The sequence below is a fragment of the Hakea prostrata genome, chromosome 4, assembly GCF_041222555.1.
Source record: "Hakea prostrata isolate BN-2017 chromosome 4, UWA_Hpros_2, whole genome shotgun sequence".
NCBI classification, from domain to species: domain Eukaryota; kingdom Viridiplantae; phylum Streptophyta; class Magnoliopsida; order Proteales; family Proteaceae; genus Hakea; species Hakea prostrata.
The window spans coordinates 34,202,569-34,255,197 of record NC_142603.1 but is presented as its reverse complement, the minus strand read 5'-3'; the positions used below and the strand labels follow the sequence as shown (position 1 = coordinate 34,255,197).

General features: G+C 39.1%; 1 protein-coding gene, 1 non-coding gene and 1 pseudogene across 2 annotated transcripts; 2 read left to right on the top strand and 1 right to left on the bottom strand.

The window, feature by feature from the left end:
* The first annotated feature begins 23,065 nt into the window (after nt 1–23,065).
* On the top strand, nt 23,066–25,637 carry LOC149018719 (uncharacterized; annotated as a pseudogene).
* A 1,773-nt stretch (nt 25,638–27,410) lies between these two features.
* On the bottom strand, nt 27,411–27,512 carry LOC149018718 (small nucleolar RNA R71). The gene has a single exon (XR_016173217.1). It is a non-coding gene; the product is annotated as a small nucleolar RNA R71 (small nucleolar RNA).
* Nucleotides 27,513–27,600: 88 nt separating this feature from the next.
* Nucleotides 27,601–29,088, top strand: LOC149018717 (uncharacterized). The gene is made up of 2 exons (XM_089153949.1): nt 27,601–28,637; nt 28,767–29,088. Exons 1-2 carry the CDS (start codon nt 27,601–27,603, stop codon nt 29,086–29,088), a joined length of 1,359 nt encoding a protein of 452 aa, XP_089010075.1.
* The last annotated feature ends 23,541 nt before the right edge of the window (nt 29,089–52,629 follow it).

Here is a 52,629-nt window from a genome sequence, read left to right as displayed (position 1 = left end):
GAAACGGATGAACATGCACTATTCTTTTGTCCAATGGCTCAGGCAGTATGGTTCAGTGGCCCCTTTACTCTCAAGAACCAGCAGCTACCAAATCTAACAATGGTAGAATGGGTTACCCAATGGAACCAATGGAATCAGTTAGGGAAGAAAAGATATAAAGAACTAATTGGGTTAGCAAGTTTCTTTCTCTGGTTCCTATGGGTTGCAAGAAATGATCATCTGTTTAAAAGGAAAACTTGGACTCCAATAGAAGTTGTGGAGATAGCTTGTAAGAGACATAAGGAATTCCTTGATTATACAGCAACTTCTAGCACCAACTGGCCAATGGTAAGTGCAGCAACTATCCCATAGCCTAGCACTAGTAATATGATTTGTGTTAACATGGATGCAGCTTGGATGAAAACCACAGGTGCGGGAGGTTTAGATTGGGTGTTCAGCTCTTCAGAATCAGTACCTCACCAAGCTACCTTCGCTGTTTTATGGCTTGCACTTTGTTTTGGAAGGGGAGTTGTTAGCAATTTGTGGAGCTTTGCTGGAAGCTAAAGATCATGGTTGGATGGAGCTTCAGGTGAGATTAGATTCTAGTGAAGCAATACGCTGCATTAATGAGAACACTGATGATATCATTGTCCATTCGATTCTACAGGACATCTCATAGTTAACTCTAGCTTTTTCGAGCTGTTTTTTTCACCATATTTCTAGAGAACACAATTTTGTAGCTCACTCTCTAGCTAGGGAAGGTTTTTAGTTGAGAGGCATGACAAGTTGGCCATCTTCCCACCCCGGGGAAAAAAAAAAAAAAAAAAAAAAAAAAGCCCTTGCTAATTAAATTTTACTTCAATCTTAAGAGACACACAAAGCAAATACTTTACTCCCTAAAAGGGGAAAAAAGCATTAACCTCACAACCAAAATCAATGTCTTGCACAAACAAAATCCATTAATTTAAACTTTTTTGTACACTCCATCCTCCACATTTAGAGTTTCATAGAAAAACTCTAGACCTTTATATGAAGTATAGAAAGTATAAAGCATAACAGCTTGGCAATTAACCTTGCCCTACTCATTAATTGTTTATTTTTTCTCAGTTCTTTCTACTTCCATTGAAGTCCATGCCTATGGAACCCTCTTGAAAAGTATAATTCTAAAGCATGGAAAGATATGCCTAGAGCAACAGAATATCATGAAATATAAAATCAAATCATTTGAATTCAAATGATACCTCATAGCTCCTAAAAAAGCAATGTAAGTTTTAACAAATGTTTTAAGGCTCCTAGTTCTCTTTTATGCGAACATATCTACATTTAAATACAAGTTCCTCTTCAACCCACAATAAAAAACAGAGCCTACTATCCCTAAAGATACTTGATTGAATCACTCTGTGAAATACTAACTTACTCATGAAATAATGTGACATCGTGAGTAACCCTAATATAACGAAACCAAAATATGTAAAACTAGAACAACATCCCTATAGCTAAGTTAAACTACTTGTACTTCAATAGAACCCTAAATTCAGTAAAGCCAAGCAAGTCAAATTGAAACTCCATAATCGAAACCAAACTGTAATTCCCCTCCGCAGCCCAAAATAGTTCCGAAAGAATAGCTTCATGCTACTTACAAGTAGTACAATCTTCCTTGACCAAATAACAAAAACCCTAAAATCCAAAATCAAATCATTGAAAAACAAAAAAGAAAGACGATCTCATGTGATTCATGACATATAATTGGAAGCATACCAAATAATATTGCAGGGAGCAAAGATGATATTTATGACATAGATCTTAACCTAAAGCAGCTCTTGGCAGCCCTTGTAAGTTGTAACCAACTCATGGCAGCACTTGCAACTCACTCACTTTCACTCATACACACACACACACACATACACACAGCAATTGAAATGCATAGATAGGAAATTGGAACATACGCATAATAACTAAAGCAGCCAGATCATATGATTCATATCCAATCTTATAGACTTACCCTATGTTGCTAGGAGTTGTGGATGCTTCAGCAAAAACCGGATACATTGTAAAAACATCTTACAATGCTTGAGATAATTCTTCAATATCTATACAAAATGAGAAAAACAACAATTAAAATAACTAATTAGAGTTAAAAAAAATTATATTTTAGGAAATAAGCATAGTAATAACAAGAAAAAAAATATTACCTCCAAAGTTCATATCATACATCCAATCTTGAACGCATATTAGGGCTTCAACATTGTTAGGGAGTAACTTACTTTGATATTTATCAATCACCCTACCCCTCATCACTAAATGCTAACTCAAATGCAACCATTCATTGGAATTGCTAATACATCACAGGCTATCTGTGCCAAATTAGGGTACTGGCCTTCAACTACCTTCCAATATGCAAGAATATCAAAATCCTTAGCCCATTGCTTGGATGGTTCTTCAAGATACAGATCCAATTCAGTCTTATTTGTCCCAACTCTTTCCACAACATTTTTTCAAGATAATTCTATGAAATAGACATAGAAGGTATTATAATATTGATAAGTTGATTTCATACATATTATTTTATATGATTAATTTATTATATTTCCATGTATTTACAATTGTTTTATATCAATTTACCCTAATATGATATGAAAATGAATATGTTGCACCCTTTCCTTTAATTTCTATAATTTTGGTGATTTTATATATTTCCTAACAAATTCTAATAAAGATTTATTACTTTTACATGTAGGAAATTATCAATCAAATCTGGGTATTATTGCAAGAGTCCTACCTCAAGTCAAAAACATAAAGAGAATGAGTCCTTGCATGCTTCTACGTTTTATTTCCTATTTAGGATTTGATCAAAGAAGGGAAAAGAGGAATAAGAATCCAATTCAAATAAGAAGTGATATGGAGAGTTTATGATCAGACCGGGTTCATACCTGGTCCGACCCCCGACCCCGGTCGAGACGGAGAAAACCGAATCGCTCCCGAGCGAACCGGATCCAGAAGATGGCTTGCTGAAGAAGAAAGATTATTCTGCTGCAAGCGTGCCCTAATCTTACTTATGGATTAGGGTAATCACCCTGATGACAGCAGACTCAAACTGACGGCTGCGGATAATCATCATCAAAGGGATAACTATCGCATAACCTAACGGTTATCTCAGGAGTCCTCTACTAGCCCAAACTAGTAGAAGTCTATCGCTCAACGGATCTTACTAATGAGATCCAACGACTACCCGAAGAAGGCTCGAGTGCATCCAACGAAGGAGATTCGAAGGTACACTCTATATAAACCTCACTACCATACAAGGTGAGGGACGGATCAATCGATCAAGGAAAATACTATCCGAGACTCAAAGTTCAGATACATACCGATAGACCTAAACTATCGGCGTCCCGCTATCTAGATCACCTTTCCCGTTTCTTCATTCATTAGCTCGTGCTTCTAGCAGAGCCGTTTGTGATTAAGTTCATCAACCGACTTAGCCTTCGGAGGTGGACTCCCGACCCCAGCGGTCGGGCCACATCCGACGCTTTCGTTTGGCGAGACATCACGTGGAGATCCAAGGGTTGAGCAGATTTTGGACGCATCATTTGGCGCCGTCTGTGGGAAAGACTTGAAAAAGCCATGGTGACTAGATCAGCAGCCGCAGCAGCCGCCGCACAACGCAATTCCGGTGTTCGGGATACCCGGGGTGAATAATCCAGATATTCCCCAGAAAGCCAAAATCCTATCGAAGTGGATAAAGGCCGTGGAGGACGTAATCTTCCTCCTGATACAATCCAAGATCAATTGGATCAGGTAAAGATTCAACTCTTGGAGGTGAGCCAAGCACTCCGCTTGCTCACCAGACGAGTGGTTTTACCACAAGAACCTGATCAACACGACTCAGGGAGACGTGCATTGCCACGTGACCAAAGAATGGTCGAAGATCGGAATGTCGATCGGAATTTCCGTGAAGGAGACCGAGGACTTCGGAGGACTGATGATCAACCAAGGCGAGGCGATCGGTTCGATAGACCGCAAGAGAGTACAACCGATTCAAATACAAGGTTGGATCTCGGGGTAAGAACTCATTCACCCACCGTCGAAGAACCGTTCATGATGATCGAGCAGTTCGTGACGAGAGAAACGTTCGTGAAGGACGGGCTGTTCGTGATGATCGAGTAGCACGTGATGATCGTGTTAATCGAGGTCGTGATCGTATTGCTGAAGATCACCCGACCCAGATTGGTCAAGAATTGGCCAACATCAATGAGAAGTTAGGGCAATTGGCTAAGGGAAGAATAACTGAGGATATTTACTCAGTCATTCGGAAGACTCCTTTTGCTGAGCCAATTGCGGGATATCGGTTTCCCCATAACTTCCGTTTGCCTACCTTCTCAACATTCGATGGCTCCGGAGATCCAACAGCTCACATTGGTTATTACCAATGCACCATGGCAGTTTCTGTAATTTCGATGAAATTTTATGCAGGGGTTTTCGGATCATCTCTAATCGGAGCGGCACAAAAGTGGTTTTCTAACCTCCCCTTGGGAAGGATCAGAACTTTGATGAATTGGCACGCCAATTCATAGGGCGATTCCAGAGTGGGATACAGGTCAAGAAAACGGAAGAAACCTTGTTTACTGTCAAACAGGGAAAGAGCGAATCGATCAGAGAATTTCTGAAAAGATTCAACAAAGTGACGATGGAGATAGAAAACTTGGATGAACAGGTAGCCAGAACCGCTCTATTCACAGGACTCACAAATCGGAAGCTCCTGGAGTTATTACTACGAGGATATACCCACGACTTATGCCGAGTTGGTACAGAGATGCCGAAGCAGGTGCTGAAGTCATGGAGATTCTAGATGCGCGCCAAGGAGATAATAAAGTCTCCAATAAGGAACAAAAGGCTCCCTGAGCGAGTGTAAGCCAAAGAAGAATGTTCGTGATCGGGTTGGAAGATCCCAACCTTGGCGCCAAAGATCCCCCGGCAGAAGTGAGTACACTCCATTGAATGCTCCTCGGGCCGATATTTTGAATATCCTCAAAAGAAAAAATATTTTGAAGTGGCCGCCTAAAATTCTTTTGAAACCCGGAGAGCAGCAGGATCGGGAAAAGTATTGCCGATTCCACAAGGACTATGGTCATTACACTAATGATCTGTCGTCATCCAAGGCGATATTGAGAGATTGATATCTCGTGGACATCTGTCCAGTTTTGTTAGCAGGAGAAGGGAGGAGCCACGCGGGCCACGTGCGGCTGCCCCTAAAAGGAATCGTTCGGTTAGTTCAGAACGATCAAGGGAGGCCCCGAAGTCCAAAAAAGGCAAGGAGGTGATTGAAGCTGCTACTTGGTCACCGATCCTTACCATCTTCGGGGGTCCAGAGCCCGAATCATTCCGGAGTTTAAAAACCAAATCCAAATTTGTTGGAGCCGGAGAGGCGCAGAAGTTGAAGAAGCTGAATGGTGAAGATTCTATCACCTTTAGCGAAGAAGATGAGAGAGATGTTTGTTTACCTCATGATGATGCTATAGTCATCAAGGTAGAGATTGCACGGCGGGAAGTACATAGAGTATTGATTGATACAGTGGTCCGCAGCTGACCTAATTTCTTACGAAGTGTATCAAAAATTGAAGGTGGATCAAGATTTGATGAAACCTTCATCAACACACCTATATGGCTTTGCAGGTGGTCATCTCAGTAGCGGAAGGATCGGTTCAGTTGGATCTTTCCATTGGAAGTTTTCCCAAAGAAACAACTGTCCGAATCAATTTTCTGGTGGTTCGAGAACTACCAGCCTATAATATGATTCTTGGGCGACCATCTTTATCCAAAATAGGTGCTATTGTTTCGACAAAGCACCTGAAGATAAAATTCCCGATCGATATGGGAATCGGTCAAGTCTCCTCCGACCGTAAGATCTCTGGCAGTGTTATGTTGCCTATTTAAAAGACAAGGAGGGTCCGAAGAAGGTTACCGCCCTCCCCATAGAAGTTCGAGATGATCGGGAAGAGACGGAGATGCAAAGGCCCGAACCAAAGGAGAAATCGGAGCAAATCCAGCCGTGTACCGAGGATGCGAAAAAGATTACTTATGTCGGGTCCGAACAGCTGGAAGAGTTTAAAGATGAATTGAAGTTATTTCTTCAACAGAATAAGGATGTATTCGCATGGTCCGCCGAGGACATGCCGGGGATCGATCGGGCCATTGCAGAGCACAAACTCGGATAGACCCTAAGGCGAAACCAAGTGATACGTAAAAGAAGAAATTTCTCTATTGAAAAGTATGAAGCCGTTCGGAACGAAGTTGAAAAACTTAAAAATTCTGGTTTCATAGAACCAATCGAGTGCCCAACTTGGTTGGCCAACGTGGTGATGGTGAAAAAGGCGAATGGGAAGTGGAGGATGTGTACAGACTACACGGATCTAAACAAAGCTTGCCCAAAAGATTGCTACCCGTTGCCTCGGATTGACCTTTTGATAGATGCTATCGCAGGGTATGAAACTTTAAGTTTCATGGATGCCTACTCGGGTATAATCGGATCCTTATGAATAAGGAAGATGAGAAGTATACGGCTTTTATGACTGATCGTGAAAGCTATTATTACAAGGTCATGCCTTTTGGCCTGAAGAATGCAGGAGCAACATATCAGAGGGCCGTCAACAAGATTTTCAAAGAGCCGATAGGAAAGAACGTTGAAGCATATGTTGACGACATGCTGGTGAAAAGCTTTACAAAAGCAAATCACATTGCAGATTTGACCCGAGGTTTTCTCAAGATCGAGGAAACATCAAATGAAGTTGAACCCCGAAAAATGTGCCTTTGGAGTCTCCTCGGGCAAATTCTTGGGTTTCATGGTATCACAGAGGGGAATTGAGGCAAATCCCGCCAAAATACAAGCTCGATTGATATGGAGGCTCCCAAAACCGTTCGGGATGTACAATGTTTGACAGGGAGAGTTGTTGCCTTAAATCGATTTATCTCCAAGTCCTGGAGAGAAATGTTTGCCTTTCTTCAAGGCACTTAAAGACCCGAAGGGCAGTAAGGAAGCAAAATGGATCGAAGAGTGCCGTAAAGCTTTTGAGGAATTAAAAGAAGCACTTGGACAACCACCGATCCCCGTCCGTGCCGTAGAAGGGGGAAATATTACAGCTATATCTAGCGACATCCCTTTCCGCGGTCGCAGCAAGACTTGTTCGGGAGAAAGATAAGAAACAAGTGGCCGATTTACTATGTAAGCCACGTGTTGCTGGATGCGGAGACGAGATATTCGCAGATTGAGAAGCAGTGCTCTGCTCTCATGATGGCCGCCAGAAGCTAAGGCCATATTTTCAGTGCTCATCCAATTGAGGTATTTACAACTTTTCCTCTTAGTAAAGTTCTTAACAAACCCGATTTGTCCGGAAGGATGGTATCCCGGTCGGTTGAGCTAAGTGAGTTCCAAGTGAGCTTTAAGCCCAGGATCGCAATCAAGGCTCGTGCATTAGCCGACTTTGTAGTAGAAACTACCGCACCAGTGGAACCCACTATTGAGGATCCCATTATACCAACCACTTGGGAGGTATATGTCGATGGTTCGAGTAATAAAGATGGAGCAAAGCGCTGGAATTCTATTAAAAAGTCCAGCAGGATTTATTATTCGATATGCTTTGAGATTCGCATTTGATGCAAGTAATAACGAAGCGGAGTATGAGGCCCTAATAGCAGGACTTCGGTTGTCAAAGGCATTAGCTATTGCAGATGTTACTATTTATAGTGACTCTCACTTATAGTCAACCAAGTCCAGGGGGAGTATGGCATTAAAGAACCACGCTTGCAAAAATATCGGGAGATAGTGCAGCATTTCAGAACCAATTCCGGAATTTGAAGATATCTCAGATTTCGAGGAATGAAAATTCAGCAAGGCAGATGAGCTATCCCGACTAGCCAATGCCAAGGAAAAGAATCTAGACCCTTCGGTCTACATTGAAGAGGTAACTTTTCCAAGTTATCATGAGAAAGAAATTTCTTATATTGAAGCAGAACGTTGTTGGATGGATCCAATAATTGAATATCTAAGAGATGACAAGTTACCCGAGGATCCAAAGAGAAGCAAGGTTGATCAAGATTCGATCAGCTAGATTTGTCATTCGGAATGGGAGACTATATAAAAGATCTTATGCTGGACCCCTTATGAGATGTATAGGCCCCAAAGGAGCAAACTCAGCTTTGGCCGAGGTTCATGAAGGAATTTGTGGCGCTCACATGGGTGGCAGAGCCCGGCCCACAAAATTTTAAGATCGGGGTTATATTGGCCTAAGATCCAAGAAGTCGCTATGGACTACGTTCGTCGATGTAGTAATCTGACAAATTCATGCTACAAAGATCGAAGCGCCCGGCGGAAATTATGACTTCAATTCTAAATCCTATTCCCTTTGCAATGTGGGGAATTGATATCATGGGCAAATTCACCAAGGCATCGGGCGGACGGGAATATCTGATAGTAGCAATTGATTACTTCACAAAATGGGTAGAAGCAGTGCACCGGCGACAATTATCGAGAAAAAAGTGGAGAAATTTGTGCTTGAATCAATCATATATCGCTTTGGGATTCCAAAAATAATTGTCACCGACCATGGTACTCAGCCCGATCGTCCACAATTTGAGCAATTCTGTGGAACATATATGATCGAGCATCGTATGTCCTCAGTGGCATACCCCCAAAGCAATGGCCAAGTAGAGGTTACTAACCGAACGCTACCGGAAGGAATAAAGAGAAGACTCGAAGCCGACAAAGCTTCTTGGGTCGAAGAACTATATAATGTATCGTGGGCTTATAGAACTACGGTTCGAACACCTACAGGAGAAACTCCATTCAGGTTGGCATATGGATCCGAAGCATTGGCACCGGTGGAGATAATGGCGGGGACGTTACGGGATCGTGAGTTCGAGGAAAAAGCAAATGAACAAGGACTGCTTGATAGTCTTGATTTGTTGGACGAAGTTCGGGCAAAGGCAATAGCACGAACTCAACATTATCAAAGAAGGATAGCGTCTCATTATAATACTCGAGTGAAGAATCGTCGGTACTTAGCCGGAGATTTGGTGTTGAGAAACACCCTAGCTTCCGACCCGCGTCACCAAAGAAAGTTGGACCCTCCCCGGGAAGGACCTTATATGGTTGTGAAACCGGTCGGTTCAGGAGCTTACAAGCTGAAGAACATTGATTCCCATAAAGAATTGGATCGTTCGTGGAATGCTAGGCATCTCAAAAAGTTTTATCCTTGAAGATGATTTCAATTTTGTTCGTGATGTAATCATTTTCAACTCAATCAATGCAATTTTTGGTTTTCAACAAACTATCTTTTGATTGGGGGGCATCATACACCACATTCAAGAACACATTCAAGAACAAGATCCAACTATAAGGCATCGGATGAAAATTCGTGTGGGTCCTTCAACACTTCAACACTTATGGAAAATCTTTCGAACTTTCTTAAGTCGGGGCATCGGATGAAAATCCGAGTGAGTTCCTTTTGCAAGGCGTCGGTTTAATACCCGAGTGAGTTCCTTCGAGACTTATTGAATTTTTGAATAATCCTTAAGTATAAGGCATCGGTTTAAAACCCGAGTGAGTTCCTTCTCAGACTTATTGTATTTCTCCGGAAATCCTTAAGTATAAGGCATCGGTTTAAAACCCGAGTGAGTTCCTTCTCAGACTTATTGTATTTCTCCGGAAATCCTTAAGTATAAGGCATTGGTTTAAAACCCGAGTGAGTTCCTTCTCAGACTTATTGTATTTCTCCGGAAATCCTTAAGTGTAGGCATTGTTTCGGCACAACTAAGGCCTAATGCAACGGCGATTCAAGTGGCTAGCAAAGTTCAAGATAAAGTAATTTCTTATTTCTTCAGAAGATCCAAAGAGGCCAAGTATCAAAACAATTACAAGAGCTGGATACAATCTCTCGATCAAAGAAGAAAGTCATTACAGTGTGACTGTTAACAAGTTATACAAGATCGACGCGACTTTGCTAGAACAAACATATGAGTCAACCATTGGTGAGGAAAAGAAGAAATGAGGATTACAAAAATATTTCAATATTCATAAAATCCTCTCGCAATTTCATACTCTTTGCCCACCTTGTCCAGGAGAAGAATGGTCCTCGACCAAACTCGCATTCGGCACAAGCTCGTCATAATTGACTTCTTCCAAATGGAGAATAAACAGAGAATGTTCCAGATATTGCATAATATCCGGATCGGAAGGTGGAGGATCAATCTTATCCTTGGTCCAATCGGGAGGAGGAATACCCGTGTTGGTAAATACTTCAGATGGCAAACAAGATTGTAGGGAGTCGTATCAAAATGAGGATCTTTCCTTAATATTGATTCCCATACTTCGTTCTCACCATCCCGGCACGCCCGCAAGTTATAAGCATTCAGCATATCAACAAAAGGCTTACCGTGTAAATACTTGAAGACGCAGCTCGCGAACATCAGTTGGAAGGGATTCGGCAAAGGAACGACAACTTGCCTTTTGGGTAATGTTTCAGATCCTTTAGCTCCCGACTTTCCAACTGTCCGTTCCGCCCGGATCTTCTCCCCGGCATCATCCAAATCTGACCGAAGACGACCAATCATCGAATTCTTTTCTCCCCGCCACCTCCCAAGCTAGATTCCGAAGGCGAGCAATCTCAACATCTTTAGCTTCGGAGATTCCCCGAAGCCTAGAAACTTCATTGCTCAACCTATCGAGTCTAGTAACCGCTTCCACTTGGTTGTGGAAGTTACAAAGAAGACTCCCGCAAACAACTTTCGAGTTAGCGAGGAGCAGAAAAGTAATTTTTCAAAATCAGAGGATAATAAAGAAAGACTTATCACCAAAGTGACTTCGTAAAGACTTCATCCGGAAGTTTGGAAAGAACCGCGCTCTCGAAGTCATTCGAGCAGCAAGACACCATTCCAACGCTCCGTCAAACTCGTTTGACACTAATTCGAGCGAAGGATGAGAAGGACGAACTACACCAAGAGAAGGATGAGCTTCATCACTTGTCATCCGACGGTGCTTCCTGGTAGCAAAATCCTCCAACTCGAAGGAGAGGAGGAGGATGCCAAACAAGCACCGGAGTTAGAAATAGGAGCAGCACTGGCCGGGGCCACACCTTCATCGGGACGCCAACATAGTTGCCTCGGATGCCCGAAGAGTCTCCTTCGGGGGTGCACCGACTGTGCTCACCAACAAAGCTCACCAGCCAGGATTGCCGCCAACACCATCGGCAACGGAGTGATCAAGATCTTCCTGGGAAAGACAAGCGGTCACTTCGGGCAAAGAAGGCGCAGGGACGGCATCAACAGAAGCTGCAGGAATCTGACTTGAAGATTCACCGCCAGCAGTCGCCTTACGCTTGGAGGATTCACCAGCTGAAACCACCGCACTGACCCCAATCACCACCGACGGAACGCTATTCTTGCGAGATTTTGCTCGATAAAGTCGGGTTGATCTTGGGAGCCACTATAAAAAAAAAAAAAAAAACAGCCGTATCGTTATTGAAATAAACGACAAGAACAATGGGGAAACCCTAGTTTTCTAAAGCATCCGACGCACCAACAAACTAAACCCCAAGTATAACTACTGTGCAGTTTACTTTGGGGAGAAGAGGGGAAAGAGATGAGAAATCAAAAAACTCACTTGTTCAGAAATGGATAGAGCTGTCGTTGAAGTACGAGGAATACGGAGGCAGGCCGAAGGACGAAAGGTTGCTTTGGCACTTTAGCAAATCTATCTTGCAGAAGTCAGGATAGATGGAGAGTACCCACGAAGGCTTTAAATAGCCTCGGGTATAATGTCACGCCCTCCCACCCGGTACCCTATCTGGCATACCCGAGAGTGTGATCCACAGCCCGAAGATCAGGTATCGAGTGATCAACCTCCCACATAAACAATAACACAATCATGAACAATCATATCATGAGTGCGGAAGATAAATCATAGATCCAATAAAGAAAGAATGAATCATAACTGAATCAGAATAATAGATATAATCGAGTATCAAACGGATAAGTAAAGTGAAGCAAAAATCCCACTTTACATCCAGCGGAAAAGTAGCTCTAAAAGAATAAACTAGACAAAATCTAATCCCAGTAACAAGTACATTGGGTAACTAAATTATTCTCCACTTTATAGACAACATCCTTGTAGGTGTAAATCTCATAAATAGCACAAGGACGCTTCCACTCAATGGTCGGACTAAGCATCGTACGGAGCATAACCACTCGCGGGATCTTCGAGTAATTGTGGTAACCGCAATCACCTTCCCGGAGATATGTCTCTTCGCCTTGCGCTTCTTCATAGGGACCGTCATAGTACTCAAGACTGCGCAGGATAGTCTAACAACATTGTACAATAAAGGAATGAGTTTCAAAGAAACTCATGAAGGCGATTAAAATCCATAATAACATAAATGGCAGAATTCCAGAACAAACATAAATGCAATATGATATGAGACAAACAATGAATGAATGAATCTAACTCTATGGATGCTTTGGTCTCTATTGGCGAGACATGCTTTAAGCCATAGCACCGTACTTCTTTAGGAAAGTCCACTCACATCCTCAACCATTTAAGATATCTTGGATTCTCTCACGGATCATTTCACCGGTCTTGAGCAGCCGTTTGGTAATGGGTCCTTCATCCCTCAGGACAAACCTTGGCGGGGGTTAAGTCAACACACTCTCTCACAACCATTTGGTATAAGTACTGGCGCATGTCGGGTAAAACCTAGCCAAATGCAAGTCTTCTACTTAGTTACATCAAGTCGGATCCGGATACTTCCATTCCTCGTCCCCGACGATCCTTTCCGGTATCCTTCACACTAGAGTCAGCGTATCCTATGGCACCAACCAACTCGGACTACGGACTCATCAACCCTATTGATCATCCACATATGGTAAACGGGAAGCTCTCACGTCCTCTCACGGGTTGGTTACCGGTCTTAAGCGCCCGTGAGCCCAAGTCTAACCATATGCAACCCTACCAATAAATGGCCCCCACAATGTGATTCCTGTCCTCTCACGGGTTGGTTACCGGTCTTGAGCGCCCATGAATTTCCATTGCTACCACGGGTCGTTCGGTCTCAATACCCCTCCGATTAGGGTCCGACATAACATGACATCCTAACCAAACACTACTAGACAATCCTAGATATGTCATCCAACAGTTTAGGAAGGTGTCCAGAGGGCATCTCCGGAAACATCCCATAATATTCCCGTAGTAGTCCAAGGACAGAAGTGTCGAAAGGACACCTCTCCTTTCCAAACCATACGTAAGCATACACATGCATCAATTCATATCATCACATATATGGTAACTTCATATATGGAAAGAAATCAGTAATTACAATCACTTGTATAACATCGGTAAGTAAATCATACATGAATCAATTTAATATGAATAAGTAATGCTACTGTAATCAAAGTTATGCAACAGTAGTATATCATTGTAAGAATCTAATTTAGGAAACATATTAATGATATTCAAATATAGAAACTAGATTCATGCTATCTATGTAATTAAGGAAATAACCATCCTTACCTTTTATAACTCGCAAAGGAATCCTAAGAAATCAAGTAAGATCTTGGCAAACTTGAGAAGAAGGTCCTAAACAAGTATATACAACATATTAGGAAAGATCCCTAACAGCAAAGATATCAAAACATCCGAAAGCAGACCAAATCTGGAGTTGCTTTGTACTCATTGGTCGAGTGGATTGGTCGAGTGGTCCAGTCGACCAATCAGTCGACCAATGCAGACAGTAGCCTAAAAAAACAGAGTTTTAAGCTATGAAATCCGAATTTGGTGGTTCAAAAGGATACTAATCAAGGGGTAGACTACATCAGTAGTATTCTAACATATAGGGGACCTCAAAACACTAATCAAATCAAGGTATCAAGATCCAAATTAGGAAACAAAAAGTTACCATAATTAACTCAAACATGGATCTTGATGAATTTGAAATAGAAAACAAAGACAAGAGCAATAGGAGGATGGATCATTGCTTTCGGTAATGAAAACATGAAAACATACATAGATCTTCATGGAATAAGGCTTAGAAGCATAAATCTAAATAAGGAAATAAAACCTACCATATATGTAACTATCATGCATCATGAAGAACACATAGTATGGTAGAAGAGAACATCTAGAAATCTATAGATTATGGATCATGGAAAGAAAACACAGTAATTACTACTAACATGATCAACCAAAGAAGATCCAAAGAGATCAGAATTCAAATCAGAAGTTTAACAAAGATTAGATCATGGTTTGATCATGAATCCTTCAAAAGCTTGCAATGATCATGGTTAAGATCATTGTTCTAGCCTTAAATCCTTAGGATGATCATGAGAACATGTTCGAGAGATGTTTGCAACAGAGAATGCAGCATCTCTTCTACTGTCTCAACTCAAAAAGGAAAGAAAAACAAAGATGGAGGAGAAGAAGAGAGAGTAGACATACCTTTTGATGCAAACAGAAGAGTTTCGACGAAGATCCGTCAAGAAAACACCAAGGATGCAAGAGAGATGACTTGCAGAGGTCTTTGGTTCTGTTCCAGAGGGTTTGGAGGCAGCAAATACGAAGTGGACTCGAGATTGGACTTAAATAGAGCAAGAACAACCTAATTGCCAAAGACAAGACTCATTGGTCGAGTGGATTGGTCGACTGGCCCGCCGACCAATCGACGACCAATGCCGATAAAGAAGGCCAAAAACAGGGAATTGAAGGTCCAGATCAAATCCAATCCTAAAGGGGTTTTGCACACAAGTCAAGTGACTTACCTAATAGGTAGAAATGCCTTCAAACCAAGATAGAGAGCACTCCAAGTCCATCAACTAATTAGATCTTCATCAGGATTCAGTTTCCATAATTAGAACCTCATCATCAACTTTCATGGATTCAAAGCCAGACACCAAGTCCTCTCTTGGGATGGCCCAAAGCTGACTTCTTACTTTACTTCGGGTCATCGGACCTACAAATAACAAGGTTTCCGGGTCAAGGTTAGGGCTGGGTTTCACATATAAGACGACGGTTGAAGGCTAAGGACAACTGACGACCCAGATCAAAACGACGCTTTGAAATCCGCAAAAAGCAAGATCAATGGTCGAAGGGATGCCACATGGAAACATGTGGAAGCGAGCACCTGATGCAGAGAAACCTCCAATCGTCGCACTGCCATTAAAATAATGGAGGTATTTCCGATTCATTGGAAATAGTGAATGGTACACAAAAGCAGGAAAATGTTTGAACTTCGCAGAAGGGAAACGTGCGGACTTTGCAATAAATGAAGAAGTGGGGAAGATTAACGCATCTTCCCGAAACGCATCTTCACAATATTTCTACAAGATCATTATTCGGCGAGGAATGAAGAGTTAAGTGATAAGTTTTATCACTAATACTTTGATATTCAAGGCAATACTTCGGCAAGAGATGGGGAAATTTTGAGGCCAACATGAATAAAGAAATGTCTATTCATTAAAATGAGGGTACATCTTACAAAGGAACAACACCCTAAGCCTTTTCTTCATTGTTGCCCGAGGGACCCTGGTCGGGATGACTTTTCTCAAGATCCTGAGAAGAGCCTTCCTCAAGAATGTCATCGGCTGAATCCTCTACAGCAACAACTTGAGACTCGGCTTGTGATTTCTCCTCCGGAAGTGCCGGCTCGTCATCTAGATATGCCTCATATTGAGGGTCACTGGAAAAGGATCATCTACTCCCCGGGCCCGGCCTGGGAGATCCATACCAACTTTCCCGAAGACCTCCGGGTGGCATACCTCACGAAAAGGAGCAAGTGTCGAAGTCGGGGATCGTTCCAAGGATCCGCTCCCAAACGTCGTTCCGCCCCATGCGATAAGCTCCGAATGTTGTAGAAACCTAGCAATTCGGAGAAAGGTACGCTGTCCGTGTATTTCCGGATGCACTCCTTCCGAAGGTTTGGCTTTATATGCTCAAAGCTTGCTAGGGATTGCCAACTTCGGATGTTCTTCGAGATCCCTACTCTTAATTTCAAGGTTGTCACCACAACGTGGCAGCTGCCTTTTGCTTCCCCGGCCTCGCGCTCGGCAGCAGAGACACGAATTCTTGAAGCTTCAAGGGCTTCCTTGAGGGAGGTCACTTCTTCCTCATGCTTTTTCTGCAGCTCCACGGAAGCTGCAGTCACTGGTCTATTTCGGAATTGGCCTTGGCCAATTTCTCTTCACAAGTTTGCAAGCAAGGAGCTGGTGCGACCAACACGGCTCAATGCTTCCATGTGTTGATAAAAACTCAACACAGCATTCCTGGGAGATGGAAGACATCGAAGAAGTCATAAGAAATTATGAAAACATAAATAAGCAAGAAGACCGTTACCTTGTAGATTGACTCACAAGGGAGGTGTCATCCAGGGCTTCAAACTCCCGGTGATCGGAGGGAGCAAGACCGAGAGAGCTCCACTCTGCAGCTTTCTCGAGATCCCGAGTGACCCCGTCGGTCATCTTCGGGGTTCACCGGGGAGGAAGACTTCCTCACCATCCGTCGAAGCTTTGGATTTTTTGTTGGAGGGAGCATCAATTGTGTCATGCCTCCTCTTGGTTCGGACGGAGGAGGAGACGGTGGCCCTCTCCACCATTGGTTTCTTCCCTTTACCCGAAGCATCAGCCGCAGCCCGATATCCCCGATACCCCCGTAAGAGGGGTCGGGAGAGGGAAGAGAAGCCTCTTGATCTACAAATCAAGACCCCGGGCGATCGTTGCTCGGCTGTCACAACGGCTCTAGCGGCCTTCACCCGCAGGCTTTCGGGGTTCGTTCTCCGGGAGGCACCGCAAAGAAGAAGGACAAGAATCGGAATTCAAGACATATCACTTCAGTCAAATCAAAGGATGATGGTTAGAAGCTCACAATGAGCCAAGCCCCAGTACTGAAGGATGGAGTTATACTCCATTTCATATCCATGTATCTCTTGATACCATGGAATGGATTTGATCTTCCTGATGGCCGCCTCGTCTTCTTTGGATAAGGGAAGGCCCCGGTTACTTTCGGACGAAGAAGTAAACCTCCTCCAGGTGGTCGGGAAGTTAAGATCCGATGGAGGCGCTCGACGGGAAAAAATATCGTTCGCGCCATCTTTTGTGGTTAGAAGGGCAAGTTCCTTTGGCAAGGATGCTGCCCCTCCAATCAAGTTCAGCCCTATTGCGTTTGGAAAGAAAGACCCATCCGGGAGGATGGGAGATAGAAAGAACATGAAAATTTACAAAAAGAGAAAGAGATGGCGTGATGCCAAGCTCAAAACACAAGCCCAAGAAGCCGACGATGAGACGCCAACTATTGGGGAGGAGCATTCCGGGACAAATGTTCCAGTGATTCAAAACTGCGGAAAATAAAGGATTAAAAAAGGGAAAGCGAACCCCGCTTTCTAGTGTATCTATGTACAGAGAAAATTCACCCGGAAGGGATGAATCAACCCTCTCATCAGGGTGGGGAGCCCTAACTTGATATGAGGAAGGAAGGTCAAAATCTTGGACAGCGGAAAGAAGAGTTTCTCCATTATAAATGGAGGGAACAGAGCCAGACCCACCATTGGACCCGGAGGTTTGAGGCTACCTAGAAGACTCGACAATCTTGGAAGATCCAGACTCGAAATGGACAGGAGAAGTTTCGGTTTTTCTTTCAAAACCTTTTTGAGAAACTTCAGCGAACTCCCGCAGAGGAGGACGGTTAGGGTTTTGTTATCACTATCCGACTGTTCGAGAGCAGGAGAAGCAAAAGCATCATCGCTATCACCAACATGGGGTACTAAAGAAGCCCTATCGTCCGCCATTACTCGTTACAAGAAACTACAAAAAGAAAAGACCAAGAAACTTACCGATTCAAGGAGACGGAAGCTTGAGAGCAGGAAGGCGCAAAGCGGACAACAAAGGTTCAAATTCCAGACAGGAAGAATGAAACCTATGAAGACAACGAACCGCTTTTAAAACTCCCGCACGAGTGTTCAGGAATCTGAACGATCGAGATTGATTCAAAATCAACGATCAAGATTGAAAGACGTTTTGAAAGTTTGAACTCACGAATCCGAAATAGGCGTTCGGAAATCGTCGCTTGGATGACGTGAGCCACGACATATCAACTGCAAAGACATGTGGCCTTACACTCACAACGCTCGAGGAAAAGTGACCACCGCATTAAATGTGATATGACATTTAATGAAGCACGCATAGATCATCACCTGACGACGAACCCAGTTAAAAACCAAGCCCTCGGGATCGACCGAACGCTTGGTCTCGGGGGCTCGTGATATGGAGAGTTTATGATTAGACCGGGTTCATACCTGGTCCGACCCCCGACCCGGTCGAGACGGAGAAAACCGAATCGCTCCCGAGCGAACCGGATCCCGAAGATGGCTTGCTGAAGAAGAAAGATTATTTCTCGCCGCAAGCGTGCCCTAATCTTACTTATGGATTAGGGTAATCACCCCGATGACAAGCAGACTCAAACCGACGGCTGCGGATAATCATCATCAAAGGGATAACTATCGCATAACCTAACGGTTATCTCAGGAGTCCTCTACTAGCCCAAACTAGTAGACGTCTATCGCTCAACGGATCTTACTAATGAGATCCAACGACTACCCGAAGAAGGCTCGAGTGCATCCAACGAAGGAGATTCGAAGGTACACTCTATATAAACCTCACTACCATACAAGGTGAGGGACGGATCAATCGATCAAGGAGAATACTATCTGAGACTCAGGTTCAGATACATACTGATAGATCTAAACTATCAGCGTCCTGCTATCTAGATCACCTTTCCCGTTTCTTCATTCATTAGCTCTGTGCTTCTAGGAGAGCCGTTTGTGATTAAGTTCATCAACTGACTTAGCCTTCGGAGGTGGACTCCCGACCCCAGCGGTCGGGCCACATCTGACGCTTTCGTTTGGCAGGACATCACGTGGAGATCCAAGGGCTGAGCAGATTTTGGACGCATCAAGAAAGATAGAAGAATTCCGATTTTGAGTGTCTCTGTCCAGTTTTGATCAAGATCTTCATCGGATGGTCATATGGTGTCCGATCGAGCTGATTTTTAGAGGAGAGCTTCATGACGTCTTGGTCTTCAAATCCAACGGTGGGATTATGCATTGGAGATCTCTAAGTTAGTCCGATTCATACATCAAAATACTCCTTGGTTAAGTCAGATAAGAACTCTGAGTTTGATTCAAACTCTGAGTTTAATTAATCTATAAAAGGAGATCAAACTCCAGGAAGAGAGGGAGGACGTTTTTGGGAGCTTTGGAGGAGCGGAGAGATCAAACCAGGAGACGTTGGTTGGCTTTGGAGATCTGAAGCTTGGGAATAAGTTTTTCTTGATTTTCTTTCAATGTTTTTGAACTCCTCTGTAATGTTTTTAGTTTCTAGTATGAACTAATTTAATTTTACTAGGGATCGGATGTAGCCTATCTTTGAATTCTCACTCTTGACTTCATCAATATAATTTTGAATATTGTTTCCTTTGATTGAGTTTTTACTTCTATTCTTCATGCTTTTAATTAATTGGCCACTAATCAACTGATTTGTTAATCATAATGAACTGAGAGGGGATTTATGTGTTTAGTTCATTGGAGTAAAAGCCATGAATTACATGTAGGATAGAAATATACTTACATGATTTGTGTAGTTGTTACATGGGAATCCACAGAATTTAATGATTTCTCAGTTGTTGTAACCCACATAGAAATATAGTGGGTTAGCAATTGAGAGAATTTCTATTAGTACTCGAGACAGACTAATAGATAGGAAAGGGAATCTCGACTATCAATTAGGAAAATATTTCTCAAATTATAAAGAGGGAGAAAAGGGTGGGAATGCTTAGTTATGGTGAAATCTGACCCCTAGGTTTTTAGCAATTAATAATCTCAATTTAACTTTCAATTCGCAATATAGTCTAGAATAATTATCTTCCTTATTATTTGTTCAAATAAAATTGGTATAATTAATTTGGTACATAATCTATAGTCTTCGAGGGATCCATCTTTTATCATATATTACTTGTTACGACAGCAGACACTTGCGTTGTACCCACTATAATTTGATAAGTTGATTTCATACATATTATTTTATATGATTAATTTATTATATTTCCATGTATTTACAATTGTTTTATATCAATTTACCCTAATATGATATGAAAATGAATATTTAGCACCCTTTCCTTTAATTTCTATAATTTTGGTGATTTTATATATTTCCTAACAAATTCTAATAAAGATTTATTACTTTTACATGTAGGAAACTATCAATCAAATCTGGGTATTATTGCAAGAGTCTTACCTCAAGTCAAAAACATAAAGAGAATGAGTCCTTGCATGCTTCTACGTTTTATTTCCTATTTAGGATTTGATCAAAGAAGGGAAAAGAGGAAGAAGAATCCAATTCAAATAATAAGGGTAGAAGAATCCGGATTTTGAGTGTCTCTGTCCAGTTTTGATCAAGATCTTCATCGGATGGTCATATGGTGTCCGATCGAGCTGATTTTTGGAGGAGAGCTTCACGACTTCTTGGTCTTCAAATCCAATGGTGGGATTATGCATTGTAGATCTCTAAGTTAGTCCGATTCATACGTCAAAACACTCCTTGGTTAAGTCAGATAAGAACTCTGAGTTTGATTCAAACTCTGAGTTTAATTAATCTATAAAAGGAGATCAAACTCCAGGAAGAGAGGGATGACGTTTTTGGGAGCTTTGGAGGAGCGGAGAGATCGAACCAGGAGACGTTGGTTGGCTTTGGAGATCTGAAGCTTGGGAATAAGTTTTTCTTGATCTTCTTTCAATGTTCTTGAACTCCTCTGTAATGTTTTTAGTTTCTAGTATGAACTAATTTAGTTTTTCTAGGGATCAGATGTAGCCTATCTTTGAATTTCCACTCTTGAGTTCATCAATATAATTTTGAATATTGTTTCCTTTGATTGAGTTTTTACTTCTATTCTTCATGCTTTTGATTAATTGGCCACTGATCAACTGATTTGTTAATCATAATGAACTGAGAGGGGATTTATGTGTTTAGTTCATTGGAGTAAAAGCCATGAATTACATGTAGGATAGAGATATACTTACATGGTTTGTGTAGTTGTTACATGGGAATCCATAGAATTTAATGATTTCTCAGTTGTTGTAACCCACATAGAAATATAGTGGGTTAGCAATTGAGAGAATTTCTATTAGTACTCGAGAGAGACTAGTAGATAAGGAAGGGAATCTCGACTATCAATTAGGGAAATATTTCTCAAATTATAAAGAGGGGAAAGGGGGGGGGAAGGGTAGGTTTGGGGAAAACCGGCCGGTGGGTTTTTAGAAAAAAAAAAAATTAAATAAAAATTTTTTTTTTAATTTAAAATAAAAAAATTTTTTTTTTTTTTTTTATTTAAAAAAAATATATTTAATTATTTTGGTAATTAATATTTTTGTTTGGGTGGTTTTATTTTTAATTATTTTTTTTTTTTTTAAATAAAAGTTAATGTTTGTTGTTTTTTTTTTTAATTATTTTTTTGGGGGGTGTGGGTGTTTTATAAAAAAAAAAAAAATTATTTTTTTTTTTTGATAATAAAAAAATTATAAGCATTCGGATATCAAATCTATAAAAAGAATGGTTAGAACCATATTGGCACATTTTTAAATCAAATCAAAGAATCACACCCAAATTAAGATGGAAGATTTGATTATGTCCAAAGCTAGAGGTTTGATCTTGCCCAAATCAGAAGGATTTTCGTAAAAAGTCTTAATTCAGCAAACAAATATGTCGTTCTCTCTTGCGATCAGACATCTAAGGAAGAAGCTGAATTGGAAAGTGACTAAATTGGAAACCATTGCATTGGCAAATATGAAGAAAGGAAACAACTGAATTGGGAAGAATTGCATTGCCAAAGCGAACGATGGAAATAACAGATTTGGAAAGAATGCAGAATTGGGGGGAATCCTCTATAAGAAGGAACGCATTTTCAGAGATTGGGGGGAGAAGCTAAAACAAGAGGAAGCCACAATTCTAAGGAAGAACGGCACAATGTTTTCTATTTTCATTGCTTTGTTTTTATTTTCCATGTCTAGCTAATTCTAGCTTTCGATCAAGATTAATGGAAGTTTGATTTTCACCAATTGTGAGACTTTGAATTATCGGTTTTCTTTAATTCTCGGTATTTATGCGTTTTCTATATTTATTATGTTATTGTATTAATCCTTAGACAAGAGGCCTGTTGTTTTATGATTAATACAATACTCAGTCAATTCTTATATAAGTGACAAATAGCATTCTCGAATGGGTAATCAATGCCCTGGAGAGTTTGCTATGAGAATGTATATCCTAGTTTAAATAAACAAGGCTTTTTCCAGGTTTATTGACTAGGGATTGGGTCTTTTAATTTTTAATGCGATTAATAGACATAACTCAAAGGACAGATCCGAAGGTTATGTTTATTAATTAGGGAATAACTCAAAGGACAGATCCGAAGGTTATCAATAAAGTAGGGAAAGATTGGTTGTTAGAGGACTGATCCTCAATGACCATAACCAATCTACTCGAAATTAAAGCTTTTATTTTTTAAGTCAATGATCAATTGAGATAATCAATTCTGAAGTTGAATCTTGATCGAAAGTCTTTATTATTCTAATTTTCTTGTTAACTACTGCACTCGTTAATTTTTATTTAATTTGTTGATTCAAAACTCCCCAATTTTTATCAAAGAATAAATCTTCACCAATCTCTCGTGGATTCGACCCTACTCATTACTAATACAAATTCAGTTGAGATAAGGATTATCTTTGGTGGATTCGACACCCATCAAATTTTGGCGCCGTTGCCGGGGATTGGTTCTTTTAGATTTATTCATTTTGCTTTGTTTTATTTTATTTTTATTTTATTTATTTTTTTTCTCTTGGTTGTTTGTTTTATGCCTCGATCCATTCGTACAGGTGAACTTCAATTTGATCCTGAGATTGAGAAAACAGCCCGTAGATTGAGGAAGGAAACCAAACAACATTTTCAGGGAGTATCATCTTCTTCATCTTCTAGTATTGATTTAATTGGATTATTTGGGGTTGAAGAAGAAATCATGGATGCTAATGATATTAATGAGAGGACCTTAAAAGATTTAGCCATGCCAGATTTGAACCAACAACCATTATGTATTGAATATCCAAATATTGAGGTTGCTTTTGAATTAAAATCTGGTTTGATTCATTTACTCCCCACTTTCCGTGGTCTTGCGGTGAAGATCCTCATAAACATCTCAAGGAGTTCCATGTGGTGTGCTCCACAATGAGGCCACATGGTGTAACCGATGAACAAATCAAATTACAAGCCTTTCCATTTTCTTTGTCTGAAAAAGCTAAAGATTGGTTATACTACTTACCTTCTGGTTCAATAACCACCTGGATTGATATGAAAAGGCAGTTTCTTGAAAAGTTTTTTCCTGCCTCGCGGGCTGCTACTATAAGGAAAGATATATGTGGGATCCGACAATATCATGGAGAAACTCTTCATGAATATTGGGAAAGATTTAAGCAATTGTGTGCTAGTTGTCCCCAACATCAAATTCTCGACCAACTTCTAATTCAATATTTTTATGAAGGGTTATCTAACATGGATAGGAATATGATTGACGCTGCTAGTGGAGGTGCGTTAGTACATAAAACCCCTACTTGAGGCAAGAAATTTAATTTCTAATATGGCTGCCAACACTCAACAATTTGGGACTAGACGGGACGATCCACCAAGAAAAGTTAATGAGGTAAGTGTCTCTTCCATTGACCAACGTTTGGATAATCTAACTTCTCTTGTGGAAAAATTGGTTGTAGGAAATATCCAACAAGTGAAGGCTTGTGGTATTTGCTTCAAAACAAATCATGCCACAGATGCATGCCCAACACTTCAAGATGAGACTCATGAACATGCCAATATTGTTGGAGGATTCCCGGTGTCCACCACAAAGAAGATATGATCCATACTCAAACACATACAATTCGGGATGGAAGGATCACCCAAATCTGAGTTATGGGCCTAGAGCTAACAATTTCCAACAACAATATCAGCCTAGGCAGTCCGATCAACAATATCAACAAGTTCCTAAGCAAGGTAAGTCTCTTGAACAATTAGTTGAATCTCTTGCTGTTAGTTCTCATCAATTCCAACAGGATACAAGAGCAAGTATTCGGAACTTGGAGAGTCAAATCAGTCAACTCGCATCTTCCGTAAGTAAGCTTGAGAATCAAGGAAAATTGCCCTCACAAACAATTATCAATCCAAAGCAAAATGTGAGTGCCATGACATTGAGAAGTGGCAAAGAGTTAGAAGGACCCATTGCTTATCATTCAAATTTAAGAGAGGAGACAGAAAAAGAAGTAACACCTCCTGTACAACATGTAAGTCCTAAGGTAACCCCCCCTCCTTTTCCAACAAGACTTTCTCAATCAAAAAAACTTGAAGAGGAAAAAGAAATTCTTGAGACATTTCGCAAAGTTGAGGTAAATATTCCTTTAATTGATGCTATCAAACAAATTCCTCGCTATGCGAAATTTCTTAAGGAATTATGTACTAATAAGAGAAAGTTGCAAGGCAATGAGAAAATAAGTGTGGGGGAGAATGTCTCAGCTGTGTTACAAAAGAAATTACCTTCAAAGTGCAAAGATCCAGGTATGTTTGTCATTCCTTGTAAAATAGGTAATATGAAAGTTGAGAAGGCCATGTGTGATTTGGGTGCTTCTATTAATGTTATGCCTTTATCAGTTTATAAATCTTTGAATGTTGGACCTTTAAAGAATACTGGCGTAATAATTCAATTGGCTGATAGATCAAATGTTTATCCTGAAGGAGTGTTAGAAGATGTTTTAGTTCAAGTAAATGGATTAGTTTTTCCTGCAGATTTTTATGTACTTGATATGGAAGAAGACTATACTCCTAATTCAAGTTTGATGTTATTGGGGAGACCTTTCTTGAAAACTGCTAGAACTAAAATCGATGTGCATGATGGAACATTAATAATGGAGTTTGATGGCGAGATCATTAAATTTAATATATATGCTTCCATGAGATATCCTAATGATGTATATGCTGTTTATGCTTTTGATGCCATTGACACTCTAGCTCAAAAAACATTTAATTTTTGTGATGAAGACAAGTTAAAAATTGCACTTAGTAATGGTTTAACTCTTGAAGAAGTGCAACTTGCAAAAGAAGAGTTTGCAATAGAGGATGAATTGCAAAATACTATTTTTGAATTAGAGTCACTTAGACCTATGAGGGTTGATGTTCCTTTTGCTAATCTTCCTATTTCTAACACAAAACTTTTACCCTCTATTGTGCAGGCCCCCAAGTTGGAACTCAAAACATTGCCAGATCATTTAAAATATGCATTCTTGGGTGATAATAAAAGTCTCCCCGTAATTATTTCAAGTAAGCTAAATGCATTAGAAGAAGAGAGATTGCTTAGAGTGCTTCGGGAATATAAGGAGGCTATGGGATGGACCATAGCGGACATAAAAGGTTTAAGTCCCTCAACATGTATGCACAAAATCCTGCTTGAAGAGAATTGTAAACCTTCTAGGCAACCTCAACGCCGTTTGAACCCACCTATGATGGAGGTAGTGAAAAAGGAAATTTTAAAACTCCTTGATGCAGGTGCATGATCTATCCAATCTCGGTATAGCAAATGGGTAAGTCCAAATCAGAAGTTCCAAAAGAAAAGGTAGCACTCACTGTGATTCAAAATGAGAATGGTGAGTTGGTGCCCACCCGAATCCAGAACGGATTAAATAAACAAGGCTTTTTCCAGGTTTATTGACTAGGGATTGGGTCTTTTAATTTTTAATGCGATTAATAAACATAACCTTCGGATCTGTCCTTTGAGTTATGTCTATTAATCGCATTAAAAATTAAAAGACCCAATCCCTAGTCAATAAACCTGGAAAAAGCCTTGTTTATTTAAACTAGGATATACATTCTCATAGCAAACTCTCCAAGGCATTGATTACCCATTCGAGAATGCTATTTGTCACTTATATAAGAATTGACTGAGTATTGTATTAATCATAAAACAACAGGGCCTCTTGTCTAAGGATTAATACAATAACATAATAAATATAGAAAACGCATAAATACCGAGAATTAAAGAAAACCCGATAATTCAAAGTCTCACAATTGGTGAAAATCAAACTTCCATTAATCTTGATCGAAAGCTAAAATTAGCTAGACATGGAAAATAAAAACAAAGCAATGAAAATAGAAAACATTGTGCCGTTCTTCCTTAGAATTGTGGCTTCCTCTTGTTTTAGCTTCTCCCCCCAATCTCTGAAAATGCGTTCCTTCTTATAGAGGATTCCCGCCAATTCGCATTCTTTCCAAATCGTTATTTCCATCGTTCGCTTTGGCAATGCAATTCTTCCCAATTCAGTTGTTTCCTTTCTTCATATTTGCCAATGCAATGGTTTCCAATTTAGTCACTTTCCAATTCAGCTTCTTCCTTAGATGTCTGATCGCAAGAGAGAACGACATATTTGCTTGCTGAATTAAGACTTTTTACGAAAATCCTTCTGATTTGGGCAAGATCAAACCTCTAGCTTTGGACATAATCAAATCTTCCATCTTAATTTGGGTGTGATTCTTTGATTTGATTTAAAAATGTGCCAATATGGTTCTAACCATTCTTTTTATAGATTTGATATCCGAATGCTATAATCTGTTCATATCCAAATAAAACAACCAATTAGTCTCATTAAAATATAAAGGATTTGATATAATATTAATGCAATTAAATGACCTATCAAATATCAATTACTGCTAGTTTTAATTTGAATTCTTTTATTTTTCTTTTTATTTGTTTTCTATTATTTTATTTTATTTGTAGTTTGTGAATTTGAGTTTTTCAGGTCCTACTGATTTTGCATGAGAAGAAGAGGAAACGATACTTTATTTCCTTTTGATCCCGAAATTAAAAGCAACTTGTCGAAGGAACTTAAAAGCAAAGAAAGACATAACAAATTCATCTTCCACTTCTAGAACAATGGATCTTGAAGTTGAAGCACCAAGGCGCAAGACTTTAGGAGAGTATGTTGCACCAACTGTGAGAGATAATAGGACAGCTATAAGGCGCGCCCACCTGTAGCAGTTAACAATTTTGAAATCAAGCCTTCTATCATTACAATGGTGCAAAATAATCAATTTTCTGAATTGCTTAGTGAAGACCCAAATCTTCACATTGATGGGTTCTTGGACATTTGCGACACATTCAAGAGCAATGGCGTTACTGATGATGCCATAAGATTGAGATTGTTCCCTTTCTCATTAAGGGACAACGCTAAGAGTTGGTTGCATTCTCTACAACCAGGATCCATCACTACTTGGGATCATATGGCTCAAAAATTTTTGGTAAAATTCTTTCCACCATCTAAAACTGCTAGTTTATTAACAGATATTTCTATTTTTTTGCAGTATGATTCGGAAACACTATTTGAGGCATGGGAAAGATTCTAGGACTTGCTAAGGAAATGTCCACACCACGGAATAAAACAATGGAGGCAAATTCAGATTTTTTATAATGGTCTATCTAATTCCACAAGAACATTAGTAGATGCTGCAGCAGGAGGATCAATCATGAACAAGGATCCAACAGAAATTATTGATCTTTTGGATGTTATGGCCTCAAATGCATATCAAAGGCCAAGGGATAGAGTTGCCCCAATAAGAGTTTTGCAGAGCAATGAAACTGATCCCATGACAGCCATGGCCGTCCAACTTGAAGCATTAACAAAGCAAGTAGGGTTGTTAGCAACTCAAGGCACCAAACCTCCAGCTGTGATATGCAACTATTGTGAGGGAACACATTATAGCAATGAATGTCAGATGGCTAATCCTTTTGAGCAAAATCAGTTAGAACAAGCAAAATATGTGGGGAACTTTAACCGACAGAGCAATCCATATTCCAACACATACAATCCAGGGTGGAGAAACCATCCAAACTTTGGATGGAAAAACAATCAAGATACTGAAAGACAACCTGAAAATCAACAGGCTCAATCATTTCAGAAGAAAGCTCCATGGGAAGATGCTCTTGAAAAAATGGCTACAGTTTCTTCACAATTTATGCAGAAGCAAGAGATGACCAATCAGAATATTTTTGCATCCATTAAAAATTTGGAAGTACAAATGGGGCAACTAGCCCATGGGATGAATCAAAAGCAAAAAGGATCACTGTCTAGTAATACTGAGACAAATCCTAGAGAGTATGCAAATGCTATTGAGCTTCGAAGTGGAAAAGTATTAGAAGAACCTTTCAAGAAAGCCGTAGTAACTGAACCCTCTTCTGAGGCGGTTCATGATGAGCAAAAAGATGCAGAGGAATACGTTAAGGAGGAGGAGAAGCCAAAATCCAAATTATTTCCAGACAATCCACCACCTTATAATCCACCCATTCCATATCCTCAGCGGTTCAAGAAGCAGAAACTAGATAAGCAATTTTCTAAATTTCTTGATGTATTTAAAAAATTGCATATTAATATTCCTTTTGCAGATGCTTTGGAACAAATGCCGAGTTATATCAAGTTTATGAGAGACATTCTTGCTAACAAGAGGAAACTTGAAGATTATGAGACTGTGGCATTGACAGAGGAATGCAGTGCATATTCTCACCAGTGACTTCCACCTAAGCTAAAAGATCCAGGGAGTTTCACAATACCATGCACTATAGGAAATTTTCATTTTAATAAGGCTTTATGTGATATTGGTGCTAGTATTAATTTAATGCCTCTATCTATTTTCAGGAAACTAGGCCTTGGAGAAGCTAAACCTACCACAGTGTCACTTCAAATGGCGGATAGGTCAATTAAATATCCTAGGGGAATCATTGAAGACGTCTTGGTTAAAGTGGATAAGTTTATATTTCCAGCAGATTTCTTAGTATTGGATATAGAAGAAGACCAAGACATACCCATTATTCTTGGTAGGCCATTCTTGGCAACTGGGAGGACCTTGATTGATCTTCAAACAGGTGAACTTACTATGAGAGTACAAGATGAAAAGATCACATTCAATGTATTCAAGGCCATCAAGTTTCCAAATGAATCGATAATCGCTTCTAATTGATTCTATTGAGAGGTGTACAAAGGAGGTATTTCAAATAAGCTATCCAGTTGATCCAGTTGAAGTTTGTTTGGTAGGTGTGACAAATGCAGAAAATAAAGGAATTTTCGAATGTGAGATGTAGTTAGAAGCTTTATCACCTATATGTGTTGACAAATTTCCTACCGAGGACCATGGCTAGTAACTTAATCACTACTTTGGAAGTGGCTTCGACCCCCAGAAGTCACTCTTTTCTTTGACCTAAAGTTGGGGGTAGTTCGGTTGCGAACTATGATGCAAACGCTGTTTGGGAGGCAACCCAAAGTTTTTCTTTACTACGTCTTTGATTTTTCAATTGTCAATTTTTTTTTTAGGTTCGATGTTTTTTGTTTCTTTTTCAATAATTTGTTTTTTTTAGGAGAATGAAAAGAAGGGGCGGATTTGGACTACATCACTCTTAAAGCTATGAATCAAGGGAGTCTTTTTCACCTTACTTTACATCTGATTACTTTTCTTTCCCATTGCAGGCATTTAATATTTTGATTTTTTGTTGTTGCATTGAGGACAATGCCTTTTATAAAGTTGGGGGTGGATGTTAAGATTCCTTCCTATAGGATAAGACTCACTATGCTGAAATTTTTTCAAAACCAGAAGTCTTCAAATCATTTCAAAACTTTTTATCAGTGGTTGAAGCTTATTTGTCTAGTTAGTAGAGTAAAATAGAAGGAAGTTATGACATTAAATCTCTATATCTTATTTAGTATTTAATGTTTTAGTTGTGTTCATCTATAATTCTTTGAAATGATGAGTTTGCTAAATATCAGATGAGTATGTGAATCACTTTAATCTTAACTATGCGACCCACCCTTTGAGCACTAAACCTTGCTATTGAGTTATTGTATTTAGAGATTTTCAAGTAAGACTACAAATTTTCTTGTTTAGTCAACATATTAGAATCCACCTAGATTTCCTCTTGAGGCGAAATTCACGAGTGGCACTTGTTTAAGGATATGATAGAGGCCATTATTCTTTCATAAAAAAATAATAAATAAATAAAAAAAATCTCTTCTAATCTGTTCCCTTTCTACTATACCATGTTTCACTTTGTGGAGATGTATATGATTTATATGTTAGATCTCATTGGTGACTCTCCCAAGTCGTGTGATCCCTTGAATAGACCGAAGGTGATATGGATTGTTAAAAGCATGGTGAGGGTTAAAAGCATTGTGAGTAGATCTTCTTTGTAGTTGCGTGTCTCCGTAGTTAATGCCACTGAGTGAGCCTTTTGGATTCTCACTGGGTTAACATTGCACAATTGGGGCTTAGGGACAAAGGCCACCGCAACGCTTAGATAGATAGTTATTTGAGAGCCATGTTACGGGTGTAGGATATGTCTTGGACTGCTTCTTGGGAGATGTGTTATCACCTTGAAAAAAAAAAAGAAGTATGAAATTGCTAATTTTTGGCAAAAGGAAGAAAAGAAAATTGGTGCTTCAATGTTATCATCTCCATATATGTATTTCAGCTCTAGTCTACATTTCTTCCACCTTCACAAGTCCTCTTGACCTTGGATAAGTGATTGCTCTTCATTAGTGGAGAGAAGGATGATAGGCTGGACATATAAGAATTGACCTTGAAACTAGGGAGTTGTTGGTTGAATTTGGAATCTCAAACATGCATCCACTTGATTGGTTAAGGTATACACACACACACGGGTCAAACTTTTGATTTTTGTGATCTATCTACTCATCTCTTATTTAGCTTATTTTATACATTCTTTGAATTATGGTTGAACTTCACTAAGATTGAATATTTAATCAAAATGAGAGTTTGTCTGATCCTGATATTTGCTCGAGGACTAGCAAATGTTAAAGTTGGGGGTAATTTGATAAGTTGATTTCATACATATTATTTTATATGATTAATTTATTATATTTTCATGTATTTACAATTGTTTTATATCAATTTACCCTAATATGATATGAAAATGAATATGTTGCACCCTTTCCTTTAATTTCTATAATTTTGGTGATTTTATATATTTCCTAACAAATTCTAATAAAGATTTATTACTTTTACATGTAGGAAATTATCAATCAAATCTGGGTATTATTGCAAGAGTCCTACCTCAAGTCAAAAACATAAAGAGAATGAGTCCTTGCATTCTTCTACGTTTTATTTCCTATTTAGAATTTGATCAAAGAAGGGTAAAGAGGAAGAAGAATCCAATTCAAATAAGGATAGAAGAATCCCGATTTTGAGTGTCTCTGTCCAGTTTTGATCAAGATCTTCATCGGATGGTCATATGGTGTCCGATCGAGCTGATTTTTGGAGGAGAGCTTCACGACTTCTTGGTATTCAAATCCAACGGTGGGATTATGCATTGGAGATCTCTATGTTTATCCGATTCATACGTCAAAACACTCATTGGTTAAGTCAGATAAGAACTCTGAGTTTGATTCAAACTCTGAGTTTAATTAATCTATAAAAGGATAGCAAAGCCAAAGAAGAGGGAGATGACGTTTTTGGGAGCTTTGGAAGAGCGTGGAGGTTGAACCAGAAGACGTTGGATGGCTTTGGAGATCTGAAGCTTGGGAATAAGTTTTTCTTGATCTTCTTTCAATGTTCTTGAACTCCTCTGTAATGTTTTTAGTTTCTAGTATGAACTAATTTAGTTTTTCTAGGGATCAGATGTAGCCTATCTTTGAATTCCCACTCTTGAGTTCATCAATATAATTTTGAATATTGTTTCTTTTGATTGAGTTTTTACTTCTATTCTTCATGCTTTTGATTAATTGGCCACTGATCAACTGATTTGTTAATCATAATGAACTGAGAGGGGATTTATGTGTTTAGTTCATTGGAGTAAAAGCCATGAATTACATGTAGGATAGAGATATACTTACATGGTTTGTGTAGTTGTTACATGGGAATCCATAGAATTTAATGATTTCTCAGTTGTTGTAACCCACATAGAAATATAGTGGGTTAGCAATTGAGAGAATTTCTATTAGTACTCGAGAGAGACTAGTAGATAAGGAAGGGAATCTCGACTATCAATCTAGGGAAATATTTCTCAAATTATAAAGAGGGATAAGAGGGTGGGAATGCTTAGTTATGGTGAAATCTGACCCCTAAGTCTTTAGCAATTAATAATTTCAATTTAACTTTCAATTCGTAATATAGTCTAGAATAATTATCTTCCTTATTATTTGTTCAAATAAAATTGGTATAATTAATTTGGTACTTAATCTATAGTCTTCGAGGGATCCATCTTTTATCAAAGGGCGAACGAGAGCTCCGCGGGCCTTCTCTTCACGCCGGCGTGTGCGCCGCACCGGCGGCCCCGCACTGTGTGGGAAGCACGATAATTACAAAAAAAAAGAAAAAAACACACCTTGTTGTTTTACAAAATTTCTACACGCGTGTGACGCGCATGGGGGCTAAAAAAAGAGAAAAAAAAAAGCAAGAAAAAAAAACAACACAAAAGTAATATAATGATAAAAGATCGATCCCTCGAAGACTATAGATTAAGTACCAAATTAATTATACCAATTTTATTTGAACAAATAATAAGGAAGATAATTATTCTAGACTATATTGCAAATTGAAGTTAAATTGAGATTATTAATTGCTAAAGACCTAGGGGTCAGATTTCACCATAACTAAGCATTCCCACTTTTTCTCCCTCTTTATAATTTGAGAAATATTTTACTGATTGATAGTCGAGATTCCCTTTCCTATCTATTAGTCTCTCTCGAGTACTAATAGAAATTCCCTCAATTGCTAACCCACTATATTTCTATATGGGTTACAACAACTGAAAAATCATTAAATTCTGTGGATTCCCATGTAACAACTACACAAACCATGTAAGTATATCTCTATCTTACATGTAATTCATGGCTTTTACTCCAATGAACTAGACACATAAATCCCCTCTCAGTTCATTATGATTAACAAATCAGTTGATTAGTGGCCAATTAATCAAAAGCATGAAGAATAGAAGTAAAAACTCAATCAAAGGAAACAATATTCAAAATTATATTGATGAACTCAAGAGTGGGAATTCAAAGATAGGCTACATCTGATCCCTAGAAAACTAAATTAGTTCATACTAGAAACTAAAAACATTACAGAGGAGTTCAAGAACATTGAAAGAAGATGAAGAAAAACTTATTCCCAAGCTTCAGATCTCCAAAGCCATCCAACGTCTTCTGGTTCAACCTCCACGCTCTTCCAAAGCTCCCAAAAACGTCCTCTCCCTCTTCTTTGGCTTTGCTATCCTTTTATAGATTAATTAAACTCAGAGTTTGAATCAAACTCAGAGTTCTTATCTGACTTAACCAAGGAGTGTTTTGACGTATGAATCGGACTAACTTAGAGATCTCCAATGCATAATCCCACCGTTGGATTTAAAGACCAAGACGTCGTGAAGCTCTCCTCCAAAAATTAGCTCAATCGGACACCATATGACCATCCGATGAAGATCTTGATCAAAACTGGACAGAGACACTCAAAATCGGGATTCTTCTATCCTTCTTATTTGAATTGGATTCTTCTTCCTCTTTTCCCTTCTTTGATCAAATCCTAAATAGGAAATAAAACGTAGAAGCGTGCAAGGACTCATTCTCTTTATGTTTTTGAATTGAGGTAGGACTCTTGCAATAATACCCAGATTTGATTGATAATTTCCTACATGTAAAAGTAATAAATCTTTATTAGAATTTGTTAGGAAATATATAAAATCACCAAAATTATAGAAATTAAAGGAAAGGGTGCAACATATTCATTTTCATATCATATTAGGGTAAATTGATATAAAACAATTGTAAATACATGGAAATATAATAAATTAATCATATAAAATAATATGTATGAAATCAACTTATCAAATTACCCCCAACTTTAACATTTGCTAGTCCTCGAGCAAATATCAGGATCAGACAAACTCTCATTTTGATTAAATATTCAATCTTAGTGAAGTTCAACCATAATTCAAAGAATGTATAAAATAAGCTAAATAAGAGATGAGTAGATAGATCACAAAAATCAAAAGTTTGACCCGTGTGTGTGTGTATACCTTAACCAATCAAGTGGATGCATGTTTGAGATTCCAAATTCAACCAACAACTCCCTAGTTTCAAGGTCAATTCTTATATGTCCAGCCTATCATCCTTCTCTCCACTAATGAAGAGCAATCACTTATCCAAGGTCAAGAGGACTTGTGAAGGTGGAAGAAATGTAGACTAGAGCTGAAATACATATATGGAGATGATAACATTGAAGCACCAATTTTCTTTTCTTCCTTTTGCCAAAAATTAGCAATTTCATACTTCTTTTTTTTTTTTCAAGGTGATAACACATCTCCCAAGAAGCAGTCCAAGACATATCCTACACCCGTAACATGGCTCTCAAATAACTATCTATCTAAGCGTTGCGGTGGCCTTTGTCCCTAAGCCCCAATTGTGCAATGTTAACCCAGTGAGAATCCAAAAGGCTCACTCAGTGGCATTAACTACGGAGACACGCAACTACAAAGAAGATCTACTCACAATGCTTTTAACCCTCACCATGCTTTTAACAATCCATATCACCTTCGGTCTATTCAAGGGATCACACGACTTGGGAGAGTCACCAATGAGATCTAACATATAAACCATATACATCTCCACAAAGTGAAACATTGTATAGTAGAAGTGAAACATATTAGAAGAGAATATATATATTTTCATCAATTTTAATGAAAGAAGAATGGCCTCTATCATATCCCTAAACAAGTGGCACTCATGAATTTTGCCTCAAGAGGAAATCTTGGTGGATTCTAATATGTTGACTGAACAAGAAAATTGCAGTCTCATTTGAAAATCCCTAAATGCAATAACTCAATAGCAAGGTTTAGTGCTCAAAGGGTGGGTTGCATAATCAATGTTAAAGTGATTCACATACTTATCTGATATTTAGCGAAGTCAACATATTCAAAGAATTATAGAGGAACACAACTAAAATAGGAAATACTAAATAAGATTAGAGATTTACATGTCATAACTTCCTTCTATTTTACTCTACTAACTAGACAAGTAAACTTCAACCACTGATAAAAAGTTTTGAAATGAATTGAAAAATTATGCTTTTGAAAAGAAATTTCAGCATAGTGAGTCTCAACCCATAGACAGGAATCTTAACATCCATCCCCAACTTTAAAATGAGCATTGTCCTCAATGATACAAAAAATGAAAATATTAAATGCATGCAATGGGAAAGAAATGTAACAAGATGTGAAGTAAGGTGAAGGAGACTCCCTTGATTCATAGCTTTAAGAGTGTTGTAGTCCAAATCCGCCCCTTCTTTTCATTCTCCTAAAAACAAATTATGGAAAAAGAAACAAAAAACATCGAATCTAAAAAAATTAACAATTGAAAGATCAAAGAAGTAGTAAAGAAAAACTTTGGGTTGCCTCCCAAATAGCGCTTGCATCATAGAAGGTATTATAATATAAAAACTAATAAATACCAATCACATGATAACACAAATTATCAAAGACATAATAATATACATTGACAAAATCAGAAGAGGCCTCGTAGGTCATAACAGAAGAAGACTCTTGCATGATCTTTTGGCATGCATGCATATTCCCTATAGAGCTTTTCCAAAGCTCCCTTCACACATTGAATTTCATCATCCACTGAGAAAGAGTTTCCATGATGGATTGATTCAAATACAGCTTGAACAATACTCATTTTGTATCGAGGATCCAAAATAATGGCAACTGACAAAATCAAAGAGTATTTATCCCAATATTTGGGCAACTAACATATCTCCCATAAACTCATCTACCAATTATTCATTATTCAAAGCTGTTTAAATTTCCACCACACTAATAAAGTACATATTTTAAGTATGATACTATGAACCTAATAAAACCTTTGTGACCTCATTGAATGACTTCAACAATTATAAATTTTCTTCAATCCTCTCCCATTCATCTGAGTTAGGGTTTAATGCATAACTCTTATATGAATATCCCAAAGTCTCAAATACTGGCCTATAAAATAGAACATCACTAAACATTTGGAATGTTGAATTCTATCATGTAATTACATCTCCATGCAAGCCCTTATTAAAAGGCACTCCTAGGTGATCACAACATTTTTGAAATTTTAGTTTCCTAGTTTGTGAGCTCTTCATATACTTGATACTATCTCGAACATTTTGAACAGATGCATCTATGAATTTGATGCCATATTGAACTATAAAGTTCAAGATATGGGCACAACATCGGATATAAAAGAATTCTCCTTTACAAATCAATGCATTCTTTGAATTTAAAGTGGTCCTCAAATAATTAATCCAACAATTATTGAAACTTGCATTGTCAACTATCACTAAAAATAATTTTTGTTCAATCCCCCACTCAATCAAAATCTTGTGAACAATCTCACATATATTTGCACCCGAATGTGGAGATGCTAATATAAAAAACTTGATCAATTTCTTCTGCAAAATCTATGAGTTATCAATATAATAAGTAGTGAGTGTCACATAGCCATTAGCTATTGAAGTCCACAGATCTATTGTGATTGATACTCTTCCAAATGACATCTTCACTGCCTCTCTAACAGTAACTTTCTCCCTTTTAAAGATTCTATGAATATCACTCAAAAGAGTATTCCTACTAATAGGAGAATACTAAGGATAGAGATATAACATCAGTTTCCTAAACTTTGGATACTCTACAAACCTTAGAGGAACTTCATTCTTAACAATCAACTCCAAGAGCATGTCATGCACTACATTCAGGTCAATTTTCAAGCTACTCATCCTCAAGTTCCCATCACTTTGTTGCAACATCATTTGATTTATGTCATTGTCATTTGCCTTAGGACACTTTTTCATGTGATTATTTAAACTAGTGGTCCCATTTTTTTGGGGGTGAGCCAAAAATATCTTCCCACATTTTGTGCATTCTGCTCTAGGCCTTCCATCTTGATATTTCTTAGGATCAGGATCAACCATTTTGAACCAATTACTTGTCCAACATAATGATGTTTTAACTTTGCCCCTTTTGGATGGTTGATTTGCTTATGAAGTATGGGTCTCTACTTGTTTATATTAGATTGCTCAACAGGTCTTTCAATCTAAGGGGTTGAAGGTTTAGGACTTAAAATAGAAACATTGTGAGACTCGACAACTTTAGACACACCCTTTTTCATTTTGTTGGAGTAACAAAGATAATAGTAATTGCAAAAACAATAAACAAGACAATTCACCTCTTACACTCTTACAGAAAATGGAAACAAGAAACAAGAGCAAGAACAATAAACAAGGCAATTCACCTTACAGGCTTACACTCTTACAGAAAATAGAAACAAGACCTAAGCTTAGTTCATAAGTTGGCAGTCACGGTGATATGAAATGATGAGAAAACAAACTTATTCATAACATTTTACCTCGAAGTGTACAATTAGATAACCTTACCATTATATAAAGGTTTACTTTCTTGAGAACAAAAATGATCAAAGATTAATAAATTTCAAGTGCCACACCAAAAAAGTCAGCTGATATGGGGATTGTGGTTCTTAATTTCAAGATTTTGGTTTGACACTTTAAATGGTTAAAAACTCATACAGGGGACTGCTATTATCCCTTCCCCATCACTTCACTCACCTAATTTTGTCAATAAGATCAAAGCAGCTCTAAGAACAACTTGGAGGAGCTATACTATCAATATTGAGGACATTCTTATCCCATTTCTCAGTAAGTGCAACCAAAAGTTTTCATGTGAAGCTGCAAAAGGAAGAAGAACACAGTTAGTATAACCAAAAATATGCAAGATTGTTACCCCTTTTTCCATCCAAGGGGAACTAACATCAGCATTCTATTAGATAGTTTTAACTATTGGCATTTCTGATTTTTGAAACAATCTTAAATACTTAATCATGAGGCATACCATAAAACTAGTTTACCATAAACCAACTTTGGAGGAGCCGAGAGGACTTCTGCTTCTGAGATACATAGAACAATTAAAGGGTTAATATTCATGCAATAAAGAAAAAAGCAATACAATATAGCCTACATTGTCAGATTTTGAGTGACGTCATGCCAAAAAATCTCATACAGATAGATTGCAAAGAGGGTAACTGATGTGAAGTAACTAGTATGCTAAAAGCTTGAAGGATGGTTGCAACAAATACAATTTTTTCTAACACCTCCCCCACCCACCAACCCCACCTTGGACAATAGGAAATATAATATATAAATGGGCTACTTTTCTCTTTGTTACATTCAAAGACAGATAAATATCGAGGAGAGCTCTAAGAACAACTGGAACAACTAAAATCAGACAGACAATCCATGGAAATGGATTTAATTAGGTGCTCTGAAGAGCTGGAAAGTACAAAGTCTCAGTTAGAGGAAACCAAGCAACTTATGCAATAGCTTAGAACATAATTGGCATCCTCTCAAAAATCAAACAGCTTAGCAGACACACAGCTGAAATGTATGGCAAAATCTTATTCACTCGAAATGTGTTTAGAGGAGTTAGCAGCAGAAGTCAACCTTTTATGTGCAAAAGCTAAGGGATTAGACAAAGAACTTCAAGAAGAAAAGAGAAATCATCAAAATGCTCTGGATAAATGCAATGATCTTCAAGAGAAAATAAAAACATTCCACTAAAAAGGGCCACTCAGAAGATCAAATTTAAGAGATCACATCAATCTTTGCCTCCTAACTAAGCCAAAAGGCATAAAATATTCTTATATGTGATATGGCTACTTAAAGAGGCAAAAGTGCAAAACACCCATTGGTACCACCAATTACTAACTCTTCAAGTGAAAAAAAAGCTGTAACAACCCCCGTATTTCTAACCCGAGATCCATATTGTAGGTCTGAGAACCCGAAGGTCTAGTCGGGTAAGTTTGTGGAGTGTCCGGATAGAAGTCCATGATCCATACCCTGAACCCATGGATCTAGATCCCCTGTCTAAAGAGCCTGGCTTGCATGGTAGTTGGTCTTCTGGAATGCAAGTGATGTCTGGAGATGTCCGGAATGAAGGTAAGATCTCCCCGATCTCTTCATTAGGGCTAGGTTGTACTTGGATATCAACCCCCTAGCAAAAGCACCCTTGTATGGCAAAATACATGGGGGCAGTTGCTAGTGGTGGTCGATCAAACCAAGCGGCCGCCCGCGTCTGTTTTCGGGGTTTTGCCCTATTTGCCCCCTGACTTCTATAAAAGGTAACCTTGTCCAATTTACGAATATTTTATTCGTGGTTACTGTTTTTGGAGGTTAGACGGCTGCGAAGAAGTGCCGAAAGCGGATCTGAAGTGCTGGCAGTGATCTGGAGATCAATCCTTCCCCTGTTTCTGGTATTCTGGAGTGAGGTAATGGATTCACCCTTCATCCTTTATCTCCTTTGTCTTTCAATAACGTGTTAACCCATCCCCTCATCATGGTGGTTACCCTTTTGATCAATTGTAACTCTCTTTCTAATCTTCTTGAGGTGATTCATCCGAAAACAAAACCCTGCTTTCGTGAAAAGGATAATCCAGTCAAGGGGAGAGTTCTGGGTAATCTATTGATGGTAATTGTTAGGTTTCCTTCACCCATTGGCTATAGGAGTGTTAGATTCGAGACTTAGGCCATGATCACTCGAAATCCGGATTGAAAACAGATGATCAGAAGCCTGATTTCGGATTGAAACTCTCTGTTTTTGGGGCGGTCACTAGTGGCGGTCGCTCAACCTAAGCGACCGGCTGGTAAACAGTGACCAAATGACTTTTGGTTTTGATCCACTTTGATTCAATTAACTTATACATTATTGTAACCCTGTGTTTAGGTATTCTCTATTTGAAAAGAAAGTCTTGTAATAGTTTACGGATCTCTTTTTACGGACAGTTTACTTATATGCAGGTAAGGACATTCAATCCTATATTTATGAATAGACTTAAACATGCTAGTGCAATGTCTGTTAGCATTAGCCTTTCTTTATATATATTTATATATATATATTGCTGTAGTCATGTTTTATATACTGATCTTGTTATACTATTGTTGTTTGTCTTGTTTACATATATACTTTGTTGATTATGAATGCTATGTACTGATGATGGTTAGTATGTGGTTTTGATGGATGAGGTATTCCTCTGGGATATCTTAGCTTGGGATATCAGAAGGCTGTGGAATGGGACACATGCCTGCTGATGTCTCCAGCACTGTTATGACTATTGGATGACATTCTTAGGTAGAGTCTAGAATTGCATGGCTAGGTACCCCACATGCTACTACCCTTTCGGTAGGGGGATTGAAACCGGATGACCCGTGATGACAGTGATGTGACGTTGGTCCACTGTTAGTCATATAAATGGTAGGGTTGCATATGTTAGGGTTGGGCTCATGGATGTCCAATGGAACCGGGTGTCGTGAGGAGTCATGAGAGCATCCACCCCAATAATATGTGGTTGACCATAGGGTTAAGGAGTGGAGTCCAACAGTGGTAGCCAGTCCGTGAGGATTCTCATTCCTAGGTTGCTAAAGATACTGAACCGAGTTGGTTGGTGTGAAACCCAGCCTTAACCTTGACCCGGAAACCCTGTTGTTTGTAGGTCCGACAACCCGAAGTAAAGCAAGAAGTCAGCTATGGGCCATCCCAGTGGAAGACTTGGTGATTGGCTTAGAATCCATGAGTGTTGATGACAGTGTTCCATTTATGGAAACTGCACCCAGATGAAGATGGAATTAGTTAATGGACTTGGAGTACTCTTTGACTTGGTTCGAAGGCATTTCTACCTACTAGGTAAGTCACTTAGTGTGTGTGCAAAACCCCTTTATGTTTGGATTTGATCTGAGCCTTCATTTCCCTGTTTTGGACTTGCTGTCCTGATTGGTCAACTCATTGGTCGACTGGGCCAGTCGACGAATAAATCGTCCAATGAGATCTGATTTTGCTAATTAGGTCTTTGCTTGCTCTATTTAAGTCCAATCTCGAGTCTACTTCGTATTTTCTGCCTCCAAACTCTTTGGAATGAACCAGAGCCCTCTGCAAGTCATCTCCCTTGCATCCTTAGTGATTCTCTTGACGGATTCTCCATTACTTTTCTTTCCTTTTCTGATTGAGGACAGTAGAGATGATGTTGTATCTCTATTGCAACTATCTCTTTACTCATTCCCTCTCTTTTCCTAAGGATCTAAAGCTTGATGGATGATCTTCATCAAGATCATCACTCGCTTTTGAAGGAAAACATGCATCTATTCTCTTTCCTTATTTAGATGCATGTTCTTTAGCCTTTGCTCTATTTCTCTTGAGAATCTATGCATGCTGTTCATGAATCCTTTGTCATATTAGTAATCCATCATCCTATTGTTCTTGTCCATGATTTTTACTAAGAATTCTTCAAGAACCATGATTGATCTAATTATGGTAACTTTTTGTTTACTAATTTGTAACTTGAAGACTTAATATGATTAGTTTTTTGAAGTCCTCTATATACTAGCATACTACCCTTGTAATTTCCCCCTTGTTTGGTACCCCTTTGAACCACCAAATTCGGTTTTATATTCTAAAATCTCTGATTTTGAAGGCCACTGTCTCTGTTGGTCGACTCATTGGTCGACTGAGGTAGTAGACCAATCAATTGACCAATGAGGACAGCAACCTCATTTTTGGTCTGTTTTGGATGATTTGATTTGCTTCCTTTTAGGTATCTTTCCTAATATGTTATATATACTTGTTTAGGACTTTCTTTCCAAATTTAGACAAGGTCTTACTTGATTCCCCAAGATCCTTTGCGAGTTATATAAGGTAAGGATGATTATTTCCTTAATTACATAGATTGCATGTTCTAGTTTCTATATTTGAATCTCTTTGGTTTATTTCCTTAATTAGATTCTTACAATGATATACTACTGATGCAACTACCTTGATTACAGTAGCATTACTTGTTTATGCTAAATTGATTCATGTATGATTTACTTACCAGTTATATACAAGTTGGATGTTGTTATTGATTTCTTTTCATATAAGAAGTTACCATATATGTGATATTATGGATTTATGTTTGTGCATGATTAAGTATGGTTTGGAAAGGAGAGGTGTCCTTTTGACACTTCTGTCCTTGGACAACTACGGGAATATTATGGGATGTTTCCGGAGATGCCCTTTGGACACCTTCCTAAACTGTTGGATGACATATTTAGGGCTGTCTAGTAGTGTTTGGCTAGGATGTCCTGTTATGTCAGACCCTAATCGGAGGGGTATTGAGACCGAATGACCCGTGGTAGCAATGGGGATTCATGGGCGCTCAAGATCGGTAACCAACCCGTGAGGGGACAGGAATCACATTGCGGGGGCCATTTATCGGTAGGGTTGCATATGGATATACTTGGGCTCATGGGAGGTCAAGACCAGTAACCAACCGTGAGGGGATGTGAGAGCTTCCTGTTTACCATATGTGGATGACCTATAGGGTTGATGAGTCCGTAATTAGGGACTATGAGGACTCTAGTGTGAAGGATGCCGGAAAGGATCGCCAGGGGCGAGGAATGGACTTATTTGGATCTGACTTGATGTAACTAAGTAGGAGACTTGCATTTGGCTAGGCTTTGTGTAAAACCCGGCCCTAACCTTAACCCGGATACTCTTTGATTGTAGGTTCGAAGACCCGAAGTAGAAGCGAAAGTCAACTATGGGCCATATTGGTAGATGATATAGTGTTCGACTCCGAACCTATGGAGATTGAAGATAATGCCCCATACTTGAAGTCAGTGTTGGATATAGAGAAGAGACTGCACCTTGATGAAGAGAAGATTAGTTGATGACCTTAGAGCTTGGTGGGATATGATTTAAAGCCATTTTTCCATGCTAGGTATATTATAGAATATGTGTTTAAAGTTTCGTTTGATTCCGAGTAGTGGAAGACCCTCAAATCCCTATTTTTGGCTTTGCTGTCAGCCTGGGTCGAGTGCTTGGGTCGAGTGCTCAATGCTACCCAGCCAATCGACCCAGTGTTGCTGAACTCGAACAAAATCTTCTGTTTTGAGAATCTTGCTATATATACCCCATGACTTCGTGATTTTAGTATCCCTAGCCTCCATAACACCTAGAGAACGAAGGGAAACCATCTCCAAGCCTCCAAGAGTGAAGAAGAAGACCTAATCTTGCAATCTTGCAAACACTCTCTCTTGTTCTTCAATTAAAGGTTAGTAATCTATCTTTTATGTTAATGATTTATTCTTTCTATGATCACTCTCATCTCTGAACTGAGATTATGATGAAGATGCTGCAACCTTGTAGTCATATCTTTACAATCTCTTTTCATTCTCTTGTACTATGATCATCTCATTCATTCTTAACATGATTCTTATGATTTCTTCTTAAACTATGATAATATTTCCTATTTTGATTCATTCTAGCATTATAGATGCTTCTCTATGATTATTCATACCTCTCGATCTCTGTGTTCTTGTACTAGAATGAGATCTAATCATCTCTAGTTCATCTCTTTCATTCATAGCATGTTTCCAATGAAAACTATGATTTTTACCAAAATAGAAACTATGGTTCTAAATTAGGAAGTAATGTTTTAATGGTGGTTTGATGTCTAAATTATGCTTTCTAGGCTTAGACTACCGTGTTAGACAATCCCTCCAAGTTTCGTCGCATTCCGGTTTGTGTAGCATAGGTTTCGGATCAAGATTCCCTTTTTATTTTCGGATTTGCCCTTGGGCAGACTGCCTGAGTCGACTGGCCAATGCTACCCAGCCAATCAACTCGCAACAGCAGAATCTGTTTTCTTCGTCCGATTTGATTTGAATCATGCTTAGTCTTTTAGGACTACTTCCTAATGATTGTGTGATGCTATTCTAGGGATTATTTGCTAACTTTGGATTCATCCTCTTGTTCGTCCGGAATATTCTCGGATCTATTTAAGGTGAGGAAAGTTGTTACCATATTAACATAGATTTGCATAGATTTAGTTTCTAATTTGGGAACTACTTAGATTTGCTACTGTTATGTTAGTTTCTATTATGATATGAATGCTGCAAGTACATTAGGATCTTATTTCTTTATTTACTTTATGTACTTGATTATGTATGGATACTTACTCATGTATGGTTCCTTATTTATTTAATCTTATCTTATTATACTCTTTGATATGATGTGATATTTGTCGTGGATGATATGACTGAATTATGATTGTGGTTGCTTAGGTATGATTTGGGATTGGGGAATGTCCTTTTGACATTTCTGTCCTTGGACCTCATTGGGAGTAGTATGGGATATTTCCAATGTTGCCCTTTGACGCTTTCCCGGATTATTGGTTTTCATACCTAGGACTTGTCTAGCAGTGTTTGACTAGGTTATACCCCTGTTATATCAGACCCGAATCGGAAGGGTATTGAGACCGAACAACCCGTGGTAGCAATGGGGATTCATGGGTGCTCAAGACCGGTGAGTTATATCCGTGAGGGGACATGAATCACATTGTGGGGACCATTTGTGGGTAGAGTTGCATATGGATAGACTTGGGCTCATGGGCATTCAAGATCGGTAACCAACCCGTGAGAGGACATGAGAGCTTCCCGTTTACTATATGTGGATGACCTATAGGGTTGATGAGTCCGTATTTGAGAGAGTCGGATATGCTGACTCTAGTGTGAAGGATACCGGAAAGGATCCCGAGAGGGGAGGAATGGACGTATCCCGGATCCGAGTTGATATGACTAAGTAGAAGACTTGCATTGGGCTAGGCTTTACCTTGACATGCGCCAATACTTAGACCAAACGGTGATGTGAGAGAGAGGTGACTTAACCCCTAACCATGGATTGTCCGAGATGGATGAAGGACCCACTACCAACCGGCGTTGTGAGACGAGACCTACCCAAAGAAGTATGGTGCTATGACTTAAAGCATGTCTGCCTATAGAGACCAGCATACATAAAGTTAGACTCATACATACATTGTTGCCTCATATCATATCATCTTATGCTTTGTTTGTGATACTATGTTATTTATGCTATTATGGAATAACTTGCCTTCTTTGAGTTTCTTTGAAACTCATTCCTTTTTGTACAATATCTTTTGTTAGACTATTCTACAGGATTTGATGGCTATGAAGCGTAATATGAGGAAGCGCAAGATGAAGAAGCGTACCATACGCAAAGTGTTGGCGACTACGAAGATTACTGTGAGGATCCCTTGAGTGGTCTCTCTTGTTACCAGGATTAGCCCTACTGTGGAGTGGGAGCTTTTGAGCATCATCGATGAAGTCTATGTCTATGAGGACATCCTTTATAAAGTAGAAAAGACTCTAGTTTAGATTATATTTTTCTTTCTTGTCTTTAGAATCAGTTGTAATCCCATTGATTTTCGAACTACATTCCGCTGTACTCGTGGAGTGAGATTCCGCCTCACTCTACTTTTGATTTATATATCTATTGGTATCTTTTCCGCACTTTGATGAATATCTCGTTACTTTACCTTGATTCATTTGAATAATATTGTTAACATTGATTTAGTCTTGTTCTTGATTATATTGTTGTGAATGTGGGAGGTTGATTTCTCTAACTACTGGATCTTGTGGACTGTGGATCACACACTCGGGTATGCCAGATAGGGTACCGGCTGGGTGGATGTGACACTTTGACCCTGACATGCGCCGGTACTTTGACCAATGGTGATGTGAGAGAGAGGTGACTTAACCCCCACCCATAGAATGTCTCGAGGGATGCCGGACCCACTACCAAAAGGCGTTGTGTGATGAGACCTTCCTAAAGAAGTACGGTACTATGACTTAAAGCATGTCTGCCAATAGAGACCAACATACATAGAGTTAGAATCATATTGCATCATGTGTTTAATATCATATAGCATCTTACGTTGTTTTGAAATCCTGCTATTTATGTTATTATAGATTAACTGCCTTACTGGGTTTCATTGAAACTCACTCCTTTTGTACAATATCTTTTGTTAGATTACTCTACAGGTATTGATGACTATGAAGGTCAATATGAGGAAGCACAAACTGAAGAGGCGTACTTCTCGCAAGGTGCTGGCAACCATGAAGATTACATTGAGGATTCGTCAAGTGGTCTTACTTGTTACCAGGATTAGCCCTCTTGTGGAATGGGAACGTTTGAGCGTCATTGATGAAGTCTATGTTTATGAAGACGTTCTCTATAAAGTGGAATAGACTTTAGTTTAGTTTGTTTTATCTTTCTTTCTTATCTTAGAAACAGATGTAATCTTTCTTTTGACTTACGATCTACTTTTCCTCTGGTTGTAGAGTGGGATTCCACCTCACTTTACTTATTGATTTAGACATTTTGATTGTCTTTCGTACTTTGATGATATGTGATTTATTCTTTCTTTATTTGGATCTTTTGTTTATCTTTTGCACATTGATTATTTATGTTCATGATTATGTTATTGTCTATGTGGGAGGTTGATTACCTCGATACTTGATCTTTGGGGCTGTGGATCACACACTCGGGTATGCCAGGTAGGGTACCGGCTGGGTGGATGTGACAGTTGGTGCCATAGGGGATGTATCTGGACTTCATGTAGACATGTTACCAGTATGACCTTGCATTGGATTAGAAACCCCGACATGCGCCAGTACTCATTACCAATGGTCGTGGTGAGAGAGTGTTGACTTAACCCCAACCATGGTTTGAGAGCCAGGTGTGGACTTTCCCTTTGACCCAGGATCCCTACAGAGGTAACCAGTCCTTGCCGGATTAGAGTGACTAGACTTACCCAGAGGAGGGCTGGTGTATATCTTAAAGCATGTCAGTTGTTAGAGACCTGCATAGTTAGAAGTCATAGTATCATTCATATTTTGCACTCATTCATATCATTTATGCATTTATGCTTTGTTGGATAATGGATGGGAATTGTAATTGTTCTTACTGAGTTCTCTAGAACTCACTCCTTTATTTTGTAAATGTTTATTAGCCTGCACAGATGGAGGAATTGTGCCGGAAGATGGACTGGTTTCCTATGAAAGAACCATCCCGTATGAAGAGGATGTGGCACCGGCAATGGGAAATGGAGATAGCCTGTGCGGGAGCTCCTGCGAGTGCATGGAATGCGCTTATCACACCTATTGATGGACAAAGACGAAAAGTGGTTAGACAGTTCGCTCAGCGAATGGAGAAGAACTGGAGAACGCATTTTCTTGAGATTCATGAAAAACATTATTTAGCCTTAGAAAAGGAAATTGGAAAGAAAATAATATAACTCTTTTGAATGCTTCCGTTGAACTCATATTCATTTTAATTCATTATTCTTCACTTATTATTTTTATTGGAGTATTTGGGCTCCTGTAATTCTTTAATTCATTTATTGAACATTTATTGCTCTTGATTGTCTATATTTGTATTTATTATTGTTGATAGACTAAAACCATGGATCCTGTGACAGATCACTCCCACGGGTTGTCGGGCGGGTAACCGAGACGGGCGGGTGGGGTGTGACAAAAGAAAAAAACAAATATCTAATAAATGAACACCAGAAGAAATCAGGAGCTCACCGAAGCCCATTGATTACAAAGTACGAAGCTCAAAACAAATTAGGAAAGATACCTTCATGTTTTTCTAGGTATGGAAGCTTGGAACGCAAAGAACTCCCCCGAACACTGGAAGCCTAGAACACAGAGAGGAATCTTGAAGAGAACTCACCCGAAAGCTGGAAGCTTGCAATGCAAAGACTGCTGCTTGTAGTCGAAGCCAAAATCTTGAAGAAGAGAAGAGTAGGAGACGAGACGAAGAAGGCTCACATGGATGAAGGCTCACAAGCTTAGTGATCAGTCACCAAAATTTGGTTTGGAACATAGATACAGAGAGGCATTGAAGGGCAAAGGATTCTATTCTCTATTAGGGTTAATGGGTTATAATGTTGAGAGGTAAATTACACAATAACCCCCCATTTATGGTAAATAATTCGATACCAAAATTCGGTATTTGGGTATGGTATACGGTACATATTGACGGTATGATACCTTATACCAAAACCGTACCGTACTAAATACCCAAATCCAGTTTCGGTACAAACTATACAGAATTTTGACAGTTCAATACGGTACGGTTAAAAGGTGCAGTTTTGGTATCGGTAAATTGTCACATCCCGCCCTGAATCCACCCAGGGGGTATCCTATCTGGGTTACTCGGGAGTGATCCACAACCCAACAGATCCAGTTTAGGAACGATCATATCCACTTATCACAATAATATAATCAAAAGCAAGAACAATTTATAGTATTCAAGTAATCTAATAATAAAAGTTAAGAAATGATCACAGAAGGATCACAACGAACATCAGAGTGCGGAATAACAAGTACCAAATCAAAAGACAACTGTGCGGAAGGTAGATCGAAATAAGGTAAAGGTTACAACCAAATCTCCAAAGAAGGAAAATAAAAAGGTAAGCAACTAAGTTACGTTTCTTCTAACTTATACAATGTCTCCTCAATAACATAATCATAAGAAACTAAGCGGCCGGATCTACTCGACAAATATGAGTCTTGAACTGATAGCCTTCACCGATGTAGTCACCGTAGCCAAAGTGGTATGAGTCACCAACTTAGTCCTCAAAGTGTTGACCGCACGACCACGGAGGAGTACCTGAAAAGTCTAACAAAATATGTTGCAAAAGGAGTGAGTTCAAAAGAACTCGCAGAAGGAAAGTTATTCCATAATACATAAGCCATATGATATCAATCATGAACCGTGCGATGATATGAGACATAAGATGCAAATATGATTCTAACTCTAAGTATGCTGGTCTTTATGGTAGACATGCTTTAAGTCATAGCACCATACTCTTTAGGTAGTCTCGGCCACTCATCCGGGGGAAGTTGGGTCCCGCATCCCTCTCGGACAAATCCATGGTTGGGGGTTTGGTCACCACTCTCTCACATCACCATTTGGTCTAAGTATTGGCGCATGTCAAAGTAAACCAGCCCAATGCAAGTCATCTACTTAGTCATATCATGTCGCCGGATACGTCCATTCCTCCCTCTCGGGATCCTTTCCGGTATCCTTCACACTAGAGTCACGAATATTACTCACCGGACTCATCAACCCTTTTGGTCATCCACAAATGGTAAACGGGAAGCTCTCACGTCCCCTCACGGATCATTTCACCGGTCTTGAGTGCCCGTGAGCCCAAGTCAGCCATTTGCAACCCTACCAATAAATGGCCCCTTCCGGGTATCCGCAATGCAATTTATGTCCTCTCACGGAGTGGTTACCGGTCTTGAGCGCCCACAAATCCACACTACTACCACGGGTCGTTCGGTCTCAATGCCCTTCCGATTCGGGTGCTGATATGACAGGGCATCCTAGCCATACATCTAGACAAGTCCTATGTATGTCATCCAATGATCCGAGAAAGCGTCGATGGCCATCTTCGGAGAACATCCCATACTATTCCCTCCGATGTCCAAGGACGAAGTACCGAGTAGGGCACTCCCCAATCCCAAATCATACCTAAGCAATCACATGCTTATTTCCATCCATTACATATCAACAATACATTATCATATTGAAAACATGTCATAACATCTCATAATACAATATATAAATAAATGACAAGAATAAGTAAACATGATAAATCAAGTAATTAAGCATGGTGTTACTTGTCATAAGGTAACTACAGTAGTCATATGATGTCTAAAATCAATTAATAAGTTAAGTCTACTAAGTTACCAACAGCAGTGTAAAAGTCATACGAGTCTATGTTATATGGCAATAACCATCCTTACCTCAAATTGTGAAGAAGATGATCCGAAGTCACAAGAGAATGGTCCAATTATAGTCTTAAAGCCCTAAACAAACATACATGAAGGATTAGAGAAGAAATCAAAACAACCGGAGATCGAATGGATCAAAGCGGGCAAAAGTTTCGACAGCAACCTTGTTGGTTGATACATTGGGTTGATGGTATCGACCAATAGTATCGACCAACGAGTCTTGGACAGACAAAATGGGATTTTTGGGTTTTGGCTCAAAATGGGTCTTCCGGGTCTCGGATCGATATGAAACTTGGAGGGATGCTTAAGAACAGTAGAGCGAGGAGACTACGTAGAAAGAATTAACATGATCCAATGGTCGGATTGAAAACCCCCAATTTGAGGTCCTAGGTTCAAACTTGCAAGACCCATGTTCTTCAATGAAAACCATTACAATTGCAAGAGAACTTAGGAATTTAATCAATAGAATGATGAGCAGCAGAATATAGACAATTACTAACATATAATCAGACCTAATTGAAAGAGAAAATCAGATTAAGACATGAATTCATGTTGTAAAGAAGAGGAAAATCAAAATAAGAAAGCAAGAACATCATGTATGAGAATCATAGCATGGAAAGAATGAAGAGAGGTTTAATCAACCCAAGAGAGCTTGTAAAAGAGGTGGTTGCAAGGTTGCAGCACCTTCTCCACGAACTCAGTAGCAAGAACAAGATGAGGTAGAAGTAGATTAGAGAGAGAGTGAGAGATTACATACCTTGGAGAAGAGATTAGAGAAGAGAAACAATGATTCTTGTAGAAGATCATCACCCAAGCCAAGGAGGAGGCTTAGAGGAGCTTTCCCACGTTCTTAGATGTTGAAATGAGTGAAATAATGATTTAGGTTCGAAGTTTCACTTAAAAAGACAAAGGAATATCCAAACAGCATCTTTTTCACGATTCGGGCTTGTTTTGGTCGATACCTTTGGTTGATAGTATCGACCAATAGTATCGACCAACAGCGAGCTTCAACAGAATTCTCGGGAATAGTTCAGCAACTTCGAACAGGGATTCGGAAGGCTATATGGGGTCAAATTGGGTGGGGTTTTCTCCTACAAGTCCATCAAGAAGTCTAGTTTCGGGAAATACTTTTGGATTGTGCACAGGTGTTCATTAGGTCTACCAACTAATTCACCCCTCTTCGGTGCGCAGATTCAAAACTAACACTGACAACGCTCTCAAGTGAGGGGCATCATCGTCAATGTCCATGGGCTTGGGCTCCGACACCAAATCCTCAACCAAAAGGGTATACAAGGACTTTTCCCACCACTTCGGGTCATTGGATCAACAGACAATACAAATTCCGGGCCGGGTCAGGGTAAGGATAAGGCCGGATATGGCCTCCTAAGGCTTTCAAGGATAACAACATTGAAATCAAGGTCCAACTTCAAGGTCTAACATTAAACAAGTCTTTCTTTATCCCAAAACAAATAGGGTATCCCGGGCTAGGTTTGGGCTGGATGTCACATTCTCACCCCCTTAAAATAATTTCGTCCTCGAAATTGGGAGAGTACTAGGATTCTAAGGAGATGGAGGACATTGCTTTTATCTTGACTTTTCTTCTCCCAAAATCTTCGGAAAACGATTAACAATAAAACTTTTGTAAGAAAACAAGGGATAAATCTAACATGCCTTGAAATCAAATCAAAAGTATGATAATGGCTTCATGAAGACTTCACAAGGATCATGGCAAAGACCAATATGAAGATCATAAAACCCTAAGAATGAAAGGAGATTGTTGAAGAGATGGTTGCAAGGATGCAACATCTTCTTCATAGTTTCAATCACAAAGAATAAAACATAGTAAGAGTAAAGTAAGATCATGGCTTTATGAAGATTTCATAAGGATCATGGTAAAGATCAATATGAAGATCATAAAACCCAAAAAATGAAAAGAGATTGTAAAGAGATGGTTGCAAGGATGCAGCATCTTCTTCATAGTCTCAATCACAAAGAATAAAACATAGTAAGAGTAAAGTAAGATCATGGCTTTATGAAGATTTCATAAGGATCATGGTAAAGATCAATATGAAGATCATAAAACCCTAAGAATGAAAGGAGATTGTCGAAGAGATGGTTGCAAGGATGCAGCATCTTCTTCATAGTCTCAATCACAAAGAATAAAACATAGTAAGAGTAAAGTAAGATCATGGCTTTATGAAGATTTCATAAGGATCATGGTAAAGATCAATATGAAGATCATAAAACCCAAAAAATGAAAAGAGATTGTAAAGAGATGGTTGCAAGGATGCAGCATCTTCTTCTAAATTTCAATCACAAAGGGTAAAACATAGTAAAAGTAGATCAATACAATACAAGAAAGATTACTAACCTTTGATTGAGGAACAGGGGATGAAAAGCTTGAAGTCTTGAAATAATTAGAAGGAATAACAAATCATGAAGATCACACTTGATTTCCCTTCGAAATCATCATGTGGGGAAAACACAAGGTTATAGGGTGTATGGAGGTCCACTCTAGAACAGCAGGGATAGGAGGATCAGTCATGGGAATTACTTAAGATCACCCTCCTATCAAAGGTAAATAAAAGGCACAAGAAGAAATTGAGAGGAGAAAAGATCAGCTTCGGGGTGAACTTCTACCAAACAAAACTAGGCAACTCATACGACGTCGACAGAGAATAAATCGAATAATGCATATGGTAGGTATGGATTTGGCACAGTAGCAAGGTTAGGATTAGGCGGGATTTCACATAAATAGTTGCGGTACCAAATTCACACCCTTACCCCGAGGAATGGAAAAAGCTCCTCATAATA

What these genes read in the sequence shown, in the direction of transcription:
- LOC149018717 (XM_089153949.1), top strand. Translation starts at nt 27,601, where the DNA reads ATGAACAAGGATCCAACAGAAATTATTGATCTTTTGGATGTTATGGCC. An exon ending in TGCAGTGCATATTCTCACCA is followed by an intron (nt 28,638 to 28,766) that starts GTGACTTCCACC and finishes ATCTATTTTCAG; the next exon opens with GAAACTAGGCCTTGGAGAAG.